This window comes from Diadema antillarum, unplaced genomic scaffold, assembly GCF_040938485.1.
Source record: "Diadema antillarum isolate AM-2024a unplaced genomic scaffold, OU_Dant_1.0 seq00000847_RagTag, whole genome shotgun sequence".
In the NCBI taxonomy this organism is placed as follows: Eukaryota; Metazoa; Echinodermata; class Echinoidea; order Diadematoida; family Diadematidae; genus Diadema; species Diadema antillarum.
The window spans coordinates 768,891-824,546 of record NW_027271721.1 but is presented as its reverse complement, the minus strand read 5'-3'; the positions used below and the strand labels follow the sequence as shown (position 1 = coordinate 824,546).

The following is a 55,656-nucleotide window of genomic DNA, read 5'->3' as shown; positions in this document are numbered from 1 at the left end:
TAAATCAGCCTATGACTACATAAAACAAAATTAGTAAACTATGTACAAATTTCCATCCCACCGCTGAGGTGAAACAGCAAACTCTGATTCACAGTGATTGAAACTGTGAGCAAACTCATAAATAAACTAGAAATGTCGCTATGGCGACTGGTATGCCTCCGCCATAATGCATGATTCTCCTAATAGGTCTATAGTACATGTGGACAATGTGTGATTGCATTTTCACAAAATTGGCAAAATATTAAAATGACATGTTTGTCACAAATGTATTGCATGTTTACCTTCCTTGACCTATGTTTAATTGGATGAATAGGAGAGCATGTATTTGGGGATTTAAGAACTTTAACTTGACTTTGACCATTTCATAAGTTTATGCACTGAGTAATTTTCAAGGTATGGAGAAAAAGCGCAATTTCTGTATTGAACAGTAAATTGTTATCACTTTCATCTGGCCTTTGATTTATAAGAGAAGCACTGTCAGGCAGAACATACATAAATTCAGCATGTACTAAGTTTCAAGATAACTTGAGCCACTTCCGAGATATGGATAAGAGTAAGTTCAGCACTTTCACTTGATCTTTGACCTTTTGACCTTTGACCTTCTTGGCAAAAAAAAAATCCCAGAGAATCTCTATTGGGTTAGACATGCATACATCAAGTTTAAAAAAAAAAAAATATCCTGCTGGCATTGCATTCAAATATGAGGAAAATAGTAAGATTTTGAAGTATTGCCCTTGACCTTTGACCCCTGACCTTTGACCCCATGAACCCTAAATTCCCTAGATAACCACTGCCAGTCAGTAGATGCATATACACTATGTTCCATGAAGATACCTTGAACAATTTCCAAGATACAGAGAAAAAAGTGAAATTTTAACATTTTACTTGACCTTTTGACCTTTGACCTTTTGACCTCATGACCCCAAACTTTCACCAGAGAATCTTAATTGGGTAGTACATGTATATACTAGTTTCAAGAAAATATCTTCAGGCATTGCATAGATATGGGGGAAATAGTAAAATTTTAAGCATTTGACCTTGACCTTTTGACCTTTGACCTTGAGCATGTGCACCCAAAAGTTGATAGGCACAACTTCTCCCCCTAATACACATACATGCCAAGTTTCATTAGGATACCTCAAAAGGTTTTGGTAGTTACCCTGTCCACAAAATTCATTACGGACGGACGGAAGGACGGACGGAAGGACGGACGGAAGGACGGACGGACGGACGGACGGACGGACGGACAACCCGAAAACATAATGCCTCCGGCACCACTTCGTGGCGGAGGCATAAAAAGTTATTCATAATATGTAAAGCTATATTGGCTATAAACAGGGTTCTCTTCATAACCATTTCAAAAACTAAATGCTAATGAGAAAGTAATCTAAAAAAAGAAAGAAAAAAGAACAGATAGATTTCCATACTACCTTTGCCCACTTGCACAAGCAGAACCCTTGAAATTCATTTCATATTGCACAAGGATAGTGGAAAATGCCATAATTGGGGAGATCAGTTTTCAGTAGTGTTCTAATTCATGGACAATGTGCAACTCAATGTTATAGCAACAGGACTATACCATATCACAGATCCACAAAATGCAAAATGAAACACCTTGAATGTCCCAATATCCTCTTGCAAAGAAGTACTGGTAAAATATAATTCAACAAAATACTTTAAAATGGTAGTAAGAGGGAGAAAATCATTCTTCCAAAAGATGCCTCATTTAGATAAAAATTTCCAAGCCAAAACACAACACACAAATATGGAGGGAAAAGTATATTAAAAATATATCAATATCTTCTATGTACTCGGCATACAGCACACATACTCATCACCAGTTCCTTTAAGAAAATATGCCAGCAAAAATAAAGATAAATAAATAGAGAAGACAAAGATATATGATACACTTTTTGAGGAACATCAATTTGCAATCTTTCTAAACTTACACGTCTAGCAATGTTTTAACATCATAAAGAAAATACAGCTGTCACAAAGAAAACATCATGACTGTTTCAAATTAAAGGGATGGTATAGCTTTGGTTGAGATGGTGATTCAAATTGTATCTTTTTGCGAGATAATTAGAAACCACTTATATGAAATACTACAAAGCATACAATCCTAAGAGGAATTCAAAGTTTATGGTACCCTTGAAAATCAGCTTACAAATGGCTGAGATATCCATAAACAAAACAAAGTGGTCATAATAAAAGGTGGGTCCCATCTTGGATTAGCTTCACTTTGTTTTTGGATATCCCGGCCATTTTCAAAACCGATTTTCATCAAGTAAACTTTTTATTTCTCTTTGAATTGTATACTCTTTAATATTTCACATATTACTAAAGTGGTTTCTAATAAGCTCGCAAAAAGATAAAACCTGAATTCCCATTTCAACCAAAACTATACCATGCCTTTAATGAAGGCAGGCACCCCAAATATACATGACCTTTGCCTTCACTGGTGAAATCTGACAGTTTCATTAGCCAGGGATTCTGACCAGGGATGCCAATTAGAACAAAACAGAGGACCTGAATACATCTACATGAAGCCTTTGTAGACAAAAGGGCCTGAAACTTTACCAGGGCCCGAATTCAGGCAGTTACCTGAAGACTGGCATCCCTTAGCCATTGTTTCACTATATAGATCATGATGTCTACATCATCATAAGCTTGCAACAAATTTTCAACATTGTTACAATTTACACTTCAGCCTCAAATCTTTATAACCTATCAGGACACAAATAGCTTTCTTTACCTATTTCCCATGTGTACACACAAAGCATTCTCAGTAATCAACTTCTGGGGCCTGTTGCATAAAAGTTACAATTATGGTAACTTTGCCATCCAATGGTAACTACCATGGCAACAATACTCAACAGCCAATCAAAATCAAGAATTCTATGGAAGTTACCATTAGATGGCAAAGTTACTTTTATGCAACGGGCCCCTGATGTGAAAATAGCTGAAATCAGTCCAAGTATACAGAAAAAAAAAAAAAAAAAAAATACCAGAGGTCCAAGATAATTGCACAATACAAAGAGCAGGTGTTTTTTTTTTTTTTTTTCCTTGACGGATATATACAGCCATATACCTGGTTTATGCCTGTTCAATAATTTTACAGCATTTCCTAAACACTTGGGTAATCCACCTGATTTTGAAATGAATGAAAGATTATAGAAATGGTAGCAAGTTATAGTACTTCTTGTGAAAATTACTTGCAGTCCGATCTGTTGATGTGCAGAAAATTGTGCACTTAATTACTGACATCGTGGTAATTAATGATGTTGGGTGTTAATGAAATACAAGACACTTGTCACTCAATGTAATCTTATCAATACTTGTCTGCAGGTTATTCATTTAAAGGGGCATTCCAGACAATTTTCATAGTTTCACATCATCTAGTGCATAAATCGACAGTTCCACGCATAGATTTGTGGAATTTGTCACGGTTCTTGAGCAGAGAAACCAATACTCTGAAAAACCTTAAACAAATTACACTGAACAGTGTTGATGACATAGGAGCCTCACATATTTCAGAAAAGTAGCGGTGTAATTCCATTACAATATCGCTTGCTTAACAAGTTCACCTGTGCAGAATCTATGCATGCCTTCTTCTTGTTCTGCTTCCCCGAGCCCCAACTCATACATTCTTATGGTGAGGCTGCCATGTCATCATCCTTGTTCATTGCAATTTGTTATAAATTTTGAAAACAGTTATTCCTCATCTCAATCACTATAAATTCTGAAACTCTGCCCTCAGTACAACTAATTTATAGTTGTTCAAGTGTAAAAGTCTGAAAACCATCCGGAGGTCTCCTTTAATGATTTGCAGCTGTAAGGCAACTCAATGTAAAAGCCTCATTCTGCAGCACACACATTGGTGCCACAAGTTTGTGAACATGAACGCACCTTAATCTTCCATTCTTTAAAGTCAACTCCAGTAGGGTATCAGTGAAATGTAAGACACAATCATATCCCCTGTGGTGCATCGGGGCGTTTCATCAACGAGTTCGTCGGAGGTTTTCACCGACAAATTTGCTATCAGCCAATCAGACGCAAGGATTTCAGTAGCTTTTAACAGTTGTCGGTGTAAATCACCGACAAAAAGTTTCATGAAACACCCCCCAGAGGTGCAGACTTGTATCACACTTCAATCATACCTGGGGACCGTTTCATGAAACTTTTTGTCAGTGATTTACACTGACAACTGTTAAAAGCTACTGAAATCCTTGCTTCTGATTGGCTGATAGCAAATTTGTCGGTGAAAACCTCCGACGAACTCGTTGATGAAACGCCCCCCAGATCTTGTCTCATTATTTGATTATACTTCACACATTCTTAAAGCCAGATGAAATAACCAACTCAAATAACACATGAAAGTGATGGTCATGGAAGTCAAACCATGTTTAGAGCAAGCAAGTAACTTGCTGATATACAGCAAATCTATTGTCTTCAGTCCGAGTATTAGTGAGATAACTTCCAAGAGTAAACTGCCCTTGTCAGCCCCCAAAAGAGGGCATGGCAAACATCAGGGTTATGACATATCAGAAAATACAGTCAAAAGAGAAACACATACCTTATTCACATGACTGATATTGTATCCATTTGCTACTTAGTGGAATACCCCTCACATGTAAGATCACAAATTTTTCACAGAACTTTACAATGGCACTTTGCATACTAGCAATATAACTTCAAGATTTCATTGAACAGTCTACCTGACTAGCAAGGAGATATTTTTGTTTGAAATTCCTCGAATTATCATTTCAAAGCTGAAGGCATCTCTTCAAGCCTCAACAGGATGCTTATTTCCTCACAATACAATGATGCAATGTCGTAGCATGAAGACTAGACTAGTTGTGATATCAAGCAAACTTGAATCAAATCCTAATGTCTCTTATTCAACACCAATATGGTGCTTTGCAAAGCATTGCAACTGTTGAAGAGGATCCCGTATGCATATGCAAGGTAAAGAGTGAATGTAGATACATATTTTTTATACATGGAAAAAAGTGGATATATAATCATATGTGGCAAAAGTTATGGCTTCGGTCTGTATACTGATAAGAAACCTTCAAATGAAGATGGTCATGTTCAGCTTGGAAACCTTGGCTGGTGGTGTTTATTACATAGGAGATGGACATTGGGCAACAAACATTGCATATTGCATTCAAATTCCTGTGCATGGTACATGCTGCTTCTCAAAAATCGTTGGGTCACCGCCTAGTTTCTCCCTTCCACCAATGGGGGTGCTCTTGACGTTCAGCCCGGGATGATGCCCACATGCCAGCCAAGGACCTGGCGGTCGAAGCCGCAGCTGAAGAGGTTGCAAGTGGTGCTCTCGTCATTCCAAGCCGTGCAGCACACCATCCTATGGTGACCCTGATTGGACAAGGAAAAATGCATTTTTGTCAAGTAACTCCTTTCTGAAATTCAACATACAGTCGACCTTGCCTGAGTAGAACCCAAAAGGACTAGGAAACATCTTTTGACTTACACAATGAAATTAAATATGTTTATTCTCCTCCAGAGTATAATCAGCCAATTTTTGACTTGTGCAAGGTCGATGTAGGCGAGGTTGACCACACTCTACATTGGTAGAAATTACAAAATTGGTGAGTCAGTGCATTAGATACAGTCAGTGAGTGACTTATGGACAATTTACAGAGAAGAAGATATGATTCCCATGGAAACTTACTTGTCTGTTACTACGTGGAAGGCGCCCAACACGAACTCCATTGAGATCGTACAGCCTGATGTTTCTGTTATCTTGTGGTATTGCCATAATGTTGCTGGTTGGTGATATGGATAGCCTAGAAAAAGGAAAAACAGCAAGATTTGAGATAACAATATTTTCAGTTAGTAATTGCCAACAGCTAGAAACTAAAACTCTTATATAACAAGTGCCATAGAAGCAATACACATTATCATTATACGAGGTAAATTACATTATTGTAACTAAATTACAATCATTTAATATATCTACACTTATTACACTCTTCATAATGAATATCTACATAGCTACAACAAATTCAACAGGTAGGTCTTGTGTCTATATATGGAATCATTTTTGCGGTTTGGGATCGACAAATATGAAGAAGGAGGCAAGTTTCACAGTTTTGGGGCACAGGTAGAAACAAAAACAGAAGGTTATTTGTCCCTACCTGTTGACTGGAGAGTCAGTTCTGACCATGGCTAGTGGCGTTCTCATGTTCTTCAGATCCCACACCTTCACTGTCCGGTCATCAGATCCGCTCACAACCTTGTCACCTGAGGCAAACGCAGCCGAGGTTACCGAACTGGAAGCCATGATGGACAAAGTGCAAAAAGACAGTGATAATGGGATGAAGCATTTCCAAACAACCATTAATTAGTATTTTTCAGTATTTTTCAGTTGCTTTCCTTTGCAACACGCCTTTGCAAAACCCAATCAATGTTGTTTGTAGTGGGCAAAGAATGGGAGCGGGGGAGCAGTGTGAATCTACGACACTTCAGTGGGGGTGTTTTTTTGTAGCAAATCCTATTGAGAATCAAAGTTTCTTGTTATAAGTCACATGCTGTCAAATTAATTAGCTTCAAAAGAAAAATCACTAGCTAATCAACTGTATCTTAAAGGGACTGTACAGTACTGGTTGAGGTGAGGATTCAGCTTGAAACATTTCACGACATATGTAGAAACCACTCTTATTAAATGTTAAAGAGCATACAATTCTAAGGGGAATCAAAAGTTTAATTGATGAAAATCGGTTATGAAACCACTGAGATATCTAAAAACGATGAAAAACAAAGAGACCCTAATAAAAGACGTGGCCTGTCAATTCTATTAGGATCGCTTTTTTGGATATCTCAGCCATTTCAAGGCTAATTTTCATCAAATAAATGCCGAATCCTTCTTAAAATTACATGCTCTTCATATTTCATATAAGGGTTTCTCATTATCTCACCAAAAATGTTATAAACCTGAATCCTCACCTCAACCAGTGCTGTACAGTCCCTTTAAAAACAATTTGTGTCTGTTCACATTAAAGTATAGTGCTTGACAGATAATATCACAACAGTAGGACGAGACAGTACAACCATTCTTGCATATGAAAGTGAGCAAATGCTGTGTTATGTCTCAAAGTTTATTGACATCGATAGAGAGAGCAAGCCCTTCATTGATATTCCACTGCTTGAGAATAGTAAGTCTTTACTTCTATAACCCTGTCTGTGGCAGGGACTTTGGAGAGTGTGTACAATGCTATGAAGTTTTCTGTAGCCATCAGGATGTAAGCACACAAGGGGTTAAAAACATTCACTTCAATACGTACTCTGTATGGCCTTGGAACACGTTGACGGAGTGTATGCTTGGGTCACGGAAGTCCCACAGACGAAAGGTGGTGTCCATTGACGATGTCACCACCATCTTCTGAGATGGGTGGGCACAGGCATGGGTGAGCTCCTGGTCGTGACCTGGTTAGGAAGTGGGCGGAGTCACAACAGTAAGTCTCATGCCACTCTATGCAGCAGAGTGGAAAATAACAATCAATATTAATATCAAATTGACATTCACTTTTGATTCATTAAGAGAAAAAAATGCTCTGTGTAACTTGCCAATTAGCTTCATTGACATGATTAAAAGTTGTGTTACAATGTGACATTTGAGTAATAGTAGGAGCTATTTCTTTTTGAAATTCTGTCAAATAAAATTTCCAGAGGAAATACATGCAAGCCTCTTCAGAGATGTGAAGGTATTTACATTTTTATGTATACTCAAGGCAAAGTAGATTTATTTTGCCATTACAAAGTTTAAATGAAAAAAGGTGTGATACTCGTGCATAATGTAGAGGCTCTTTGAATCCTTGCAAATTAACAAAGATAATTGTGGGTCAAGCACAATTACAGTACCATACAACACATATCACATAGCTATCAAATTATGGATTTGGTTGTCATCTCACAAATCAAAGAATACCACTCAAAACTAAGAGAAATACAGCATAGGCTATACCAGTCAAAGTATGCACTATAGCTGATGTCTCCAGGTCATAGAGGTTTGCCGTCCTATCCCACGATGCCGTAACCAGCTGCTTTCCACCAGCGAGCCAATCAGCAGCGATGAGAACGCTTGAGTGGCCTTCCAGCTGAACTTGGGGAGTCTTTACGTAAATGATGTTTTCACTCTCTTGTCCTGGAAACAAAATGATAAATGAGAAAGATAAATCAAAAGTTTGGAAGAGAGTTTGCAAGCTCTAGGATCTTTATCTTGAAACAAAAATAACATAAAGGGCTATTTTGATTCACAGTTGATGAAATACATTTGATATAAGAAAGATGAGATTACCACCTAGCTTATTCTAGTTAGCACAAAATAAGCACTTTATGTGATAAGGCATGCAATAGTTACTCCCTGAGGCTCTAGGAAGTAATTGTAGAGGGCATAGGTTTATCAGATTCTGTAGAGGTTACTCGACAGAGCGAGCTCAAAATAACTGCAGTATCGATAATGACCGCTGTTTTTTTCCCCCGATAATTTTCACTACTTTTGAGTTATAATCTTCTGAAACAACAAACTGTCCATGATTCAATAATTGAGTAGACATTCTACATTGCATTATGAAATAAATGTGTAAAGACCCAAGGTGTGATATGCTGCAGGTATATTGAATAGATAGCACATTCATTGTGATAGCGGTATATTGAATAGATAGCACATCCGTTTTGATAGAGGTATATTGAATAGATCACACATTCATTGTGATAGAGGTATATTGAATAGATAGCACATCCAACACAACAAAAACAGACATGATTGATATACACTCAGTAAGCGGAAAGTACAAGCTAAGTGAAAGGAGGATCATTCACAGAGGAAATTTACAGATCCCATACAAATAGAATGGCAATCCATAAGCATTGAGTAACCATTGACAGGGTTTCTCTCAGGCATGGTAGCATTGCCACTCATTTTTCTCTTTACTGACAAAGTCAACCAAAAGATCAAGTACAAAAATGGCCATGTTTCACAGCACTTTGATAGTACCAAATGTTCAATGACATTCAATGATCACAGATTTAAAGCTAGGAGTACATGAAGACATGAAATAAAAATTGATCTGTATTGCTTGCTTATAGAGATTTTAAAAGAATGATATTCACATGCTATAAGTTGCTCAAATCACCACAGCGTCTTTAAAGTTCTGACTAAAAGTTTTCAACATATTATACAGGCAATCTGTCAAAATGGCTGTGGAAAAGAGTCAAAGTCCATAATTAAACAAAGAGGACAGTAAGCACAAAGTGCAAACACATATAAATTCAAATAATTAGATGAATATACATGTCATTCAAAATATTTCCAGCAGATATACATACAAATGACATAATAGAATGACACAAGCGAACATGAGAGGCTAATCATGTTGATGATATCAGCTGTATTATGATTAATACCAGCAGAAAAGTGCGCACACAATCAAAATCATGGCTGAGGTATGGTATGTTAACGTATGAATGTGAACATGGCTGACAAGTACTCCTCCCTCAACTGGAGGATCACTTAGTAATAATGAGGTAAGTGGCACTTTACTCTCCCATCAAATGAGACATTTCAGTACACTCTGGAGAGCTAGAATACTCTCACAATTACAAATCAAATTAATATCCACTGATTTTTCTGTTTCTGCATTAAAGGTGACATCAACTGTAGGGCAGCTGAAAAGTTTTTTTTCATTTTGTCTGCTCTCTGTACAAAATGAAATTTGTAAGATCGCAAACTGCTAATCTACATTTTTAATAAAGATGTTGGAAAGAGGAACCACTGAGAATCAAACCTGCCATCTACTGTTGGCAACAAAGGATAGCCTGGTGGTAGTGTAGCTGCTTGGAAAGCAGTAGATGACAAGTTTGATTCCTGCTGGTTCCTTTTTGTGACATGTTTGTCAAAAATGTAGATCAGCAGTTGCGATCTTACAAATCTCATTATTTACTTAGGGCATGCAAATTGAAGAAAACTCACACATCATATCTTTGCCCCTCTGCTTTAATAATTGCCTGCTTTCATAAAGGAGTGAACCTTTTAGAAAACTTGCATATCTACATCAAGCAACATACATTTCAGGTAATCAAATGATCATCACAACAAAGAAGCTATAAATACTCTCTGAGAGCAGGGCTGTAGTATTGTGTTACTACGACAAAATTCAAATGCCCCCATCTCCATGCAAAGAAGAAAAATGCAGTATGATAAAGTAGAATAACTGTAATTTGTAAAACACACAAAAACTTTACTTCTTACACAAAGCATATGTTTATATTTTACAGCTGAACAACACCTTCAATATGGATCATGACTTGCTCATATATGCCGGTCACTTGGCATGAAATTCAAACAGAAATAAATTACAGATTTAGATTATCTACAAACAAACAATCCTCACTGACATATCGTCGCTGGGGCGACAAGACCTCGTATCTACAAAATGTCAAATGTTCAGGAGAGCCAAAAAATATGGCGGCCAAAGCACTGTGGCGAATGGGATAGCTTTTCCTTTGATATGCTGTGGTGGCTTCATTTTTGGAGTAAGACAGTTGGGGTTTGGCCAGGACATCACTTAACCCATTATTTGACCATTAATCCAAAAAAGTCATTTTCACCAAAATTGTAGATACAAGGTCTTGTCACCCCAGCGACGATATACATCTTCATGGCATTAATCTCTGGAAAGAAAGCCTCTAAGACAAAAAGACAAAAATGTGATTCATTCCAACTGAAATGATCGCACAACAGGCAAACAATGTGAAGTATGATAGAAAGATGTACCACGGTATGCTGAATTTTGTACTGATGGATTTTTGTTTGTTTACAATATTGACCAATAACACATATTGAATGTCATTACAAACTGGATAAGTAAACAGTGACACAGTACCAGGTAAATAATGTTTGTACTGGTGACCTATTCATGCCATCAAATAAAACCTGTAACATCTTGTCAATTTTTTTTTCTGTGGGCAAAAACTGTTTTCAGCTAGAATGTCTTGCATTCACTACAAAATGATATTCTCAAGAAATATACAAATTCAGAAACTGCTATTCATTATGTCTCTGGTAGGGATTGAAATCTGCATTGGGTAGGGTGATACAAATTCACTTGCCCTACTCAGTATTTCTTAGATAGGCCTATCGGTTTCCCCCCATTTTGAAAGCACCTCCCTATCTCATGTCTGCCAAAATGTCTGAATCCCCCCCCCCCCCTCCCCTCACCCTCTTTCGGGGGTTTGCTGCAAGCTTTTTCTGCACTGAATACCCCCTAAATCTGGAATACTGCTCAATGCAATCCCAATATCTCAGGTGACCTCTCATTCCAACCCTGTATCTGAAGACAGCTAGGTATTAAAGCTGTCATTACAATACCTTCATAGAAATTTTTCATGTGTGTGTTCGAAATGGGATCTCAGTACTCATAAGAAACCAGAACAACAAAAACTCACTGTTACGTGAGTTCTATGATGTTCTATGATGAGCACTTGCCTGTTGCAAGTACATTGTATATGGTGCCTTACCGAAAGGCAGGATAAATACCTTCTGTAATGCCGCGTTTGGGGGCATGACCACATAAGGCCAAGTAAAAAAAGAAAGTAGTTTCTCGTCCGGGTTTTTTGAGCAAGGCGATGAGGGAGGTCCTTACTATTTGATATCTTACTATTTTTTCGAGGATTGTCAAAATGAAAGTAATATGTGTTTCTCGTCCGGTAATTCTGAGAAAGGTAACGAGAGAGGGCTTTACTATTTTCCATATCCAATTTATGAAATGAAATATCACTCTGCATGGTAGCTGTGTTATGAGAGACCAGGTCCCAAGTGTATGTCTTGCCTGCACTCTGTGCATTTTCAAACAAATAGATATAATATGTACCATACTTGAAATGAAACTTCATGCATGCAGAAATACATTTGCTTTTTCTTTCCACTACAGATGTCAAGGGAAAATGACCATCTTAATACTGGTATTTAGTGTTGTAATGGCATTTCTGATACCAATGTACTTGCAATTCTGATGTATTGTGCTATTAATTGAAACAGGTATAAAACATTCTATCAACAAATGTACGACTGAAATAAATTCCATGATATTCAAAACACTGCTTTATTTATCATTGGTGTTTGTGACTTTTTGTGTCCACACAGCTGGTATGTATCTGCATCTCTTCACAGCACAATTGTTGCACATTCAACTGGAAACTGGCTGGTACAATTGCAGATGGATGTCAAAATGATACTGATATGGCATTATAGCATTAAACATTTAAAGATGTTTCTCCATGTTCTAAAAAGACATTTGATAATCACTCATCATTTGGATGATGAATGATTGTATCACACTACAGGTGATACGACTCACGGCCGCGTCCGTGAATTTACATCATAAAGAAAAGTATCCCGCAGAAATACAAGACAAACCAGAATCCGTGGAAAAGTTATTTATTTTGTAGATACACCCATTTAATAATTCTACATTTGCTGGAAAAGCGCATTCAATTTCTCTTCAAAATAGAACAATACATCGCCGTCAGATGCAACGTTATAAGAGCAGAGTGTTTGGGCCTCTACACATTCGAATGTGTTCATGCGTGCGTGCAGACAGCTGACAGACCAGGGGGATGGGGACCCTGTCGACAGCTACAGACACGCATACGCGGCCAGCACGGCCACTCTGCACTGGCACCGTACCTTCCGACACTGAACACACATGCACATAGTCACAATGACATGAAAATGTATACATACAAACTCGATACAATCCTCACAAGCATTTGTACAGTACAATTCATCCGCTTAAGATATGAGAAACGAGGAAAAATACGAACAATGCGCGAAATATGCGTGGAATATCAGCGATTGTTCGCAAAAAATGTTGCCGCTATCGCGTTCACGACGTACCGAGTGCGCTGTACATCACAGCCCAGGCCCGCGCGCCCATCCAACTACAGTTAGACTGCTTTGTGGGTCATTCCTTCTTGCCGAGCTCGCAGTGTGAAATGCATGCGTTATTACATACGCACCACAGAAGCTACAGCTGTACTCCAGCTAAGTAGAGGACGCAAGCCGTAAATAGAAATGAGACATCACGATTGGTAGGTGAATTGTCGATTTTTTTTTTCGGCGGCCGAAAAAATAGTAAATATCAAACAAGTCGATGCGGCAACTGAAAATCGATGCGGGTGGGGAGCGGGCTGGGACGAGAATTATGAATTTCTTGGTATTTTCAGCGCCATTTTGAAAATAGGCAATAGTAAAAAAATTGATATGGCGGCCAAAATCGATGCGCGCGAGGACGAGAAACTGGTTTCTTTTTTTACTTGGCCTAATGTATGGGCACAACAAGTAGTGGGGCACTCTCTCTTGAATGAGGGCATCAGTAGAAAATAAACCTAATAAGAATATACAAATAATGACTGCTATGAGGGGCACAGTTAAAATTATGGGCCCAAGGTGATGTGAAAACCGTAACTATGCCCGAAGCGAAGCTGAGGGCATGGTTACGGTTTTCACATCACCGAGGGCCTACATAATTTTAACTGTACCCCGAATATCAAGCAGTCATTATTTGTTTTATATACCGAAAATATAGATTCCGAAATATAGATACCGAAAATATAGATTCTAGTCTCTTTCACAACACTCGTAATCAATGCTGATCGACAGCGCGGCGGTCGTATCATTGGTACGTACAGTGATGTGTACAGTGTACGTTACGTGTACTACGGATACGGGGTTGCGATTGTCTACAAACCAGTCCGCTAGTCTCTTTTACAGCACGCTGATTGAATGCGCGGCGGTCGTATCATTGGTGCGTACATATGAGCGATCTACGTGAACGGGGTCGCGACTGTCTCTAAAACCTATTTACTAACTGTGCCCGGGCCCCGGTCACAGTAACTCAAAAATAGGGCACAGTTATTTTCATGACTCCCCTTTTAACCAATCAGATGAGAGGATTCTAGAAATGAGGTATATAATAGGTTATATGCTCTCTATATGAAACTATGGCTACAACGTCCCAGCTAATATATGAACTTTTATCAAAATGGCGACTTGACATGAGTACAATCACAGTGAAATATTTAATGAATAACACAACGATTCCATATCCCAGATGTACATGTAGTTGACGCTACAACACAGAACTGCTGACAATGTGACTGATCTGTGCCATGTGACAAGATTTCATGTCGTGTACACTCAAATCTGATATGAACTGTGTTGAATCACAAAACTGTACAAATAAAGACATTGGTGTTTGGAAAAAAAAATGTTACATGAGTTCAATTCCTCTGATGTGCATCTTTCCCTTGTACAATGTACATATATGTAGTTGGAACTACATATACATGAATCTCTCTTTGCTAAGGAAATACTTTGGAAAGGAAAATGTAGATGAAATCAGTGCAAAGAATGGGAAAGAAAGAAAGGATGCATACAAATGTAGGTATAGAGATACAGAGACAGACAGACAGACAGACAGACAGACAGACAGACAGACAGACAGAAAGTCAGAGAGAAAAGAAGAGAGAAAAAGAAAGAAAGCAGTGGTTGAAAAATGATACCCGACATATAATTAGCTGTGCATATAACAGTACAAGGCATCAAACAGAATGAAAAGGTGCAAAAAAAAAAAAAGAAAAAAAAAAGAGGAAAAAGCAGTTGAAATCTACAATCACTCTAGAAGCATTTACTCACCATCCGATTCTGTGCATGCAACATTACGGGGCAAAATAAAAAAAAAAAAATGGAAAAATTTGAAATAAAAACACAAAACGAACTGAACAGGAGCTGTCACCTTAAATGAAATATACAAAGTTAAAGATTAACTGTAGATTACATGTACTGTCATGTAACATACCATTTATTATATTTTGTTAAAACAGACAGAAAAAAAAACCAGTGTACCACTGTAAGCAGAGATGAGAGGTCAATGCTATGTAATTTGGTAAACAAAGAATAATTGTGATTACTACATAGGCTAGATACAATGTATGGATAACATACCCCTTGCATTCATATGTTCTCAACCATATGCCCCATTTTGGGGCAGTTCCTGCTATTTAAAACAATGGCCTGAATTCACAAAGGTGGTTTAAATTTAGACCATGGTTGATGCAAATTTTTTCTGCATATACATACAATTGACAGACTACGTATACATGCAAACGGACGACCAGCAACAACGCGTGCTGATAGGCGCATGTCAAAGGTACGCCTATTTGGTGCTTATTTTAGACCATGATTTAAACCGTCTTTGTGAATTCCGGCCTTAATGTCTATCTCACACTGCACCCCTTTCAGAATTTTCTGCACAATCACATTTTATCCTCAGCCTAGTTTGGATGTGGCATGCTTTGTTTAAAGTTTGGAGCAAACTTTATACCATCAGCAACAATGAGAGATATTCCCTGAACAATCTGTTACATTAAAGATTTGGTAATACTAATTTATTCCACACACAAGCAGGTGGTATCTCGAACTGAATCACTGGTTTTACAAATCTTTTTTTTTCCAACGATCATGCAAGCTGGCCAAATGTATTTGATACTCATCATTAATGTTTGCAAAACAAGCAGTATGGTGTATCTGAAACCTTTACAACACGGGAGTTTTAGAGGAAAATGAATGACACGTAAAGTTACGGCTTTCATGTGGTGCAATCTCCAATTTTGAAAACAGACAAACTGATTTACACATTTCATTGCCTGATAGCTTCAACAATTTTATTAAAACCAGAAATACCAGGAACTTCACTGGTCTTCCAAAGTATTCAAAGGATAATATGTATAACAGGGAGATAACTTGAAGCATAGTAGTACCAGTGTCCTTTGGATAAGGTGACACATACCCACAATAAGCTTGAACTCCAATGCCGTATACTGGAATCTTGTTATATCGAGGTTGGATATAGTGACGTACCTGATATAATCTTGCAGATCCCAATCCTTTGTATATATTCTTTTGTTTTTATCCCTGATATAATCAGACACCTGATATTATGAGGAAATTCCACAAGTCCTATTAAAGCAGCTTTTTATAACAAGGTTTCACTGCATCAAGAATGGTACATCTGGGCCCCGTTTCATAAAAATTTGATATGATAGCAACTCTTGCTGGGATGGCAATTGTCATGGTAACAACGAGAATCGAGCTTCCTGATTGGCTGTTGGTATTGGAAGTTGCCATTCCAGCAAGAGTTGCTATCCTAAACATCTTTTATGAAATGGGGCCCTGGAGATAAACCACCCTAAATGTATTCTTAAGGACTGACTTTGCAGTAAGATACTCAAGGGGAATAAGAATTGGAGACCAAACTCTCTCAAGAATGAATACTCATTGAGTTTGCTTGTGAGCATACAAGAGGTACTATTTTGAAATCAAGTAGAGATTTTTACAGTGTATGTACCAGGTTGAAAATATAAAATGTACATATCATTGTAGTTTATAAATGGATCAATTGAGTTTTGTCATTAGTTATATGTTTCTATGTGATAAATGACATCTTCTGAATAATTCTGGAAAAACGACAAATTCAGAAATCTGTTTTGGTAATCCATCTGTTTATTACCACAAAATATAAAACTTGAACTTAAAATCTTGAATTCAACATCATTGAACAATTTCTGTGACATTCACTGTCTTTTTGTTTGTCTGCATTGCATGAACTGCAGTTACTTGTATATTGCATCAAAATCAAGATTAGGGATATTTCAAAGATTGTTGCAAGTAAAAAGATGTTGTTCTTTTGATCAAATTTCAACTATTCTTATTTTTAAGAAAGCTGTGGTGGCTGAACTAATACTTACTGCACTGAAACAAATTCTGTCACTTTCTCTGAGTTAAGAATGATAGGAATACAGTCTAATGTTGGCACTGTTAACAATATTGGCACAATTACAACATGGCAGCGTATGAAATGTCAGCATGGGATAGCAAATAAAATCACAAGAAAGACAACATTTATTCAGCAAATAAAATTCATGGCCACACATCTAAATATGGATATTGAGGGCAGCAACAGGTCTGAATCAGCGAATAACAATTTTACACTTTTTTTCACATTGTCCATGAAACAAAGAGAAAATAAAACATTTCAATATTCGCCATTCCATCTTCACGGTGACTCGAAAATAAGATCAGATTAGCATAAAAGTGCAAGTTTCATGGTGGGCATGTACTGTTAAACTTTGAAATTCCATAACTTTCCTATATTGTAGTCTGATTCTATGCCAGCTTATAACATTCTATTCGTTGGTTTTCCCCATATCTTCTACAGCCAAAATGAACACGGAATGGCTTTGAGCTTGAGATAGTCCATGAGAAACTATGAAACAATCACATGTGACTTCTGTAAACTACATAGAGCTGTCATCTGTAAGAAATATATCCTTGTGTCTTGATAAGTGGTGGTGTTTAATATGTGTTGAAAAAAAATCCAACAAACCCAACGCTCACAAAATATTTCACATTCATTTAAAAAAAAGGGGGGGGGGGGACAAGAGCTTACGATGTTAGAGCAACGACACATGGTTGTCAAATTGTACAATTGCACCTCCCATTTTTGATTCTATGACTCTACAGTTCTTGTTAATAAGTTTATTAAAATTAAATGTTTAGTCTCATATTCACTACAGATCGGGCTACAGTATATACTGCAGTAAATATGAGATTCTTCTGAGCAGGTGAGCAAAATAATCTTTGAATACTGTGTTGTCATCTCCACAAGATATTGCATGAGTGTATTGTCACGAGTAATAAATGAATTAATTCAATGAAATCAGGATATGTGAGTTCAACTAAAATTCAACAACAAAATGATATTTTGCGTAATATTCTCTTTGGGGCCCAGATGCTCTGCATAAGATCTCCTATGCCAGTGAGCTTTGGGCCTCCAAGAGGAGTGAACTGAGAGATAGGATGACCAAAGCATGACCATGCGTATTACAAAATCATCATGCAGCGGAAGGTTAACTGAGGCGGTTAACATCATTTACCCGCATAATTACTGGTAGCCACACTTCGGTGAGATGGTGTGTCTATCATGTGCAGAATAGGGGAAGATTGGATATTATTGTAAAGTGATATCAACTCTTCCAAAACATGTGACCATACACAGACAGAGGAATGAAAAATATGGACTGTGTATGCAAATCAGATTCATCTTCAATGACCTATAACAGATCATTGAAAAATAAAGTATGCATTATTACCACAGCTTAAAACAATACTCAAACACAACAGCAAAAGATGGGACATGTCCACATTCAAAAAAAAAAAAAAGAATACCACATTCTTTCATTGACCATTTTCAGTATCTGAAATAAAGTGCTTCACATTAACTACTGCAGTCTTTCTTCACCAAAGATTAATGGAGGATTGAAATTTCTCCCAAAAAATATCAAAACACACACACACACAAATTCTGATTAAAGATAAAAGCAAAACATGCATGTCAAACATCATGTGAAAAAGGGAAATGGAACATAATTGGCATCAATTGACAGCAAAAATACTCTATAGCAACTGTTCAGCTGGAAGATGCCTGTATAACTTTATAAAGATTTACACACTGTAAAACCACAAATTTCTGAATGGAGCCAATATTTGCAAAAGTCAAATGTACACGAAAGTTGCACTGAACACAAACAGTATGCTTCCAAAGTCAAAATTTCTACTAGTATGCGTACTAGTATGGTACTTGTAATGCGCATTCTCTTTATTTATTTATTTTTTTTGTTTTTTTACTACCTGTGTTAAGCAGTGCACATTGTCAGTTTTGTTGTATTTTTATATAGACGAGCAGTGTGTGTTCACCAAATCCCTGTATTACTAGTACATAATGAAGTATACTGGTACTCATTTCTTTTCTTTTTTATTGTCGGTAATTTCTGAAAATTTCATGCTGCTGAAAAGGCCTTCGCCTCAAATTTGCATAAGTTTCATGCCATGAACATTTCTAGTAGTTATACAGTAGATATGAAATTAAATGCATTGTGGCTATCTGCTGGCAGCCAGCATTTGGACGGATCGATATGTGCTAACAATTCTTACACATATCTCATCTAGTGGTAGTGCTCTCACCCTGTATACAGTTTCCCATCATGTGCAACATCTGCCCCAACATTTTTCACATGAATTTAAATGCAAAGAGATCGGAAGCTGGTAAATACTCTCAGGATGACAGGCACCATCTGTTTTGAGGTTTTATGAAAATAAGATGATTGATTATTGCAACACAAGAGTCATGGTTTTTAGTTTTTGACTTTGGCATTTGTGAGGCAATATTAATTGTATCAAAGAACAGCTGCCCACGATGACATTCTGGGGCCTTTTTCATGATAAGGGTTGTCATTATTGTAAGCTGCAATATTTGCAGTTACCATGGTAGCATTCAGGAAACAACCAATAAGTGATAATGATTTCACTTGTTACTGCACTAACTACAACTACTGCTATTCACAATGACTCATTGTAAACCCTTTTCATGAAACGGGCCCCCAGGAATGGGCTTCTCTCTGAGATCTCATTTGCTAATCAATTAAGGTAAGTACCACGGTACACGGAGGGGTAATACACTGGACTGGAATATGTGCCACGCTACACAACGGTGAATGATATCAACTTTAGGATTGCATTTCACTACACGCTCTGAACTGGTTGTTGTTATGGCATTGCAAACAATCTTCTGAAAGGCAAAATGATGTGTCTACCTCAACCAAAAGATGCATACGACAAATAGACTTACCATCAACATCCTCTCTATCTGATCCATCAATGTCGTCTCCTGAAGAAGGGCATGATCTCTGTGAGAATGATAATGATAATGGCAAAAATAATAATATATTCTACTGTGCCAAATCCAATCTGTAGGGTGCTCGAAGTGAATACATACTTTTACTACCTGGTCGCTGGATAGGTCTACATTATTTCCAACTAGCACTGACAGTGCTCAATCTAATCCCTGGTGAATATTTCAGTCAGTCACCATCCTACAGGAGCACACATGCTGATCAACAAACATTCTCATCCTACCGGGCAGCCATTTGTACTCCTGGGTAGAGAGCAGTGGATAAAGTGCCTTGCTGAAGGGCAAAGGTGTCAGGTTTTGTTTGGCTCAAACCCACAAACCCAAATCACGCTGATGTGATTCAGAGATGTGTGCTCGGTCATGACACCTCCACTGGGATTGCACTTTACTGAATATACCACCAGAAAATTTTACCAGGAGTGACAAAACACTGCTACATACTCAATATGAAAGGCAATGTCTGCATGGCACAACAGCAATATTTGACAATGCATATAACAGCTTAGCGTTGATGTTTACAGATCATTTTAATACGACACACTAGCAAATATTCCCTTTCTTTCATTGACTCTCACAATAGTACGACATGAATGACATTCACATGATTTACTGACTTTGATAATTACAGTATTGCGCAACTGATATATCAATGTGGCGGATCGAAAGTGTGAAAGTTTGAAGAGGAAGTGCACTCACTATTTCGGGCTGTTGACCAATGGTGGGAAGACTAACATTTGATTTCCAAACGTGTGCAGTGTTGTCCCCCGAGGCTGTGGGTTAAAGGAGCAATTATCAACTCTGATAGCATATCCATAAGGTGTTCCTAAAGATAATCTTCTGTGCACAGATGGAAATCTCTAGCCTGACTACGACTTGTTGAGCTGCGACACAGACTGTTTTTTAAGAACATCATCGAGTGAGAAAGTTTAAACTGTTCTACAAAGATACATTACAATATTCTACAGTTGTCACAACAATCATGCCAGTGTTGACTATGAACGTTTTACATATTAATGATGACAATATCGGGGAAGACAAGCTAGCTATAATGTACAGTGTATGATCGATTCAATGATCATGAAGTACTATAAATACTATAACTTTCTTTTATTCTTCCATTTGGGTCCTGCAGTACTTTCAGAATCCTAGATTTTACTTGTATAAATGATGTCTACTTTTAAAGTAACAAAGTATTGCCAACTTTCATATTTCCATTTATCGCGTGACTACAGCACTTTGTCTACAGCAGTTATTAGAACCAAAGTTCTTTTTGTTATGGTGACACAATTCTGTGAACACATGGTAGAGAGAAACAATTTCACATTGAAGACCAGCTTTGGTTTGGCTGTGTAAGATAGCAATTCACACAGAAGTGGAATACCTGTCAGGAGGAGCGGTTCAGAGGGATGAAAGCGCACAGAGTTCACAGATCCAAGGTGTCCCATGTACTGAAGCACACATGAATGAGTCTCTATACACCATAACCGCGCTGTACGATCTTTAGTGAATTACAAAGAATGAAAGCACCGGACATATAAAGCTGGTTTAGCATAGGATTTCATTTGTGTATGTGTGTGTTGTATCTGTTGAGCTTCATTTTGAGTAATGTCACTGCTTAAAGTATCAACTGACAACTTGCACTGTAACATGAGACTAGGATCATAATAGAAGTTTCCTCTTCAGGTACAGCTCATATTATAGTATCTACTGTTGTAAAAATTGTACAGAATCCCTCATCAGTTATGAAACAAACCATACCTACACACTTTACACATCAGGAACAATATGTCATAGTCTCGTTTCTCTTCTTCTTCTCAATTTTAGCTCGCAAAATCAATTATAGAGGAAACAACTTGGCATCCCAAGAACAGCCCAGGTGTAAGAGGTTTGATACAGCATTCCACTGAATTTTCCAAGGAACACTACAGTGACTTGGGGGCAGCATGGTCTCACAACTTTTAACCTGTTGAGGACGAGTACCGAGTATACTGGGCAGATGTCTATGGGAAATGCGTGTTGTAGCAAAATCAAACTGTCCTCAACGGGTCAATAATGCATCAAGGGTTTCACACATCTCCAGGAAAACAAAATGAAGATATTACAGTGCAGTTCAAGCTGAAATACATGGATCAGAATACGAAGAGTAATTTTACAAATATTTCCAGAGAACAGCCATGTCAACAGGGCTTAATTATTCAGATGTGTTATGCTTGACCCCACAAGAATTTTGCATTGCCTCCGCTAGAAAAAAAAAGAAGAAGCAAAAACAGAAAAAGAAAGAAAAATAAATCTTCACACAGTAAGACCAAATTTTAAATGAACCGAGGCTTCACAACATGTATCTAAGAGAGGGTCTATACATAAACCGTGGCTTAACTTATTACATTGGCCCAGAGTTTCACTTTCAAACATTAACCCATTTGATAGCAAATGGTTAAAAAGCAACTCACATCTAACCAGAAGTTGAACTTTAAACAGAGAGTTTCCATCATGCCATACTTTACATTGATACCATCTTTGAGGGTTAGTCCTAGATGAGTATTTTATAACTCTTTGCTAATGTCTACGGGTCATTAAGCTGCAATGACTACAGCATCTGTGAATTAAGATAATATAGCGAGGAAGGAGGTGATAATGTATCAACATGGTGTAACACAAACAAGAAACATACAATTTGACAGAAACTTTCTCTCTATAAGTCCTAACTAACTATTGCCAGGTCCTTACCTGCAGAAGCTGTTGCAAGAAGAGGAGCATCCCCTCTGGAAACACTGACTTCCCACACACCATCACTGTGACCAATGTAATGATGCATCAGCCGATAGCCAGTACTGCTTGTGCCCTTGAAGCTGAATACAGTCTGGAAGAGATAATGATCAGTGTGGTGGAATAAACAAGGCAAACACAGCATGAAGTTTAAGGGTGGTATTCCACCTGATCAGCTAAATTTCCATCGAACTGCCAGTTTCATCTAACAATGTAAAATGTTCTCTAGCATCTCAACTTAATGTGAGTTTGCATGAGTCACAATTTCCATCAATTCCTGACTATACACATCTACACGCTTGAAGTTACACACAGAACAACAAATTATTTCTTTAATTTCATCATACCTAGCAGATTCTATCAATGCCCATGACAACTTACAGACATATTCTTCTCCTTCCTATGGCAATATGTGCCAGGTTAACTACATTTGCTGACTATTGCTAGTCACCAGGGGTGAACCAGGAGGGGTCAGGATCATTCATGATTACCTCACTGGGTTAGCACCCTGCTCCTTGCGAGAAAATGAAGTGGAATTTTTCTATGTGCATGAGTCGTAACTCCCTCACATGTGGGTCCTCCATTTAATGTCCCATCCTATGTGCAGTGCTTTTGCCTCGCACTAGAGGGGGTCACATGGGACAACGCTACTCAGCAAGACTCAATGAGACTCAAACTAGAGCCATGTAAATGCAAGGCAGATGCACTTCAGAATAAGCCACCTCACTGCCTTACTTTCACATTTACAAAATGGGTCAGCTCTTTCCCTTAAATATTGACACTATTACTGAATGTAATAGAAAATCAATGGGTTGACATTTCCCACTACGAAAGTTCAATTACATTAAATAAGCCCCCCCCAAAAAAATAAAAAAAAATAAAAAAGAAAGAAAAAAGCAAGACTTTGGACCTTTCATTAAAATTAATACCACAAAATTGTCTGAATAAAAGCAACAAAGAAATTGAGTAAGTTCTTGTAAATAATGTTCAAAATGTGATCTTTAATTTAACTCTGGAAGTTTAACCACTTTTACAGAATTTACTCGAACAGTTGTTCTTCTATTGCGTATGTTTATACACAGTTTACTTGAAATCTGTCAGAGCTTCACTAGGATTTTCAAAACACTGAAATTTTATAATTTGGTCAATATTTATGTAGCTTTCAACAATTTCATCTAACCATCTTATCACCCTACAATAATTCATACTTGTGACAACTTTGATTTACCGGTACTCTATCACACACTTTGTTCAGTTGTTGTGTAAATAATACAAAGATAGACAGATCGTCAGAAAACCTCATGCTCCCAGAAAAACCATAGTATATGTATGGCCTACAAAGTGCTCATATATATACCCACATACACACACTACGCATCACTGTTTTCTCAGCACCAGAACTTCAAATATACTCCTATCCTTAGTCTTCATACCTTTCCCCCTGCTCCTTTAGCTTTTGGCTTTAAAATTAGTTGACTCAACTGGCTGGAAGCTGTAAGAGAGTAAAAGATATAATATGCACAACAAAAATCATTGAGAACTGATGTGTTCTTCCAATAAAGAAGAAATTTATAAAATCAATACAACTACTAGCACAACTGGTACATTACCATATGAAAACAAGACCATGGAAATAAGAAAAAACAACAACAACAAACATATAGGACTACAGCAATGATCACAAAGTTAAAGGACAAGTTCACCTTCATAAACATAAGGATTGAGAAAATGCAACAATATTAGTAGAACACATCAGTGAACGTTTGAGGAAAATTGGACAATCGATGCAAAAGTTATGAATTTTTCAAATTTTTGTGTTGGAACCGCTGGATGAGGAGACTACTACAGCTTGTGAGTCATATGCGTACAACAGTATAAAGAAAATATAAAAGAAAATTCAACATATTTTCACTTTTTTCGCATAATAGAAGAGCAATTGACTTGCCTCTTTCTAAAGGCAGGGGGAGTAATATTACCCATAACATTTATCGGTAACGAGTCAGAGGAATGTGTACTTTTTTCAAAAGATGGAATTTTGTGAAATTCTCTTTATATTTTCCTTATATTGTTGTACGCATGTGACATCTAAGTTATTCATACACTGCAGTAGTCTTCTCATCCAGCGGGTACTGCACAAAAACTTCAAAAATGCATAACTTTTGAACGGATTGTCTGATTTTCCTCAAACTTTCAATGATGTGTTCTACTAATATTGCTACATTCTCTCAATCCTTATGTTTATGAAGGTGAACTTGTCCTTTAAGGTTCAGGCACATGACATACTGTATGCCATATATTTCAGGGGGGGGGGTATTTTTGTGAATATTGCAAGTCGGTTGCTATTTACAATTGAACAACACATGTTAATATTAGCTCTGACTCTGACATGAATGCGACATGCACGCTTTTCTCCATTCATCACTGTACTCCACAAGCGTGAATTTAACCACTATTAAAAAATGTTGGGAAGTCCCAATTTGCAAAAAATTAGACTCGTTAAATATGGCGTATACCGTACTCAACCCAAAGTTGTATCACATGGTCTACTACTTTCTGGATCTATTAAGCATTGAGTACCTAGCATTATCTTCCCCATTTCACACACCCTGTCATCCCGCCTACGACTTTAGAAAATGTTTCCAGGCAGAACTGCTTGCTTTCCCTTCTTCCCTAGGCAAAATACCTTTGCCAAATATGTAGTCCTATTAAAGCCATCATGACAAAATGAGTATACATGCATATGAGATAAAATTGCTTATGACATCACAAAGACATAGATTCAGGAGTCCACAGACACTCCATGCAACATAGCAGTTTACCTTTACTCTTGACACTGAGCTTTGCTGAACTGTCTGTTCCATCGATCATGGAAGCCGCACCCTCGCCCAATGTCTTTCCTGACTGGAGGACTTCCAACTTTTCAGTCAGAAAATCAACCTTCTGCTGTACTATAGGGTGACCAAACAAAAAAACAAACAAAATAAATCACAGTCAAGTCAATGCTACAGCACAGCATTCATTTCTCGTTCAGTTTCACCTGCTCCTACAGTTTCACCGTGAGATGCCCATAACTTTACACCCAAGAAAAACGGAACAAAAATTATCAACACTGTGAATGAAGATACAAATATGTATATATCTATACCACATCATCCCTGATGTTGCACATACTGTAGTCATCTACAGCACTGTACTTCATATATGTACATGTACATGCAGAGTGTCTTCAGGAAACGGTATAAAAACACATTCTGAGGTATTATTCCCCCTTACCCCAAGTGCACACTGATTTCTCTTTTGCGTAATATCCAGAATCATGTTCTATATCTTAACCTTTACTGAGCTTGATTCACCGACTGGCACACCCACAGAGGTCTTTTCTTCATCAATTGGCACAAATGCCTTGGAACTACTTGTTAACTGCCAATGAATAGAGATTACCTTAATCCCTTTAATTCCCAATCTGTCACCATTGTGTTCCTGTTGGAGTGAGGTACATTATTACCCCTAAGCGGGCTAGCTGACCTACAATAAGGAGGAATTATATACGGGTAAATGCTGGTAAAAGAGTACAGCAATATACAGCTAGGTGTATGGGCATATAAAGCATAAGAATTTCATATTAGGGCCTTCAAATTTCCCAATGGTTTAGCACACACCTTAACCTGTTTTCCTTTTTAAAACAATTCTCCAAGAACATTCAAGGCCAACAGACAAGATTCTTTTTGCCCATCAGCAAAAACAGAGAGGTTGGTAATATGCCTGTGCAAAAGCAATCAGTCAGTGCATGTATCCCCTTTCCATGGGCAACTGCATGTGCCATCAAACAATAGGAAATATTGATCAGTTGTGAGATTATGAATAGAGTGTGTAATGATGGGCTAGCAAACTCTTATTTTATACTTTAAAAAGGGCACTTGAATGGGTAAGTGAATGTCAAAAGCTATTGAGCTCAGCCTCAACTGATATATGTACATTTTCATACAAGTTTTATAGCAAATTAAGCACTTTTCTATGCTAGAATGTCAAAATGTAGTGAGCTCAGCTCTGACTAATACATACGTCTTCATATGAGTTTCATAGCAAATCAAGCGCTTTTCTATGCTGGAAAAGACATATTAGACAAAAATACATGCAGTTTTGACGCAGAAAAACAACACATCTTGATAGCAGAAACTCTAATCTTTTGATCAAAGTCTTTTTTCTGGACAGCACAACACACAACCTCACCCCCATGAATTTAGGCCTCATATGTAGACACTCTTGATGTCTACCTTTTGGGAACCACGTATACCTGGTTCCCGTACATGAGTTGACACTACGCTACAGGAACCTGGTTTACCAGGTTTCTGTAAAGAATGGGTTAATTTCTAAACAGGTATATTTGTTTAGCACCCAAAATTGGTGATTTTGATTGTGCTCACATATGGATTTGATAAGTACTGCTTTTGGCAAGATAGGAATGATCTTTTATATCCATACACCTACATGCAATGTTCTCCTCATACATTCCTTCCAACTCTCCCTCGATTTGCCGGAACAGCTTCCAGAGGCGAGAGCGCATCTCTGGGGGCAGGATGCTTTCATCCTCAGCCATCCGAGGGGTGCGAAGCTCTGCATCGTGAGTTCGGCTCCGGATGGACAGGCGCTGCTTGGTGCCCTTCTTCAGGCCACCCTCTGTGGGCATTCTCAGTCTTAGTTTCTGGCACTTCTAGAACTTGTAGACCTGTAAAGCAGACAATGATTTCCAATACAATGTGTTAAATACAATCATAGGATATAAAAAGATTAAAGCTGTTGACAGGGTATGTAACATCAACTAAAAGGCAGGGTTTGACGATGGCACGAACCTCTTTGTAATTTTCAGGACAAGTCATTCAGATTCCCACCACGGAATCATACAGCACTGACAGGAGATTGAAGCATCATTCTAAACATGGTAACTGTGTTATAATAGGGCTCCGGTTCGGTCAGTTCCCTAGCACACTAACATTCAACGAATATTCATATTATGTACAGTGTAAATAGTTGTGTACGCTGTTTCCAACATTGTAAAGGCCAGTCAGTGAGAAGTGAAAAAGTAGAAAAATGCAAAGCAATTTCATGTGATGTTCCTTTGGGTTTCCGATGCAGAAACATGGGTAGAGTGTACTGTAAAACATGATATATTCACGGCATGAAATTTTCGCGAATTGGAGCCGACGGCCTTTTTCGTGGCAAGAAATTTTCGCGAATTGCCTCTTGCGTTCAATGCGTAGGCCTATAGTGTAGATAAGAAATTTCGCGTGCATTTTAATTTCGCAAATCTTGGCGTTCGCAAAATTCGCGAAATTAAAATGCACGCGAACATTTCTCGTTTTACAGTATGTGATAGGTAGCGTGCATGGGAGCCTGATGTTTGTGTATTGTATTGTGTGTGTGTGTGTGTGTGTGTATGAATATGCATGTGGTATGCAATGCATGGGTATAGAGAGGGATAATACATTTTAGATACAAAAGGATATACTGCTATAGCTTTCGTTCTTTAAAACAACAACTATAGCTAGGAAGTTCAGAATAAATCCCTACAGCAACCATGCATACAGATACAAAGTATTCATGTACAAGTGTAGGCTTTAGTTTAAACAACATAATCCCATTATTACAATCCTTACACGTACATGGGCCCCCCCCCCCCCACCACAAAAAAAAAATAAAGCAATAGGAAGAAAAACAGACAACAAATTATTTGGAGTTTGCACATACCGCGCATAAATGATAAAACTCGTAAGAATTCAGGTTGCTCTGGAGTACCACTAGTACTGGCACACACTGCATATCAGAAAATTAATATATTTGCACTTGGTTCTCTAGAAAAGAATGGGCTTTCCTCCCCCCCCCCCCCCCCACAGATAAATATTTTGGAGAAGAAATTCATTCTGTTAGCATATACCTTGAGATATCAACATCTCAACCACCAATAGCAAAACAAAACAAAATAATATACAAATATTGAATGGTAATGAGTGTACCAAGAATTCACAAGAGATGAAAGCAACAAGGCAAAGCCAAGTTGAATGGGGCGCATCATCTTCCACCGAATGCAAATTTTTGTTCCACTATATGAGCAAAGATCAAACATTTTGTTTTATACAACAACCCTGACATCAACGGATGTGGTCCATCCCAATTCTTGAATTTAGTAGAACATGCTACATAAATGACAACCATTTTTTTGTTGCTGTTACTGTTGGTAAAAAAGGCAAATGGGTGGCATAGTCACATTCAGCTGTATGCCAAAAGTGATCAGTTGAAGTTGTTCAACAGTAAAACGAGTGACTGAATGCACACTTGGTAAAACTTATGATCGAGTGCACGCTGCAAAGGTATGTTTATTGTGACATCAGAGGCATGTGCATGCATTGGTGCTAAAATGACAAGTTGATCATGAGTTTAACATGGGAGTTTTTAATGTAAAGTGGTGATGTCAGCCATGGCCCATGCGCTATCCATTTTTGTTCGAAGATAATTGCATGTCTCTACAGCAACAATGTGCAATGGCAGTATTGGCACTTTTAACTGCATGTCACGGGTCACGCGATGAGCAATTGACCAATCAATAGCTTTACCACTCACTGCACTGCCAGTGTCAAAGTGACAGTGTCTGCTTTGAGCTGCACCTGCTGTTAGATGTAAATCGTCAGACCTTACTCCACTCACATAGAAGTCTAGCTCAATAAAGAAACTCAAACAAAGCACTCTCGCGAGATGCACACATGTATTTCCATGTTACACGGGGTTCACTGTCCTAACATTTATTAGAACTTAGAAGTTCTATATCATAGACAAGTCTACAGGGTTACAGCATCCATCCTATCCTACGTCAATACAAACTACAATTTCCATCCTACCTACCACCTCCACCTTCCTAAAGACTCTAACATTTTCCCTTGGGACCCTACCTCACAATCACTTGTTGGCTGTTGTTTAAATATTGTGAAGTTGGCATGGTCTTTAATGGGATGGACATACGTGACATATGACATGGTATAGTGACTAGACTGTCTAGTGTGCCTGTTCATTGTTAATGTTAGTGTTGTTGTGTTGTTGCGCTGTTGCTCAGTTCCGTTCCACAGTTGGCATCGTAACTGTTAGAATGGTGCATGGTGCCATGGCCTGGTGCTGGCCTGGTGCATGTGCATGGATTTTTGTATGAGCTCAAGTCCCTTGCCGGTGCCCACCCACTTACACTTAGACCAAGAATGCAAGATCCACCACACAAAAACCCACACTCAATTACAGAGTTGATTCTACTCAACATATAAAACAACATGCACTTGTCACAACAGATTGCAGTGCATACATCCGTACATACATACCAGGCCCGCTACACACCAATGTTTCAGCGTTGTGTTTCACAGCTACATGTAGTGCTAGTGGACTTACAAGGATCAGTTCCCTGCTCATATCACTGCTGGTAAACAAACTCCCTTCATTTTACCCCAAGTCAGTTGCGTTTCCTTGCATGACCCGGATATTATTGTTAACCTTGCTGACCTGCATGTGGTCGAAGCGCACATGTCAGACATGCATATTCATAGGGGAAAATGATCAATCATCTTTTATCCAATTATATTCAGTTCCGATAGTTCGTTGACCGCTTATTCTTTATCGATGGCCAATGAAAAATCACAACACGCACTAGCATTAGCATATTTTCCCGAGGCCCCTCCACACTATTCTAATTCTGTCTTGAAAGTGAGAGAATAGTATTATATTTGACTAGACCATCATAAAATCAAGTGTAATATCATGGAATGTTTTAACTCGAACATAGCTGAGCTGCAAAACAGGCAATTGTAGTAGTTTTAAAAACCAAGGCTGAATTTAGGTTTCTGTCATCGGTGCCTCACAGGACGCACTTGCTGCATGCAGTTCAGGAATTGAACGAGTCCATTCACGTTTATAGGGGTGTGAGGGACTGAATTACATTTATAAATGTATTTAATGTTATTTCTCTTCATTGGTATTGACTTATATGAAGTGAGATACACTAGATTAATTAGTGGTATATGTTTACTTGTTGAAAACTCTTGATTGCGGGAAAAAATGAAGAAAAAATTTCCCCTCAGAATCCTTTCAGCACATGTGCTCAATATATATGAGGGAACTATTCGCAGAATTTCTTGGAGTCCCTCCATCAGTTTTAAGACAAAATGCCGAAAAGTAAGGATTGTTTTTCCTAATGACTTTTACAGAACACTGCTTCATATTCCCAATAATGCTCCTACCAACTATAAAAGTGTAAAAGTCTTTTTTCTTTTCACTGGAAGAGAGAAATGACGAAGGCCCCTTTCACACAGTTTGTACACAGGAATTCCCTATATGCACCATGTACTTAACAGTGAGGGCTTGTCGTTGTGGCTATTGTTTGATGTCACACGACTGCTGCCCCTTATATTATGCATTAGCGAGCACGCAAACATCGCCGCCATTTTGAAAATTACGTCTTCGTCAAAATATCGTTCAATTTTTTCTTGACATTTTGCGGTAATTTGCCACATTTGCTTCGGTAAGTGAATTCATAGACTAAACTAACACTATAGAATTATTCTAAGAATTTATTAGAGGGAAATGAAACGTTAGATTGATTACGTGAATTGTAGAAAATAGGGAAATGTTCCAGTCTAATTTTTAATCTCGTATTTATGGTTATTTTTCTTGTTACGTAATGGCTTATACTGAATTTTTTTGCTGTGTCTTTGATGTAACACTACTAAAGTACACATTTTCCTATCTCATGTGTGTTGGAACGCGTGAATTTGTGAGAAATTCGTAATATTACAGGGCGTGGTCCCTTCGCAAGAGTGCTGCGAGTCCTGAATCCGCTGTGCGGTGCAGGGCGCGGCGTGATGAGTAGGTAGAGCGAGTTTGCGTAATCGTGACTGAGACTAACCTTACTTGATCATGATGGGTGCACCGATATGGCCACTTCTGGCAAGTTGTGTGACAAGATTTAAAATGTTTAGGTCTTTGTTTTATGTGCGTTCAGATCAGTTGATGGGTTGACAGTGTGAACTTCCTGATCCATATGACATAAGTGATGAAACGCGTAAAAAACTATGCTATTTTGTAGTTTTCTTGTCAAAGATCATGCTGAAAGTGAAGTCGGATGATAGTATAATAGTGTATCTTGAATGTGAACTGTCCCAATTTATAACTGATGGTGTTGTGGTGGTGTTAACAAGTTGCCTCATTGTCATGTGTTGTTATATTTTGAATGATTATTCTAATTGAATTGTGTTGAATGTCCTATTCCAACCTGTACAATGGTGTTCTCCTACTGTCTAAATTGATATCTTTTTAGTAATAGTATACCATTAAAAACTGTTCTTATGTTTGGAACAGGAATTATCAAGCCTGATTTTAATAACCCTATTACATCTTGCAACTGAGTAAAGTGGTCTTGGTAATTGGAATATTACACGATGATGCTTAACTGCCTATACACAGCCCTGTCGCTGTAGACAAGTAAGTGTACTGTGTTTTTCACAGTGTCTGGTCAGGCTAGATGATGCTAAACTACATCACACGTATGCATCCTTGTTAAGTGATAGGCTGAATTCTGTAGATCAGTAATCTAGCAGTGGATAAATAGTAGTTTTTGTTTCTGTTGGTGCAACAATACAAGGATGAACAATTGTTTACTGGAAAAAACTATACCACTACCACTCGGTACCTCTCTACAACTTAATCCCCTATTCTAGTCAGCGAGTCAGCCACAGCATTGACCTAGCTGTGCTTCATTTCATAGAACATTTTATTTACAAGTTGGTAACTGAATAAAAATGTGTGAACCTAAGTTGCAATATCAGAGATTGCCAAACCATATATACAGCACAATTGTACAGGACATGTACATGAAGACCATTTGATAGCCAGATGTAAATATATTCATGGAGAGTTTATTTATTTCTAACTGGTTTCTATGTGTATTGCATAATTGTGATATGTTCTTGATCAATGTGTAGTGTGTGAGTGCTTGAATCATGAAGAAGCCATCCTTTCCATAAAGCCTTTTTCATATAGTGAAAGTAACAACCAATGTTGTGTGGCTCTGCCAATCATGACCAGCAGTGTCATGATTTGTAGGAGGTAGCATACAGTACAACTGAACATGTACACATGTTATCTGCTTTCCTTTACTAAAATTGGTTATGTTACATTATATGTTACAGACATGTACCCATTGGGTTACCTGCTTATCAACCATATCATGTATTAAAGTAAAATTTACCAAACTGATAATATTTAGCAAATACCTCACTGTAAAGTGGAAGCCATTGTACAATGTTCCCTTAAATCACTGTGTCAGTTACTATAACTTAACCCATTGAGGACGAGTCCCGAGTATACTCAGGCGAGCGTCTATGGGAAATGCGTTTTGTAGCAAAATCAAACCGTCCTCAATGGGTTAATACAAGCATGAATACAAGACTGAATTGGTTCACCAATTACTTTGAAACTTTGTCCAAGCAGCTTCAATGGAGCCACATGAAGTTGGAACAAAAGCAGTCACATCAAAGGGCAGAACAGTAAAAGAATGAACAAAATTGGACAAATTTCCACATGTAGCCTACATGTACACTTGTAGTTTATCTATCGTGGCATCCTGTAGGCCATTCAAAAAAAAAAGCTTTCTTGGTGATTTTTGCTACATTGTTACACTGTTTATATTTCTCATTTGCTTTGCAGCAAACAAGTTATAAAATATGCTTGTGAATTTCCCAAAGTCTGAACGTGTTCCCACTGTAAGCATGGACTACATGTATACATTGAACATTTTGTCAACACTTTTTAAAGATATTGTGTATCTTGATTTCAGATCTTAATTTTATCGAGGGAAGTTCACTGATAATGTTATTTGTTGTGATGGATAGAACTTGGAAATATCTCCACTGTTCAACAAGGGTTAAATGTTAATTTCCAATGTTAGTGGTCATTTAGGTCAATGAACTCTATCCAAATGTGGCAAAACATATTGTATAATTGCTTGAGAAGGCAGAAGCATCTCAGTTGACTCTGCTCTGCAGTCAAATTTATCTAGTTTTCACTATTTATCAAAACCTTGATGAACTCTCTGTAGGTTGTAATACACATCCTAAAACATATATCAAACTCAGAGGATACAAGCTGTCTACAATGTACTCTATGCAGGATTAAACACAGCCAAACTCTCAGAAACTGTTATGCCACTTGCAGGACTAATTTGTAGTAAATTATCTAGAGATCTTCAATCCAATCACTGCTTTAGTTGTGAGGATATATGCATATAGGAAGTAAATATGAATATCAATGTGCCTGTTGCTTACAGTATACATGTTACTTTCCAGGAAGATAAATCATGGGTAGTGTATTACATCTACAACATACATTGTACTTTGGTAGTTTTAGTTGGAAATAAAATATGTTGCACTTCCATTCCTTGTTGACAAAGTAACCTGTTCATCAAGTGTTTTCACCCATAGGAAATGATTGCAATTGTATGTTCCCTTAGCACAGAAAAGAAAACAAATATTGGGGAGCTTTAGTCAAGAAAGACTATATTATAATAGTCAAGGAATCAAAAATATAAACAGGCAGACACAGACAAACCCACCAAACTACTGTAAAATTGCAATAGTCAGTGTTATGAATCTTTGCATGAGATGGTGTATGCAGATTGTAGTTTGTTCTTGTGATAAGAGATCTACACGGTATTTTACCGATATTGTACAATGTGTGGCCTCCTATGAAATGGCTTTGTTTAGTTTGCACAGTTTGTAACAATATCAATGCAGATTGGTAAGAATCTACAGTTTTGTACAATGTGTGTATTGTACACTACATGATGTAATTACCTGTACAAGTGTAAATTTACACATTTTGAATGAACATAGCAAATTCATGTGCGAATACAATGTATGATATATGTACAATACTCAGATATGTAGGTTTAGACATCATATAAAAAATTTCCCGCTTCCATTTTAAAACCCAATAGATGCCCTCTGAGGAACGATGATACTCAAGTTGGGATGGGGAAAAGATTCTTTGAAATGCCATCTTGATCCCTTGAGAACTAGTGGCATTGTACACCAGAGGGTGCATTTCGTGCCATTTAGGCAGATGCTGCGATAAATGCGTCCCCCTTCCATGACTTCGAATGATACATCGTGTTTTTGATAATCACTTTGGAATTTGTGTGATCTGAGGTGTCAAATTTCATCTGGTGTGGGATCTTTTCAGGAACTCTGCCCAAAGTTTGTAGGAGTGCATCATACTCTACTGGCTCTTTTGTTTCCTATTGTAAAGAGTACAGCGTAATGCAGTGACAGTTGCATGCAGGATACACTGATCTCTCATATTTAAGAGTCATAAGACAAGCTGCAAACTATGCTTTGCATGAATGTTGAATACTGTAAAGCAAGAAATAATCACGGCATGAAGCTTTTGCGAATCGGAGGCGATGGCCTTTTTGGTGGCATGAAATTTTGCAAATTGCCACCAGTTGGCATCCACTGCATTATAGTGTAGAGTACTGTAGACAAGACCTTTCTCTTACATTCTAATTTCGCAAATCTTTGCTCTCATGAAATTCATGATGATTAAAATGCACATGAAAATTTCTTGTTTTGCAGTATACTGTGTGGCAGAATTGGCCATCCAATGTACACTTGTGCTGTCTCCAACTGTACACTGGTATCAGAATGAGTGATTTGGGGTTCAAATGGAAAAGAGAATTTGTCTTCAATAAGAAATTCATTTTGAATCAAATCAAGGTGGTTTGTTAAGAAAGTTTAGAGAAAATGTGTGGCACATTACAAAACAAATGACTAAAATGTCCAACAGGATACAAATGTACATGTTGCCTTTATCTCTTTTAAAAAAATATTCATTTATTTTTTTTGTGTGGGGTTGTTTTGCTTTGCTTTAGAGTTTGGCAGCCATTAATGTACGCATGTACAATATGTAGCTATAGTCACATGACTGTGATCAAAATTGGTAAACAGTGAATGTTTAGTCTTTGCTTAGAATAACACTGAAATTTTGTGAAAGGAGCATTTTGTTTGTAAAATGTAATGTTTTAAAGCATATTTACTGAGACGGGGGTCAAAGCCCTTTTGTGTGAATAAAAAAAGAAAGATATACATGTACTAATACACATGTACAATTAGAGAATGTGTGCCTTTTTTCATAGAAGCAGTCTTTTGTTTTGTTATGTTATTTTTTTTCTTTATCTATTTTCCTGTAAGCTGCAGTACATAGATTGTATGTGATCATGTTTGTCATTACATTCGTGCAAGCAGTCATAATTTTTACATTGTACCTCTTGTAGCCAATTTTGCTCAAATATTTTTTTTTCACTAATTTTTTTCCCACTAATTTTTTTTTTGAATTTTAAATTGATTGCTGAGACAGCTTTTTTAGTTGTATTTTTTTTTTCTTGATCCTTTTGTTCCTGGAAAATGCAGACTTCCAACCATTCTGAATTTCGAGGAAAAAATCTGAATTTTGACCATTGTTTCAAAAGAGTTTCCTAGATTTTTCTTGATGATTTTACTACACGCTCCTAGTGGAACTGCGCTTTCTTTTCTACTTTTGAGCCAAATCATCCCTATTTTTCGGTCAGAAAGGTTGGGAGGTCTGTAAAAGGGAGAAAGGTATGCTATACAGTATATGTTGCTTTTGCATTGTATTTAGTACCTGGAATAATTTTATGCAAACCTTATCCTTGTGCTGTTCATTTTTCATGGTGATATCGCATTCCCTTAAATGCAGCCATTGTACAAGTGTAAATGGATAATATATAAGAGTTACATTCTTATATTCCACCCACGATTTCTTACCAACAGTATACATTGTACATTTTGTATGATGTTGATATGGGGTTTTCCCTTCTCAAGCTACAAAGCAATAACACTTGTGAAACGAGTTTGCAGTGAGTGTGTTATTGAGGCACGTCCTTTGCTCATCTTGCATTTATAGCCATATTTTCGGGAATATATTAAAAGAAATCAAAACAAAAACAAAACAAAAACCCACATTACATGAACTTTTTTTTTCCATTTTTTTTTGCAGTAGTAATGATAATTACGCTGTACATTTTCAACATGGTTGTCATGAGATTTACAAAATTATTGATGTTGTTTACTTGCCTTTTATACATTCTTATAAACATGACAGTTAATGCATAGGGTCAGCAGATATGAGTGGATCAGGGTTGGCACAATCTTGAGTTCCACAAAGTATGAGTTTTATAAAATGTTTTTATAAAATTGGAAACTAGTCAGACACACCTGTGGAACCCAGCTCTCTTTACCTTGTTGATGTGCAGTTCAGTTTATGTGATGTCCTTATTTACTTTAACATACTACTGTATGTACTGTTTGCAACTGGAAGATCAAAGTTTAATAAAATTGTACAAATCTTCCATGTTTACTTGTTGCTTTTCAACCATGACCTTTTCCCCTTGATGGGGCCTATATTTGCAAATTGTTGTCTTAATTCTGTTTCAAAATGTCTTTGTGTTCAATTTCAGCAACATGAGACAGTACAAAAAAGCTCTAGCTGAGTACATGTTCATGTTGTTTGAGACTGTATTGGACATTCATATGAGATTGTACAATGCTCCAAATAGAAGTTTAACATGGAAGAAATAATGCACTTTATGATGTGAAATCTATGGACATTGTTATATGATGTCGTTTCAATAGAGTTTTGTAGAAAAGATGAGAAGAGAATAAAGCCCGAGATTTATCGTAGTGAAGCATTGATGTCATGAGAAAAAAAAATTTGCATGAATTTATTAGTCAGAATGCCCTGAGCATTTCTACATTTATTTTGACTGGTGCTACATAGAAGGCATCCATTGGGGCTACATGTAGTGCTTCATGAAAAGCCAGTTTGTAGTTCCACTTTGCGCATGAGCAGAAAAAGGTCATTTGTACAACACTGAGAAAAGCATCTGTGATGCAGTGATTATAAATTTGTGCTATTCGTGTAAATGGTGCTTGCCAGTGCATCCACCTGGTGCTGCACCAATCCTATTCCTGGTGGAGAGAACAGACAGTACATACAATTGTATATCCATTGATTAAACAGTTATATCGCAAACCAAAAAAAAAGTTTGTTAAAGCATGTAATGCAAAACAAAGAAGTGGATGCATCCCCAAGTTGATGGACCGTCCTGGTCAACTGGTCTACACACGTTTATTCTTTGTTTTGAATATGAATTCCATAAATTGTATGTCAGGCAGGCTTATGCAGTATTTCACCAAGGGAAGTGCCTAACCAACCAAGAAAAAAAAAGGGAGGTCAATCGTACCAATGTGCATGTGAGCTAATTACAAAACTGACTTATTCTTTCACACTGTGAACCTTTTCAGGGGCCTCTGCACTCTCAGTCTCGGGCAAATCCTGAGTTTCCCTCGGGAAAATTGTGCAAACAGCATATTGAAAGAAGTCATACCGTAATAGATACAGTTTGTACATGGACTACTTTCTGTGCTGACTATAAGCCCACTAGTCTTTTGTCACATGCAATGTTTATTGCATAATCTTTGTCACCGTCTAATCGCTGGATTAGCAAAATTACAAGAGAATATACAATGTACAACGTACAGGTGTACATGTAATATTATTTAAGGTGAATTACCAAAAGTATTTTCATAAACACACACAATAACACTGAATGTGTACTGCTAATTGTGTCATTTAAAAGCTGTGCTGCAAAGTCAGTGGTACAAGTCAACTTACAGTATGTACCTGATCAGTACTTGCATGGTGTATAGCATCGTATTATTGGCATTCAGTGCATTGGGTGTAGACAAAAACTTTTGCTAATCTTTGCTGCCCACGAAATTCATGAAAGTTTCATGCATTTGAAAATTTTTGGTTTAACAGTACATTGCAAATTTATGTCGTATACTGTAGCTCATGTGTTCACACAACAAATGGTACGATTGTATAGGAGATACAGTTTACATGTCGTACAATGTACAATGTGAGGGGGTTTCTCTTTCAATTTTTTTATGTGAATGCTGGAGGAGAAAGTTACATGCCCCTGTCCCCACCAAACTTGTTTGTATTGGGGACTGAGAGACACTTGCTGTGTACAATCAATATTTACTGTATGTGTGCATGTTCTTGAGTAAGATGACTAAACTTGGGTACTTTCACTGGCAATTTGTTTGGAGCCTGTTGTAGGCTTTAATATACATGTGATAGCTTATGATGTCCTTTAAACCAGTCATGTGTGAACAGTCCTCATTTTATTAGGGGGTGAGAGAGACATATTTGGCAGATATTTCTAGAGATCTGATGAGATCTTTCCTTGGACTTAGAGACAAGTGTGAATGCAATGGGAAGGAGTCCACTATTTGACGTTTCTGTGCTTTGACATTGGAGGAGTTAAAGACCTAGTAGCATGTGATTCATGGTTAGCCGTATTCATTTGCTGTCCACTTACATGTACGTGTAGGTACATGTGTATATTAGAAAACCATGAATACTATCAGTCAGCGGATATGTGCATCAAAGTATATGCTCACTGGTAGCAGTTGACTCCAGTCAGCAGAAAGATCAGTGATAAAGCTATGCACAGTTTGTTGCGGGGATTCTTCCAGAAAAAAGCTGGACCAGCCTTCCTACTCCATGGTATCCCTAAGCTACCAGCACTTTAACAGCAGTTCAAATTTTATTTAAATTGACCTGTTTTTCTGTGCAGGGCAAGAACGACATGGTAATGCCTCTATACATAATGTGAATAACATTCATATTTCCTTTCATTTTTATTCTCTTTTGCTTGCAGCCAATGTTGGCACTCACGTGATGTACGAAGGCAAGCATATTCACTTCTCTGAAGTTGACAACAAGCCGCTATGTTCGTACAGTGCCAAGTTGTGCAAGCAGCGTCGCCTCAACGGCTATGCCTTCTGCATTCGCCATGTCCTGGAAGACAGCTCAGCGCCGTTCAAGCAGTGCGAATTTGTGGCAAAATACAATAGGCTGCGCTGCACCAACCCCATTCCTGGTGAAGAGAACAGAAAGTACGTATCCATTAATTGAACATTTATAATGCAAACCAATGTGAAACATTAAAGATTATGCCTTCAAGCCATCACCATTGATGGTGGTCTTCAATGGCACATTCAAATATTTTGTGTGTCCATGAATTCAGTTAAAACATTACAATTTCATTTATTCAGAGTAGCACTACATGTGTATGTACTGTAATTATGTAGCTGTGATATAAAAATCACTTTTCAGATAAAATTGATTGACATCAACTGAAATTTTATCTTGATATTTTGTTTTGTATTACACAGCAAAATCAGAGAAGCAAATCGCCAAAAATTTGGGGAAATATTCAGACACATGAAAAAAGTTCTGAATTGAAATAGTTTAGAGAGTAAGACAAATTGGGGACTGTGTGGTCTACATGTATGTCTTGAGCAGCTCTCCATTTGTTTTGTACACAAAATTACACTTGCTTTCAGTTTTGTCAAATATTCTGGAACAGAGAGAACTTATCCTGCAGAGGTATAGAAAAACATATTTTATTGTACACCAAGAAAGTCTAAAGAATTTTTTTGCTCTAGAGAAAATGAGAATTGGGGAATTTTTGTTTACAAACCAAAACAAAAAGCTGTTCAACACCTGCACCTACACTGTATCATATACACCTATAGAATGTATGCATGTATTTGTACAAATGGGCACTATTCCCCACCTGGAGCACAATACACAATACAAACCATTATAAGTGATAGACTAGGTTAGTCCTATGAGTAAGTTAGATGGGTGACTAGGTTGCAGTTTGTTCGGGGGGGGGGGGGGGGAGGGGGTACCAAATTAGGGCCAGTTCTCACATTTTCATTTTGTTTTTTGAAAATGCATGGTCAGATTCTTATGAAATATGGCAGGGATTGTCGTTAGGGCGATAGAATATGTGTCTGTACAAATTGGTACCATTCTCTACTTGAATGGCAACTCGTTTCATTAATGTGTCACAGCATGAAAGTATCATTCAAAAGTCACCAGTGTAATTTCTCTCCTGGCTGCTAAGTAATCCAGCAGAGCTCAGCAGGTAAAGCTTTGAACGTTATTCAGATGTGAATTGAATTGGTAAGAATGGAATTAAATGAAATGAAAAGGATGTGCTGGGTAGCCTGGAAACAGAAAGAGCTCTGTGTTATGCATACAGTAACATCACATGATCGCACAAATGAAATGTTTTAGAATAATTGCCACATGAGTCACTTCTTTAGATCATGAGCTCATTGTACTTTGATATCCCATCAGTGTTGTGCAAATGAGGAATATTTCCCTTAACCAGTCACTCTGCAAATGCTGCCTTTTTCTTTCAAATTCTTGGCTAGGGATGGCTTTAAAAATACAAATATTAATATGCAGAGTGCTTTTATTGTTAATATTGTACAGATGCACTCCAATGAAAGCTCACACATTTATTAGCCTGAACTTCCTTGTCCCTCCCCAATAGGCATTTTCACATCAGCCTGATGTTTTGAAATAGGGCGCTATTTTAAGTATCTCGAGCTTGGATTTTCATGACCCGATCACGAAATAGCAAGCTATTTGATCATATGAATTTGCCTCAAGACATTAGCACAATGCAGCCATCATGCTTAGCGTGTGTGACCCAATCGATCGAGGCAACCTGCACACAAAATTGCGATTGTTCAGGTAATTTTTGAAGGTGCACGCTGTATGGACGCTGTTTGCGCATGCTCAGCTATCGAATTAGCTCTAAAAAATTTCAGGCTAATTCTCTTTGGACTGATGTGAATCAGAAATGAAATGACGCGTTAATTTGCGAGTGCAAAAAAAATCTCGTGCATAGATTTTCATCGAGCTGATGTGAAAACGTGTATTAATATATTCATTCTGGTCAGTTTTTCTGTTTGCGTTTGTAATTTTGTATGAGAGAATTTCATAGCTTTGACAGTCCAAACCAGGGCTGAAGCCAGACAATTCTAAACATGTACTTATTTCTTGCGATAAGTTATATTATTATAGTAGCTGCGCAATAGTATGTCCTTCATTGTTGTTGTTGTTGTTGTTGTAATTATGACGTATGGGATATTGTGTTAATGCTTTACTGTAGAACATTTCTGTGCAGAAATTGTAATTTTATACATAATATCACACGGCAGACTAATACAAGCCCAATGTGTTTATTACGGGATCAATGTCATATTCATTGTTTCCATGTTCTTGCAATCATCTATGAGCTTAGAAAGTAATTATTGCAGGCACAATTATAAGTGATGATTCAGAAACAATGTGTCGTCATTTCAGTTGAGGCGTTTTAAATATGGAAGTTCAGATTTCAAGGGCCAAGTAAAGAATTTTTCTGGCTAACATATTTCTTGATGTACATGTACATTATAAGCCGCACCAGTTTCCATTGGATTACATGCAGAAAAAGAGGTGCAGCATATACACAGGTATTTTAAGAGAAATCGGTCTAAGACCTGTGCATTTCATGTAAATATCCGATATTCATTTGGCACCACCTTCACTTACAGTTCTTGCCCGTCAAATTGATAATAATAAACTACAATGTATATGAATACAATATTCTTATTTCAGTGAATTTTTGCTCTTTTAACATTGAGCTTTTCAAGCAAATGTGCACCAGTGATCTCTCTATCAGAGCCTTTGCTTCAATGGCACTGCAGCCCTGTAGAACTGGGGACGTGTGCTGGTAGAAAAGTAGCAAGAAAGAAAGTGACTACCATATTTCACATTAGCGATTACTCAACTGCAAAAATAGAAAAGATCTTAAAGGATTCAGAAACTTGCATGGACTGTTATAAAAGTTACAACCTCTAATTTTTTTTTTCTCACATTGGGGACCTAAAAAATTTTTTTTTTTTTGCTTCTTATACACCAGAAAATACAGTGTAAATGGAAGACAGAGATTAAAACAAGTCAGACTGGCTAGATTGAAATGTTCATCAGGACAGATAGAGACATATCCGATGTATGAAAGAATGATTTTTTTTTTTCTAGTGCTTTGAATCTAAGCCCAACAAGACATTTACCTAATTTGAAACATGACCGATATTACTCTTTTGCCAACCAGCATGCTTTGCTTGTTGCTCTCCCACACATGCACCAGCATTTGCTCATTTATGATGTGACCTCATATGAACTTGTTCTTTGTGTGCTACACAGGTTTTGTAACAGCCACATGCAGGTCTTGGGGCTGGTACCAAAGAGAGGAAAGAAGCGTAAGGGCGATCAGTCTCCGGACTCCAGGAATGACATGGCAAGCAGCAAGGGAAGTAGCCAAGACATGGACAAGCATAAAAAGAAATCAAAGGAAAAGAAGAAGAAAAAGAAGAAAAAGAAAAAGAAAGAGAAGCACAAGAACAAAGGAGATAAACCTGTCACAGTAGATGGACTTTTGAACTTCAAGGGCAATTTAGATTCAAATGACTTGGGTTTGTTGCAAAGAAATACTATGCCACCAGAATATCTCAACACCTTGTCCAGCATTGATGGCTTGCCATCTCGCAACAATGCAGTTGAGAAATCCAACAGGACAAAATCAAAGCGCAGGAAAGATGGAAGTACCCTGCAAGAGAGACTGCAGGAGAAGCTTGAGAGAAACAAGCAGCGGTTACGACAGCAGCGAGAAAAAGAAATGCTTGCCAAAGCCTCGAGGCATGGGAAATCTGATGACAAAGCTGCGTCCAACGTAGCTGGCAGCCTAGTGGAGGGTGGATTACAGTACAATGCTTCATACCTCGACCAGAAAACCTTTCCCCAGCCAAACCCTGTTGTGGCAGGGAAAGGGCGTGTTCCCAGTCTCCCATGGCCACAGCTTCCCCAGCGTGCGCCGTCACCGCGGGAGGCATTTGTAAAACTCCAGCAAAAACGTCCCAGGGACCTCTTCGCGCGTAAGCTTGATTCTTCGGCCGTTGATCGGTTACGGGAACGACTGCAGCATGAGGAGGTAGAAGGGACTGACCTTTTCCCCCTAGGTAAGTCATAGTTGCACTTGTAGTTAATTTTTAATAAGAATGCATAAATATATCATGTGTTCATGACAAATAAATGTTCCATTTTATGATACTAAAAGTAGAAAAGCTGATATTGAAGAGATGTGTTTGTTTGACAATACAAGTATGTGAACACACATTATACAGTGAAAGTGTTGACATGACAGGACCAGCTCTCATACAAGCAGTATCATGTCATATCCAGATCATGTTTCATGCGTGGTCATGATTTAGTGTGACAGTTAAGGGAAACTCTTGTTCCTTCAATGCAAAGGCAATCTCCTATAACGACTCAAAAGAATACAAGAAGAGAGTCAAAGAATATCTTAATTCTTATTATGAGGGTTGTTGAACGACATATCCTTAAAGTGACAGTAACTTTGCAAAATGCCATCTTTGAATTTTGCTGGAAACTGGTACAGCTTGCCCAAGAGGTTTGATAAAATTTTGTCTTGAAATTTATTGTCTTGGTGTTGATTTAAGAGTTAGTCAGTTTCACCTTCAATCTTGGTATAAGCATAAATTGTGGTAGAACAAATATTGAAATAATTCTTTTTTTTGGGGGGGGGGGAGGGGGGAGGAGGGAACTGGCATTCCACATGAGAAGAATTCAATTGAATTGAATTGTCTGAGCTCTCTGTCTATCTGTCTGTCTGTCTCTCTCTAAAGGTGCCATATTGTGTCAGAATGTAGGCAATACTACTAAAAACTAATTTATGCAAACAATAAACACAATTATGGATATTAAATAAGATTTTGAAATGGGCGAATTTCACAGGACTAGATTTATAAGTTAATGTAGAGCACGATACAGAACTAAAATTAAATGGTTTGATGAAGTCCCAAGATGGAGATCACACAGATATCAGAACAAGACAGAAGCGGCGAAGAGCCACATCAGAGACTATCTGTCTACAGTGTGATGTCATAGAGTTGCTGCTCTATTAAGAAAACAAACAAACAAAACAACTCTTTACTATCTATAATATTAAATCCTACTTCGTGCCAAATCACTGAAATAGAATTAAGTGAGAGTCATTAATGGCTGGACAGTTGCATACATTGTAGTATAAAGTAAATTACTGAGATGTCCTTTCTGGATATGCCCTTGTTATTTGATCATATATCTAATTTATACATTAATTTATTTGCATCTTTCCTTCCCTCCTCCCCTTTTATCTCTTTTCTTTTTTCAAGAAGTAGCCAGTGATGTAAAATTGTAACTTTTTTCTTGATATAGAAAGGATGCAAAGCAGACTGACACAGGCATCTTAATCTTAAATACCCTATTTGCTGGTATATAAGCTGCACCCTTTTTCATTAGAATACATGCATAAAAGGGTATGAGGAAAAAAAAAATCAGTCTAAAACCAGAGCATTCCATGTACTGATCCAGTATTCATCTGGCACTACCTCCATTTGCAATTCTCGCCATTAAAACTGATAGACGATTTGAATATCCTTATTTCAGCGTCATTTGCTCTTATAACATTGAGGATTTCAAACAAGTGTGTGCCAGTGACCTCTATTTCACAGCTTCTGCTTCAATGGCACTGCAGCCCAGTATAACTTCATGCAGGGACATGTGCTGGTAGAAAAGCAACAAGAAAGAAAGTGAATATCATAATTCGTACTAGCAATTCATCAAGGTTCTTTGAATATGAATAGTCTTTTGATAAAGAAAAAATCAGAAAGATTCAGAAACTCACAAGGACTTTCATAAAGGTTACAACGTCTGACTTTTTTTTTCCTCTATCGCATTGGGGACCTTAAAAAACTGGGGTGCAGCTTATACACCAGAAAATACTGTACAATTGTACATTGATATGCTCATATGAATACTGTATGTTGTGTTTCATTCTCATTCTTTGCAGGTCTTGAATTTTCAGACACAGAGGATGAGGAGAGTGAGGAGGTCACAGATAGAAGATGTAGATATACCTATAAAGAACAATGTAGTTTAAGGTATGTGAGCTTTGTATCTTGGTTGATTTTCATCACAGAAATGCCATCTTATACTTCATGCTTTGTGGGCAATTGGCTTGCATATTACTTTACAAGTTTCCATAGACTCAAGCCATTAGCTGATGTCTGAGGTGAAACAGATACTGGTTGCATTAGCAATATGGACATGGTTTAATTCAATGATAAATGGATATTGAAACGAGAGATAGATTTTAATGAGCAAAGTATTATCAGCTGCACAGAGTTTTGTAAGAGCATGTTCTCTATGACTACATGTATAACCTGGATTAGACTTTCTTTCTTATGTAGGGTTAACCTGGATTAGACTTTCTTTCTTATGTAGGGTTAACCTGGATTAGACTTTCTTTCTTATGTAGGGTGATAAACATTTGCCAAATGTTTACCAGTTTTCTCACCCAAGAATATGATTTGTTTCACAAGTTATTTCACTTTCTTTGATGTGTGCAAAACAATGTATTAGTACACATACTTCCTTCATGTGTCAGTAAAATGCACTGTATAAATCATGCATATTTCTTTCGACAGTAACATTTCCAGTACTGAAGAAACCAATATCCCATTAAGTCGGAATGACAGACTGAAGCAGCTGAAAACCCACCTGCAGCGGGGCAGGAGAAAGCTGGACATCTCGCTGCAATGCGACAGGCTTGAGCAGGGGAGCCTCCGCCGCTCCAGCAAGCTCCTCGTGGATGCAGCCAGGGAACACCCGTTTGGAGCAGCAGTGTCAATACTCAGGGTTCAAGAGGAGAAGCTGCAAAGGTATGGACAAGTGGAGCTACTCTGATACTTCTGTTAGCCATTTTGTATCATTGCTCAAAAGAAATAATGTTCCCGAAATAATTCATATGTTTCTTTGTGCTTTTCTGTTCTGCTATCTATCTTGTGTGAGTCTGCATGTGACATGTGCTACATGGCATCACTGCATTCTGAGCAATCTGAACAGTGATTCTTACACTGTTACAGAAGTTTTCAATGTCTGCTATGGTGTACGAGATGACTGCAATGTTTCAAGCTAAAATGATATGTGGTGATAGATGTCCTCAGTCAGCTCTAAACAGTAATTGATCTCCAGTGTGACTACAGAGGAATGTTTTTAGAAGCATAATGAGTAATTGTTATCATGATAAGAAAGCTGTCAGAACGAGTGTGAAAACCTGAGAACGAAGTCTTGTAAAGAGCTCCTCTGCCCGGAATGCTTGCACCACTAATTGAGAGTTCCACCGTGTGTGATTTGCAGGCCCAAGGTGCAGACACCACCAGAGAGGATCTGCTGCAGCAAAGAGGAGAATGGGGATCCGTGCCAGGAGGAGTCCATGCCCTACAGCAAGCACTGCTTCAGACGTATCCTTTGCACTACCATACTGTTTTTGTTCATTTGATGTAAAACTGTCACAATTCGGCCTATAGGCTGCGATGACTTTATCATCAATAGAGCATTGCAATCAGTATTCATTTCTGATATGTGCCCAACCTTGCTGATCAAATTAGTGGATATGGAGCAAATTGGCACCATCCATTGTCAGATTTTATTGTTTGGAGAACATACTGGAGAGCTCTTGTCACATGCAGCTATATATGGCATGAAAATAACAGAACTCTTGCTGATTGTGTATGTCGTACTTTTGAGTGATGATGTATGGCATACATTATATGCAGTGTGCCAATATCTCTTTGTAGAACATATTTATATGTCAGTTCCATAATCATGTCACTGGAGTATTGCCTTTATTGGCATGGACAAGAAGGTATGAGATGGGCCAGATAGCTGCATAAAATCCTGTCACCTGCATAGAATCCTGTCACCTGCATTGACTTGGAGGAGTTTCCTTGACAACATATTACTAGACATCCTGGAAGATGAAGAGCAGGTGTTGTTCTATCAGTGTGGAGCAGAATTCCCCGGAGGCTTCCGCTGCATAGAGCCCAGCTTCGACATGCTCAATGAGCAGCCCCTCTGTCTCGAGCATGCCAAGAGAGTGGTGAGTTCGGGTCTTTTCCATCTTGTTTCAAGTGTTGTAAATCACTTGTTTTTTTTATGTACAAGTGCCTCTCTGTATGTCTGACTCTGTCTGTATGTCTGACTCTGTCTGTATGTCTGTTTGGCTAGAAAAAGTAGTGCGAATAATAAAAATAATGATAAAGTTATAATGTAGCACATTCTATACTTGAAAAAAAAACCAGTGCTTGGAGAACAAATCGTAACATAATTCCAAAATTATGCAAATAAATTATTATGTATGATTAGAATTGTATTGGTAGTGTTGAAATGCAAAGTTGGAAGAGGGAAGCATATTTCTCGTGGTTAGGCTGCTTTCCACACAAAAGAAATGTTGAAGAAATTCCTTTCCTTGCATAACGGGTATAAATAGAGTGAGAGGAAGGTGGGAGACCATCCATTTAAAGTAGTAAGTAGTTGTGTATCATTGTGGTCACCCAAAGGTGAAATCTGCATACATCAAACGTCTGAGATCACCCAATCACCCAAGTGAGAGATCACTTCACAACACATTTATCAGACAATCTCATGACCATGATTATTACATATGAGCTACAGGTCTCAAATCTCCCGATTTTTTTGGGATGACGAAAATAGATGAAATAGAGGCACATTCCTACTCATCAGTTTCTTGTATTACTATACCTTTTAGAACCTATAACATCCCTTTCATTTTGGGAGAAGGGAAGAGTCCCGGGAACAAATTTCAACATTGGAAGTGCAGTGAAATCAATTTATAACCTGATATGGCATTTAAAACCCTAGAATCTGAAGTGATTTGAGACCACGCCTCTCTGAAAAAACGATAACTGTCCGGCTTGAAGGAGAGGACTTACTAGTTTTTTGTCTCGCCAGATGATTTGGCACGGAAATGGAAGTGAGTCTTAGGTGGAGCCCCAAGCTGTGCGGGAGGGCGGGACGCCGTGGCACTAGCAACGCTTCGGCCCCCGACCTGATGCTGTGGGCGAGTTTGATAGCGACGTTGAGGGATGAAGTATGGGTAGGCTTCCCTGAAGGGGTGTCACCTGTCACCAGCCATCACCTGATGGCTGCAGGGAGGTCTGGTCGCTTGGATCTTCTAGACCACAATATAAGCTTCTGATACCTTTCTCATGGTGGCAGACAGATCACTCCCGAAAAGGGTGTCGGTGCGGGGTGTGTTTCTACTGCACAGTTCTCGGTATCGCGGCGAGATACCCCCTTTAAGGTCTTCTCTCCTCCTCATGCTGAGTTTGTATACTGCATATCCCGAAAGGGTTAGGCTGTCCAATGCCAGACTCTTTAGTCTTTCAATGTCTAGGACTTTTTCCCCTTTTGAAATGACGTTGAGGTCCTCTAGAATGAGGTTGTAGGGCAGCGCACCTTTCACAACCTACCGCTGTAGCTTTTATGTCACCACATCTTTTACTATAACTTGGCCCGGTAGAGTGTTCCATATCTCCGGATCAACCCTCGGAGCGCTGGCAGCAGGGGCATTGGAAGGCGTCTCTTATCTTTCTCCAATGCGTTCCAATGGTGTCTTCTCTGGGGGTGTGGTCATAGTCTTAGTTAGCCTGTCAGCCAATTTCTTGAACAGAGGGGACCCAGATCTCTCCTGTCTTTCTGCATGTCACTGTCCATTTCCAAATCTCCTTCCCCTTGAGGGTTGGGCTGCAGTGCAGATAGCAGCGACTCCAACAGATTGTATCGCTCTCCCGGGAGCAAGGGAGCAGCCCTGCCACAGAGACCTGCTGTGAGGAACGTGTCATCCATGAATACACTGATGTTGCCCCCTGCCTGAGGACTCGGGTCCATCGCGTGCTGAGCACTGTGGTTTTTGCAGGAAAGACGTGAGGGGGCATCTGAAAGCCAGTGAATCTCAGCAGCCTGGCTAGCTAGTTGCTTCTCTACCCCCGTAGGCTTTCTGGCTCCTAAGCGTGCGTCGTCGTCGGTAGAAGACATGTTGAAAGACTGCCTGCACGCAAAGAAATGATGGTCTCCTACCTTCCTCTCACTCTGTTAATACCCGTTATGCAAGGAAAGGAATTTCTCTGAAATTTCTTTTGTGTGGAAAGCTTCCTAACAATGAGAAATATGCTACCCTGTTCGAATAATAATGATGATGATGATGATGATGATGATGATGATGATGGTGATAATAATAATAATAATAATAATAACAAAAACAACAATAGTAACAGTGTATACTTCTATAGCGCAGCAATCCATCAAAAAGATTCTCATATTGCTGTGTAGAATTTTCAGAAGCCAGATTAATATCACTGCCACCCATACGTTGTTGTTTTTATGTATGTATAGAGCGACTTGTTTGATAGAGTGGGCAAATGCAAATTTACTCACATACAAATAACTAGATTAATTCACAGGATTGATTTTGTTTCCCTTTTCCTTTGAATTCTGTATGTTGTAAACATTTACATGAATAAGATTTTAAAAATTGAATAGAAAGATTAATAGAATTAAATAAAGAAAGAAAAAGACTTGAAAAAAAAGGTGTTGCTCAATACTGTAGATATGGAGATTGTACATTTCATTCATGTTCTCTGATCGAGCTCCAAGATGTGTTCTTTAAACAATATGGTGCACTGAACTGCATTAAAGAATTTGTTGTTCACTTGTGTCCTTGCCAGCTGCCAAGATTGCAAGCATTTTGGTGGAAATTGAATATTTCCTCACAATGAGATAAATGATGTGTCATCGTTGGATATGTCTGATATATATATATATTTTTTTTCTTCTTTTTTGGTGGGGGAGGGATGTTTTTCCCAAAGGAGCTGGCAGTGCTCCAGTATTATGATTTTGAGTTTGATTCTAGCTATATATGGTTGCAGTTACATATCATGATTTCCTGATTAGAAGTTATTTCATGATCCCAGTGATAATATAATGGGAAATAACTGTTGACTTCAAAGAATCATAAGGGGAAATAACTATTGACTTCAAAGAACTACATTCTCAGTTTAGGCAAATTGTTCAGATATTCCCAGGAGAACAGTAACAATGATTTAGAAATGCAGAAAAGTTTTTGTAGCTTTGCATGAGCTATGATCCACCAGATTTATTTCTTTGTCTTATAACCTTCCTGATATATTCTAAATTGTACTAAATTGTTATTGTGTAAGGAAATTGGTAACATGTAAATTCAAGTCAATGTCACAAGTTCTAAAGTTTATAGTTTTAAAAGAGACCGACAAACGAAAAGAGAAGTGTCCAGAGATCATTATGAGACCCTTTTTGCTCCATCTCTTCCTGTATAGCGTATGCAACCCAAGCAGAAGAGGCCAAGAAAGAAAACGAAGCCGTCTGCTCTGACGAGACCCTTCAAGAAAAAGAAGAAGAATCAACGCAGGAAAGTCAGACCTCAGAAGCCGATTCCACCACTAGGTAAGAGACTGTAGCAGCTCGTCCCTGACATTATGTTCAGTTTCCTTTCTGAGATCCTATTCTGTGCCAGCGTGTGTATACATGCACCCCTGTGATAATGTGGGGAAAACAAAGGCTTAATAGCATTGTGGTTGTAAAGCAGAAGGCTTCAAGGGGTACACTTGTTGCACATGTTGTGATGGATGTCCGTCTGTGTCAGCAGTGAGAGAGCTGATGATTTGTTTCAGTTGATGCATGCTTGTACCAGATGAAGTGTTCCTCGTCACTGAATTCTGGTTTTCATGCCTTTGCTTCGTAATGATGCCACTAGCGATTTATGTTTGTGGTTTAGTCATCTGTCTGTTGAAGCATGACATTTCTTTTTGAGTGTGTTTGGATTTATTTTAGTGGCCCCTAGGGAAGCACTTAAATGCTTAGTGAGCGAGCAACCATTGGACCGTTGGCTTTAAGTCCCCTCTGAAGGACAAGGCAAAAAGGATAGAGCATGTTGCTAAACTACACAACTGCTGCTACCAACTCTCAATATTATTGTGTTGAAACTTGCAATGCATTTAGATGGCGGGGCTTATTTTGTTCATACTATATGTGTATGTACATTGCATATTGCAATTTTATAACTACTTTCCAGCATGATTTGATGCAATAACACAAATTTTACAAATAGTGTGTGTCTCAACTTTATACCTCCCCTCTCAGAACCTCTGCAAAACTACCAGCTTCCCATCAGCACGACGACGATGCCCGTAGCTGCCCCTCATCCTCCCACACCAGCCCCGCCCTTCAGGAGCCCTTCCCCCCTGGGAGCTCACGATATCCCGGAGCACCTGATGGATATCTCAGCACTGGAGGAGGCCATGAACGTGGACTCACCACCAGAGGAGCTGGGTTCAGATGCAGAGGAGGAGGCTCTGTCTAGCATCCTCCCTAACCTTGATGAATTCTTTGAAGGTACAGGGACAAAATATCCATTTATCTAATTCTCATAAAATTTGTGACATAATCATAGTTACTAACCTGCATTGTTTTAAGATATGTAGGCCTAATATGTTTTCCTTCATAAAAAATACAAAACTGCTATTGAAGTAAAACATATATTTGCTGAATGAAATCTGATTAAGCATGTGTAGCGTGTTCAATTTCATCCAATTTTAACCACAATCATTCAGTTTTGCCTTGATAATTTGTCATTTTTTATATTTACTTTTGCTGTTTCCTGTGCATCACATTGTATTATGGTTTGCAGAGGTTGGCAAATGCAGTGCTTTACCAATGTTGCTGCATGAGAGAATTTGCTGAATTGTTTATGTGCTCTTTGTTAAACAACAACTTTTCCCTATATTCACATGTATACATGCAAATAAAATTTGTCAGGTGTCAATTTAATGCGACATTTGATGGGAATGATTCTTTACATCAGGGCATCAATGTTGAGAACTTTTCTGATGATCTGTTGGTATTAATAGCCATGGAAATACCATTATCACAATTGGCATCAATATTTCTATTGATCACATTGAATTATGTTTAGGTAATTGGAAACTTAAATGTTGCAGGTCATCTTTTTAAAATAGCTGGATGCAGTTCTGGTGGTTGTTTGCACTCTTTGTTATCAGAAGGCAATAGACATTTGTGTGTAGTGTATTTTGGGGGACCTTATTGTGTTCCCACCTGTAATAGTGTAAGTTTCCTCTGAGATAGTGATTGCTATGGTCCATCTTCTGTGCTGTATCTTTGAAGCTTCTGAGAAGATTTACAAATTTGTCCAAAAATGTTTAAACTACAATTCTATCAATTTACATTAAAGGAGACAACCAACCTTATTTGTGTGAATGGGTGTGATAGCATAATTTGGTCAATGACACAAAATTTAAGGCAACATTTTGATCTATTCTAATTCACAAACAAATGGTTTTTGGTACTAATCCAACATTGGAATATCTGCTTGCATGCATAGTAATCAACTTTTTGTCTAGGTGCTGATAATGTGTTTATGCTGCCGTTTCAACGACTTGTTTTAACCAAGTTTCAAACTGAATTCTCCTTGTAGGAAAGAATGGCGGTTTCCTACCAACCAAGGAAGAGGCAGAGGCTCTTGAGAGGGCGCTATTCCAGGCATCAGAAGAGGTGAATGATGCCAAGGCCTCGTTGGAGCAGCTGTCACACCCAGCTCTTGGCCAGTTTCCTTCCGCCACTCTGCTTTTGGATGATGCAGAGTGTGAGAGTAGCAGCTCGTTGCCACCTGATGTGACGGAGGCTGCTATCAGTCAGGATAGCTCTGATGGACTCCCAAGTGATCTCCAGCTAGCTGCAAACAGACTCATTGCTGACACAATCAGGCAAAACTCTAATGATGGGACCCATCACAATGCAATTCAGCCGTCCTCAAATCTCGCCAACTCAGTGCCTTTGAGTAGCCTCACAGCCTCACAGCCCGGGCAGACCTTCACCCTGCCAAGCACAGCAGTCTACACGAATAGCGTAGCGCAGTTCAATGGTAACATAATGCCCCAGACTCAGACGCTCCTGGCACAGAATGCATTGGCCACCACCACCGTGCCAGTTGATCACAACCACCACGAAGCGCTGCGGCATACCCTCCTCAACGGCCTAATTGGTGGAAACCAACGTGCAATGCTGCCCCAATTCCCTGTCACCCAGTCCATGCCATCACCACACGGACAACAGGTCCCCCACCCCATGCTTTCACCCCAGAGTCCCCAAATTGTCACCACAACCTTGCCACAAGCTAGCCCAAACACCACACCAGGAATGAGTCCAAATTCATCTGCGTCGGTTCAGGCCAGCCAGCCCACAGTTCTACCCAGTTTTAGGCAGACGTGGAGCAACCTGCCTAACATCCACAATGCCTTACTCCGCAGCAACGCCAACAGTTTGCCCAGCATCAATGGCCTCAACTCAAATGGAGGATTGCAATTTGGTACACAGATGACCAGCCCGTCAGTGAATACTCAAAAGTTGCCAAGCTTCAATGTCATTGCTCAGAGTCACTTGCAGCAGCAGCAGCAACAGCAGCAGCAGCAGCAACAACAACAACAGCAGCCGCAGCAGTCTGGCTTTGCACCTGGGCTGCCATCACCTCAAGCAAGTACTGGGATACCAACACCACCATACACAGCACCAAATGTCAACATCACACCTACCATCAAGCAGCAAGGCACGTGACACTGTCTCTTTTGTCCTAGCGTCCACAAGTGGTTTATCAGTATTTGATAGTATTCAGTAGATGTCAATGAAATAGGTGATTTGTGTATTTATGTTCTGTGTTTTGTCTCAAAGTCTATGTATACTTCAGTTTTCAAGTAAACCCACAATGAAAAGAATTGCTGTGGTTGAAAAAAAAGTGCCCCCACCCCACCCCACCCCAGTCATATCATGTCTAGAGAGTCGAAGAGCCGCAGTCTGTGACTTCTGTACCCAGGCAATAGAACTGAAGCACACGTATAAGGCTATAATGAAAATGTGGTTAGCTGGTGTGAAGCAGACAAGAAATGACACACGAGAGCACTATTAAAGAATGCTGGACTATAATTCCTCTACGAAAGCTGATAAAGCATAATCAGTCAAATAGAAATGTGCCGCAGCAGTCTGTGTGTTATGCAGGGAAGGCAACATGTGTTGGTTTTTTTTTAGCTCAAGTATTGTGTGGTCCCCCCAAAATGTACTGTGTCCCAATTCTAGTGTCATGTGGAACAATGCTGTTTGACTTATTCAAGGCCTTGTGTTTTCTTTTTGTTGCAATGGGGAAATATGCTTATGAAACACACCTTGATGTACTTTCGTTGAATTTTGTCGTGCTTATACAAAGCTTATATTCTTACTTAGTAGTTGAGACGTAATGAAATGGGAGATGATTATATGTTGCAGGTAACATTATAAAACAGCTTGCTGCAATCAGTAGCATATAATTTCAACCTAATCAAGATTTTATAAGATGTAATGAGTGTAGATATTTGATGCTTTCATGTGCAAAGCACTTGAATTTGTTCTGCTTGTGTTGCAGTCTTTGGGGTATTCAAAGTCATTCAAACACAAACTTTAACCATAAGACCTTCTCATTATCAATTTTAGGCAGTATTTAGCTGTGTTGGATTGGGACTGAAAAAAAAAAATAACAGTTTTGTCGGATTGGGTCAAGAGTTTCATCATTTCGTAAAGCTAATATGCTATTCCATATGCATTTTGACAACTTAGACGGAGGGTTATTGTGGTATGGTTGTGGGTAATGGTCATTGACAGTTACAGTTTAAGTGTCAGAATGTGATGTATCACCTTCTGTTTGATAAATCGATACACAAAGTCTGGATCACCCGCTGTCACAGAAATCTGCAGGGCTTGTATTGTTTTCTTGCCAATGGGCATATGAAGATTAAGTGGGTGGAGCATTCCAAAAGTCACATGAACTTGTCACACTCATATCCAAGACTTAACAGGTGATTTTGATAATTCTTTTCTTTGGTGTAGGAGAAAAATATACTGTCAGTCTAATTCATTGTCATCAAAGAAAACTTTTATGACTCTTCATTTGGGTGTTTCTCTGCAGCAAGGCTAGTTTGGATGGTATGATGTCATGATTAGGTATTTGCAATGCTAGTTGTATTAGTCTACTGACATTCTT

The 55,656-nt window shown here is 38.3% G+C and overlaps 2 protein-coding genes across 2 annotated transcripts; one reads left to right on the top strand and one right to left on the bottom strand.

The window, feature by feature from the left end:
- Positions 1–4,138: 4,138 nt before the first annotated feature.
- LOC139740321 (WD repeat-containing protein 37-like) lies at positions 4,139–30,074 on the bottom strand. Its single transcript, XM_071650914.1, has 14 exons — positions 29,960–30,074; positions 27,090–27,327; positions 25,421–25,549; positions 24,035–24,093; positions 22,563–22,695; positions 21,217–21,333; positions 20,532–20,605; positions 20,047–20,049; positions 19,773–19,830; positions 7,991–8,170; positions 7,311–7,452; positions 6,165–6,299; positions 5,699–5,813; positions 4,139–5,382 (listed from the first exon to the last, which is right to left on the bottom strand). The coding sequence occupies exons 2-14, from the start codon at positions 27,286–27,288 to the stop codon at positions 5,263–5,265; spliced, it is 1,464 nt and encodes a 487-aa protein (XP_071507015.1). The 5' UTR covers positions 27,289–27,327; positions 29,960–30,074; the 3' UTR covers positions 4,139–5,262.
- A 960-nt stretch (positions 30,075–31,034) lies between these two features.
- LOC139740320 (INO80 complex subunit D-like) lies at positions 31,035–54,229 on the top strand. The gene is made up of 10 exons (XM_071650913.1): positions 31,035–31,152; positions 39,433–39,670; positions 42,825–43,636; positions 45,529–45,619; positions 46,166–46,399; positions 46,878–46,981; positions 47,486–47,619; positions 50,894–51,020; positions 51,717–51,968; positions 53,068–54,229. The coding sequence occupies exons 2-10, from the start codon at positions 39,453–39,455 to the stop codon at positions 54,201–54,203; spliced, it is 3,108 nt and encodes a 1,035-aa protein (XP_071507014.1). The 5' UTR covers positions 31,035–31,152; positions 39,433–39,452; the 3' UTR covers positions 54,204–54,229.
- Positions 54,230–55,656: the final 1,427 nt, after the last annotated feature.

Bases quoted from the DNA above. Each gene is read 5' to 3' on its own strand.
- LOC139740321 (XM_071650914.1), bottom strand. From the start codon at position 27,288: ATGCCCACAGAGGGTGGCCTGAAGAAGGGCACCAAGCAGCGCCTGTCC. The intron at 21,334-22,562 runs GTAAGGACCTGG...AATTCACTAAAG, and splicing joins TCTTGCAACAGCTTCTGCAG to ATCGTACAGCGCGGTTATGG. The intron at 5,383-5,698 runs GTAAGTTTCCAT...TTGTCCAATCAG, and splicing joins TTCCACGTAGTAACAGACAA to GGTCACCATAGGATGGTGTG.
- LOC139740320 (XM_071650913.1), top strand. From the start codon at position 39,453: ATGTACGAAGGCAAGCATATTCACTTCTCTGAAGTTGACAACAAGCCG. The intron at 43,637-45,528 runs GTAAGTCATAGT...CATTCTTTGCAG, and splicing joins GACTGACCTTTTCCCCCTAG to GTCTTGAATTTTCAGACACA. The intron at 46,400-46,877 runs GTATGGACAAGT...TGTGATTTGCAG, and splicing joins CAAGAGGAGAAGCTGCAAAG to GCCCAAGGTGCAGACACCAC.